The sequence below is a fragment of the Mirounga angustirostris genome, unplaced genomic scaffold (genome assembly GCF_029215605.1).
Source record: "Mirounga angustirostris isolate CCGP_5_RB_7025 unplaced genomic scaffold, mMirAng1.0.hap1 SCAF_4, whole genome shotgun sequence".
NCBI lineage: Eukaryota > Metazoa > Chordata > Mammalia > Carnivora > Phocidae > Mirounga > Mirounga angustirostris.
In genome coordinates, this window is record NW_026991712.1 from 90,289,543 (window position 1) to 90,359,941 (window position 70,399).

The 70,399-nt window shown below is 46.6% G+C and overlaps 2 protein-coding genes across 4 annotated transcripts; one reads left to right on the forward strand and one right to left on the reverse strand.

Annotated features, from left to right (window-relative positions):
• Positions 1 to 12,288: 12,288 nt before the first annotated feature.
• Positions 12,289 to 41,922, forward strand: ZNF697 (zinc finger protein 697). 3 transcript variants are annotated; one of them, XM_045896842.3, is made up of 3 exons: positions 12,289 to 12,975; positions 35,508 to 35,788; positions 37,191 to 41,922. In XM_045896842.3, exons 1-3 carry the CDS (start codon positions 12,767 to 12,769, stop codon positions 38,609 to 38,611), a joined length of 1,911 nt encoding a protein of 636 aa, XP_045752798.2. In that variant the 5' UTR covers positions 12,289 to 12,766; the 3' UTR covers positions 38,612 to 41,922. The 3 variants fall into 3 exon arrangements, with proteins under 3 accessions (XP_045752798.2, XP_064444626.1, XP_064444627.1); XM_064588556.1 differs by lacking the exon at positions 12,289 to 12,975 and adding an exon at positions 13,257 to 13,746; XM_064588557.1 differs by lacking the exon at positions 12,289 to 12,975 and adding an exon at positions 31,710 to 32,261.
• Positions 41,923 to 55,084: 13,162 nt separating this feature from the next.
• HSD3B2 (hydroxy-delta-5-steroid dehydrogenase, 3 beta- and steroid delta-isomerase 2) lies at positions 55,085 to 63,904 on the reverse strand. Its single transcript, XM_045895353.3, has 3 exons — positions 62,221 to 63,904; positions 58,252 to 58,416; positions 55,085 to 55,896 (listed from the first exon to the last, which is right to left on the reverse strand). Exons 1-3 carry the CDS (start codon positions 62,363 to 62,365, stop codon positions 55,085 to 55,087), a joined length of 1,122 nt encoding a protein of 373 aa, XP_045751309.2. The 5' UTR covers positions 62,366 to 63,904.
• Between the last annotated feature and the right edge of the window lie 6,495 nt (positions 63,905 to 70,399).

The following is a 70,399-nucleotide window of genomic DNA, read 5'->3' on the forward strand; positions in this document are numbered from 1 at the left end:
AAAGAATTTCCCATTTCGTGGGCCGGTGTGGGTAATCACCATAAATAACTAGAAGTGTTAATGATTAAAGCAACTATTAAAGAGTCCATTGGTAACAGATTAAGTGCCTCTGGGAGCAGCCGGAAGAAACAGAAGGTCGTACAGTGAATCCTGAGTAGGAGGAGGAAACAAAGTTAGCAAAATAAGAGAGAAGAGTGTCCATCAAGTCCTGGACCAGAAAGGATTTCTGGCTGAAAGTGACCAGGAAGTTAAGCCAGGAGCTAGGTGCAGCTGGAGTACTAACTATAGGACCAAGGAAAGTCTACTTTGGGAAGCAGGACCAGGAAAGCTGAGTGAGTTTGTGGAGGAGAGCCCACAGGGCCGTGGGCCCCTTTACCCCCATGCTGGGAAAACACGAACTCTGCATCTGCTCTGGGCTGTACCCGCGTGGCTGCTGAGCAGTTACTCTGAGTTCTATAAAAGAGAAAGGGGGGCGCCTGGGTGGCTCAGTCGTTAAGCGTCTGCCTTCGGCTCAGGTCATGGTCCCAGGGTCCTGGGATCGAGTCCCACGTCGGGCTCCCTGCTCCATGGAGAACCTGCATCTCCCTCTCCTGCTCCCCCTGCTTGTGTTCCCTCTCTCGCTGTGTCCCTCTCTGTCAAATAAATAAAATCTTAAAAAAAAAAAGAAGAGAAAGGGGAAGCGCTACACTCCTCCAGGTGCTTCTGAACCCACTCTGCACAGCATAGCGCTGCCACTCAGTAGGGGAGGCACGAGGCCAGATTCCTGCCCCAAGAAACTTCGAGGCCAATTGAGGAGACAGAACCGAGAACTTGCACAAAACATCTCATGAACCAATGGAAACAGTACCAAATAGAACGCAGTCCATCAGTAGATAAATGGATAATGAAGATGTGGTATGTGCTTACAGGATGGAATGAATGTTCCTCATCCGTAAGAAGAATGAGAGCTTGCTGTTCACAACAACATGGATGGACCTAAAGGGTATTAGGCTCAGTGAAATATGTCAACCAGAGAAAGACCCAAATACCAATACTATTTCACTTATATATGAAATCTAAAAAGCAAAACAAACGAACAACAACAACAAAAAAACAGAGTCTAAAACACAGAGAACAAACTGGTTGTTACCAGTGGGGAAGTGGGTGGGGTGATAGGCAAAATAGGTGAGGAGGATTAATTTTTTTTTTTTTTAAAGATTTTATTTATTTTTTAGAGAGCGAGCGAGAGAGAAACAGCATGAGAGGGGAGAGGGTCAGAGGGAGAAGCAGGCTCCCCGCTGAGCCGGGAGCCCGATGCGGGGCTCGATCCCAGGACCCTGGGATCATGACCTGAGCCGAAGGCAGACGCTTAACCATCTGAGCCACCCAGGCGCCCGGTGAGGAGGATTAAGAGGTACAAACTTCCAGTTATAAATAAATAAGTAGCAGGGATGAAGAGTACAGCACAGGGAACATAGTCCATAATTTGTAATAGTGTCGTATGGTGGTAGATGGTGACAACACTCATCGTGGTAGACATCGAGTAATGTACAGAATGGTCAAACCAACATGTTATACACCTGAAACTAATATAATATTGTATATTGATTGTATTTCAACTTAAAAAAAAATCAGAATAAAATAGAGTGCGAGTGTTCTGTGCCGCAGCCTATCAGGACTCTGGGCATTCGGGATGGGAAATATGATAGTGGAAGAAGCAAAGAATTTCAAGCGAAAAACTGTAGGGGTAAAAGAACGGAGCCTCAGCCGACGAACTGAGTCCCAGAGGGCTGATCCAGACCCTGGATCATTTGGCGTCCCTTCAAATTCATAGTCTTTAATAGGGAGGGCTGGTGAACACTGACGGTTAGTTCCATTAAGAAAAATCAAATCTCTCTTTATGCTCAAATAAAGGGGTTTATTATATGGACAAACTACAGCAGAATATTTTACTTGTTTGGAATGATCTTTTGTGGCGCAGTTTTCCCAGCGCCCATAACTGGAAAGCATTAGTCACTCACACTCACCAAAGGCAGCAAAAACTTACTTGGATATAATTGCACAGTCTTGTTCAAGATATGTTTCCTAAAAGAAATATTTTTCTTAAATCACTGTGGGAGTAGCAAGACCGCCCCTGGTATGTGAAGAGTGACTTTTCATTTTTCATCTGAATACCTTATTGTTCTAATTCCTTAATAGCAAGGATGTACTCACACTTGTATCATCTATGATCCGAGGATATTTTTTTTACCTTTCCTTTCTATTATTTATTTATTGGCTTTGACACCCACAAAACACTTAACTGCATTACTGCAATCTTTATTTTCTCTTCAGTTTTCATTTCCAGTTACATGACTCCATGGGAGATATAACAAAGGGATTAAAATTTATACTTAAAAAAATCTCTCATTCTCTGTGCTTTGTCATACATAAGTTTCAGAAGTCAGCTGCCAGCTTCACGTCTTCTTGGGGTTGGGACAAGACTTTAGTTACACCGAGAAACATGCACGTATGTATCACAGAAAACCTCCACTAAGGTACATCCACAGACCTGGGAGTGTTTTTATATTTTTATCCAAGGACACTTACTTCTTGAGTGAGAATAGAAACAATTTACATTTCACCACTTTTGTTGAAAGCGTTGGTGGAAATCTGAGTTAAATGGCACGGAATCTCTGATTAATTCCCGGGTAGTTTCAGTGCCTCTATGGATTGTGGCCTGGGGCAGCTGACCCTGCCCTCCCGGCTCTTTGTCAGGGAAACTCTAAAGCTCAGTTTCCTCATCTGCATGGAGATTAATATCTATGGAGTCTACCTCATAGGATCACTTGAAGCTCGGACGAGATAATGAATGTGAAAACATTTTTGTAAATTGGACAGTGTTGGCTTTTTCTAGGCTGTTATCTCGTGAGAGGGAGAGAATGTTAGCTTGCTGAAGAAATAGTCCAGTGAGAATACTGACTTACAGCACTACTTGGCTTCTCGTCAAACACTCCTCTTGAACCCATGGCTCAGGAGATACAAGTGAGTAGAGTGCACCTGGAAAGAGCAATCACCTGGAAGTATGTGATTCTGGGTCAAGTCCCCAGCACTGCACTATCCTGAGTTGTGTGAATGTGGGTAAATCACCTAGCCTCTTTAGTTTCTTTATCTGTAAGATGAGATCTTTGGACAAAATCTTTATATATTCTACAAATATGAAAACCATGGTTTCAGACTTCTAAGATACTCAGGATTTGCTGAAGTATGCACAGCGCAAGCTCATGGACCTGTCTTCACTGAGGTGTCCTCTGGTGTCACACACGAGACCTGACATATGGTAGGTCCTCAACAAATATATGTTGAATTTAAGAATGATGGTTCAATCGTGCTAGTAACTGACTTGCTTGTAGGAGTGATTTTATATTGATTTTAATGCAATTCTTTTTTTTTTTTTTAGATTTATTTATTTATTTGAGAGAGAGAGAATGAGAGAGAGAGAGCATGAGAGGGGGGAGGGTCAGAGGGAGAAGCGGACTCCCTGCCGAGCAGGGAGCCTGATGCAGGACTCCATCCTGGGACTCCAGGATCATGACCCGAGCTGAAGGCAGTCGCTTAACCAACTGAACCACCCAGGCGCCCCGATTTTAATGCAATTCTATTCCTTTCAACAAAGATGAATGGTTAAACATGTAACTCCATGGGGTTAATAAGAAATACTTTTCTAAGACATTAAATGAATCCACAAATCCAAAAAAAGTCATTCAAATTTTGGCTTGAAAAAAAAAAAGTCATCATGTCTTGAAAGGGATATAATATTTGAACTCAGGATTTTCTGGAACTTAGTTCCAGTGTCTTGTCTCCGTGTTTTCTTCTAGCACTAAATGTTAAGATCTAAATCAGCCAACTTAACTTCTATTCCTCCCCACCCCCACTGTCACTCCCTCATCTGGGCCTCCTTTGGCCTTCCAGGATGCTGTGCAATGGGTGCCAAGCTGTTTCTGGGCTCTGAGACTTTGCACTTAGTATTTCTTTGACCCAGAATCACCTCCTTCCTTTCCTTTGTCACCTGGCTAACTCCTACTGCCCCTTTCAGGCTTGGCTTGAAAGTTTTCCAGAAAATGGCTCCTAACCCCTAAGACTGGGTTAGGTGCCAGAATTACCCTGAATGTTTCCCTAATGCAACATGTCTGTATCATATCATTTATCACACTAGATTGTCATTAGGTCATTCAAGTGAAGGGGAGAAGTCCCAGACACTGGAGCTATGCTGTTGGGCTTCGAGGCCCACTAGTCGGGTAAGATGGCGGGGATGTCACCTACAACCTGCCTCATAGGGTTGTCCAGAGAATTAAATGACTGACAGATTCCTGTATGGAAGAACACAGCTTGGCACACAGTATCATATAATGTTTGCTGATTCTGGTGTTAAATATTATTATCTGTTTGGTCAACTCAAGCCTGTAAGCTCCTTCAGAGTAGAAACCATATTTTATTTACTGTGGTATCCCAGCCCCATAAATGCTCTGTAAATATTTGTTGAATAAATGGATTTTTCCTTTCTGTTTCATTGAAGCCATATTGGGTGACCCTCTTGCTTGACCGAAGATAATAAACCTAGTGATGAAGCCACAAGGATCAAAGAGAAAAGATGATGAGTGGGTGGGGGGTACTAGCCAAGTCGGCTGGAGGCTTAATGCAATCTTATTCAGCATAGGATAAAGTTTCGGTAATACCCTTTAAAAAGCTGTGGTAAAGGACAGGAAAATGAGCATGACAACGGAAGTAATCATTGCTGTCGAGTGCAGACACAAAGAAAATAAAGCAGTTTAACCCCACTTCCTCATTCAACCTGTGAGGGCTGAGCCATGTTCTTTTCAGTCTGTCCACCCTTACAGATGCTTTCTTTTCCAGTCTATCTCATTACCCCAGTGCTGCATCCACTGCCCACACTCTTCCACATGACTCACAGTGTCTTTTAGGACCTGGGCTCACGCTGATTCTCTAGCCTCTGTCATCCTGCAGGACCATCCTGCCCCACCCCCTCTGCTACGGCCCCTCGGTCTTTGTCCTCGCTGGGAGTGCCCCTCTGTTCTTCTCCAAGACTCGGCTCTGGTGTCACCCCTGGGAAAGCAACCTCTGACAAGCCCAGTTTCTTCTGTGCCCCAATTGCTTGCCATGTAAGCCCACTCACAGAGTTCTCTCCCCGTGTGCTCCCCGTGTGTCTTTCACCAGATTGCCATCAGGACCTGTGGCTGTCATTTTGGTGTCCCCAATGCTGAGCGCTGTGCACAAAGTGTGCAGGCATGGGTGGAGGGCTGCTGGGTGGAGCTTCCCGGCTCTGTCCTTCACAGTCCCACACCAAATGTTCTCATTCCTGCCTCGTGAGCTAAAATTCAGCTTCTGAGGCTTACTTCTTTTTTTTTTTTTTTAAAGATTTTATTTATTTATTTGAGAGAGAGAGAGAATGAGAGACAGAGAGCACGAGAGGGGGGAGGGTCAGAGGGAGAAGCAGACTCCCCGCCGAGCAGGGAGCCCGATGTGGGACTCGATCCCGGGACTCCAGGATCATGACCTGAGCCAAAGGCAGTCGCTTAACCAACTGAGCCACCCAGGCGCCCCTGAGGCTTACTTCTGAATAACCTTGGGTTAATGTAGCCTCTCAGAGCCTCCTTATTTGTGAAATAGAGCCTATTTGTGAATGTTAAATAAATAGATGGTTCCTGGTTTATGATGAATTCCACGTAGATGATCATATCATCTGCAAATAACAGCTTTGCTGCTGCTTCTTTAATGTTTATACCTTTGATTTCCGTGTCATGTTGGGTGCATAGATTTCCAGTACCATCTTGAAGAGTGGCAGTGGTATTGGGTATCCTTATCCTGCTTCTAATCTTCGGGAGGGGGCATCTAAAGTTTCTCCATTAAATCAGAGACAGATTTGTTTTAAAAACTTAGTGAACTAAATATCCTTCCAGTTATTGAAGTACAGAGGTGCCTGGAAGATATACCTTGGCCTATAGTAACCTAATTTTTCCCAGTACTCACAATTTATTTTCCTCGTCTACCCATCCTTGAGGGATGAGAGGTTCTAGGCTATTTAGAGCCCAGTAAGGAAACAAAGTCTTGTGATCATGCTAGGGGAAGCATTTGTAGGAGGCAGACTGTTCTAGAGCTAGCCCTCAGCCAAGTTAATCCCAGCAAAAACATCCCTTTCTCCTCCCTCTCTTTCCTTTGATCAGATGGAAAATGCTCTCACTTATCCCATCCCCAGATTCTGGTCTAGGAAATAAGATAGTCTTCGATATCTGCATATTTTACTTTAATGAAATCTTCATTTTTACACATTATACTTCAATAAAAAGTTTAAAAGAGTGGATCTGGGGCACCTGGGTGGCTCAGGGGGTTAAGTGTCTGCCTTCAGCTCAGGTCATGATCCCGGGGTCCTGGGTTTGAGTCCCACATCCGGCTCCCTGCTCCGCGGGGAGCCTGCTTCTCCCTCTGCCTGCCGCTCCCCCTGCTTGTGCGCTCTCTCTCTCTCTCTGACACATAAATGGATAAAATCTTAAAAAAATAATAAAAAAAATAAAAGAGTGTATCTAAGAGAAGTTGCCCACCGTGAACATTAATGCTCCTCACAGGTGCTTAAAAAATATTTCTTCATTAAATGCATTCACCAAGTACCTTTTGAATTCCTGCTGTAGGAGCTGAGCACTGTGCTAGACTCTTGGGACAAAACTATGAATCAGAGAGACACAGACAACACTCTCGGAGTTTCCTAGCTAGCTGCACCGGAGAGACAAAACACAGGAAAACAAAGTTTATTAAAGTGTTTCAAACATGAGGAAAACAAAGGACTGAGAGAAAGAAGGGGAGTCTACTGTAGATAGAGTGGTCTGAGAAGCTCTCTATAAGGAGGGGACAGTTAGGTTTAGGGTGGGAAGTAGCTCTCCACAAAAAGATTGGGACTGATGGTGGAGGGCCAGCTCTAGGCAGAGGAGGAAGAAAGGCCCAGATGTGGGAATCCAAGTTTTAGGGCTTAGGAAGAAGAAGCTAGATGCCACCAGAAAACAAAACATAAGAACAAAAAAAGCAAAGCTATATGTTATCTAGTAATAAACAAGCCAAGTTACACAATAACTGTAAGGGTTGACAATCTTTTGTTGTTGTTGTTTATTTTTCAGCAAATGTACCGATACAAGGATGAGAACATGTCTGATCTCTTCCAAGTCAGGCACTGACTGATCCTCGTGTTCTGTGTCATTTTGACCCTAGAAGGTGGTCCGTTTCCCACACACAGTCCTAAGCAGCCTGGATGATGGAATTAGAGAGCAGGTACACGTGTCTACTGAGAAAAAGAACAGTTCACCAATAACGCGGTCCAGGTGAGCCCATTCTTGCCTCCTGCTTCCCTCCTTCTTTCCTGAGTATTTTTACTACGAGAAACACCAAAAAACATTCTCGGAGAAGTTTAGTTAGAGCTACTTCTGTCGAAGTGGGTAGAATTAGATAAATGAACGCAGTTAGGGTTAGGGACATTTAATCATTCATATATCTGACAAATACAGGGACAGGTTGAATTCAAGACCTCAGACTTCTCTCTCTCTGTCTTTCCCTCTTCTCCACTCTTTTCTGTTTTGATGCCACATTCAGCCTCCAGCCTCCAGCCTCTTCAGATTTGTGTGGTCTTTTCAATTAGCAGCTCCAACAGAGAAAGAGGGCTTCTTTAACCTTAGCTTCTGGGTCAGTGGCCCATTCTGAACCCATCACTGGTCTGTGGGAGTGCCAACTGGCCCACTGGGTTACAGACCTAGCTGCAGGACTGAGGGGTAGAGGTGGGGAAGGTGAAAGGCTATTCTAGACAAAACTAAAGTTGAGAGACGGAGAGTTCCTCCGAAGGAAAATTAAGGCATTTATTCTAAGAAGAGAAATGCAAGCTGAGCCAGCCAAAAATAAGAGCTGTGCCCTACAGTCCACCTCTTGGCTTCCTTTCTTCCATACACATGATTTAAAAACTGTCCCCACTTAATAGCATGTAGAGATTCTATGCATGCATGAAAAGGTACTCACCCACACTCTAAAGGGAAAGAACTTCACTTTGTGTCTAGTTCCTAGTCCCTGACCTTTAAGTGATTTCTGTTCTTTCTGATACCTCGTGGTAAAACTACATATCTGATGATTCCCCACACAGTCCATGTAAAGTGGTAGAAGGGAAAATAGGACAACTCCTACTTGAAAGCAAAGGAAAGGGAAAATAATAAGCAGCGAGACTGTCCTATAGGATACATTCAACTCTGCTAATTAGAAATAGCAAGAATTACCTGCCACGAAAGGAATTGAGTTGTTGGGCCAATGGAGCTGTCTCCACTTTAACTCTTGAGAAAGATTCTGATTGATTATTTTCATCGGTGACCACAACTGCAATGGGAATTGGGGAGGGTTTCCGTTCTCAGGACTGAACTGCTGTAGCCACCTATTTGCCATTGTAGCTCAGCAATGTTGGAGTTCATCTACACTCCAGACCCTGGCCCAGAGCTTTCTGTCTTTTAACGAAAAACCTTCGGGTTGATTCACTTTCCAGTCTTCAGTTTAATGGCCACCATCTTGACCTCTGCCTAGGGGCAATTGGAAACAATTAACTGGGATTGAAGAGGACTGACAGATTGGCCTCTTGATGCAAGGCTGGATCCTAGTGGTGAGCTCTTTTCATTAGGGAGACCTGCTTTAGAGCTGTCATTTAGGTGTAATTATTAATAGCACCCCTCCCCACACTCCAAATTGTCCCATTTTGGATGATAAATTCTATGGTCACCCTACTTAAAATGCGGTTAATTCTTCCCTTCCTCAGGCAGGGATGGCACAGCAGGAGGAATTTGATGTAGACCCTGGACACAGTCTTTCCATGATGAGTTGTTTTTTTCTTCTTCTTCTTCTTTTTTTTTTTTTTTTTTTTTTTTTTTTTTAGCTTTCCTGCCTTTGCTGTTACTCTGGAAAGGGCAGAGAATTTCCTTTTTTCATCGTGGCATGGCTCAATATATCTGACTCTTGACCATTTGGGTTTACTGGCTAGAGTCAGAAGGAGTGTCTTTTAGCCAGGCTGTAATTTCTTCCTCCCTGCTTCTGCAGAGGCCACTTTCAACATTAGCATGTCTCTTTCTTTTGAATATTTATAGACACTGCAAGCAGTCCAAACCTTCTAAAATGTTAACATTTGTCAATCAAGACCTCTAAAACTCCACCCTTGAAATGCTGGGACCTGGAGACCTTTCATTCAGTGTTCTGACTACCACGTCACAAGGATTTCCAATTCCCTAGCCTGGTACAGAGGGATCCTTTCACCTCTCACCCTTCCTCAACTTAGCTAGTTGCACATCGAAGGATCTGCATGGCAGCACCCCATACCCAGCTGTAGAGAACTCTCTTGGCTGCAAGAGATGGAACTTAACTCAAAATAGCTTAAGCCCAAAAGGGAATGTTCTGGCTCATCTAACAAAAAAATCTAGGGTTACCTTGGCTTCAGGAGTGATCAAACAATATCATAAGGATTTGCTTGTGCATGCGTTCTTGACCTCGGTCTCTGTTATCTCTATGTTGCGTTTGTGCGTGTGTGTGGGCCTGCAGACACACACCCACCGTTCTCAGCTCTGCTTCCTCTAGTAGCTTATCCTTTGTACAGCAATAGAATGAAGTAGTTGGTAGGGGCTGATTATGTACCCACCACTGAAGCAGAGCCCCTCTCAAAATGGTAAGGACTAAGGTGGAAAGGGGATTGTTTCCCCAAAGATGCTGTTACCAAAAAAAAGTGAGGGGGGGAGGTTTGGATGCTTGTGAGGGTAAGGAAACAACAGATGTCCACCTTATGCTTGAAAGCTTAAAACATGTAAGCAAATCTCTTCAGTTTCAATTCCCATTTTGAAAAGTGAGGATGAATATAGTTACCTATTCTATCTCAAAGTGAAGGGGAAAAAAAGGTGAGGGTAAAATTTCGCTTAATTTTTTAAAAAGCTTTTATTTATTTATTTGACAGAGAGAGAGAGAGCAAGCACAAGCAGGGGGAGCTGCAGAGGGAGAGGGAGAAGCAGGCTCCCCTCTGAGCAAGGAGCCTGAAGTGGGGCTGGATCCCAGGACCCTGGGATCATGACCTGAGCCAAAGGCAGCAGCTTAACTGACTGAGCCACCCAGGCGTCCCAAATATTTGCTTAATTAAAAAATTAAACCCACAGGCTGAAAAGTGTATACTTTTCTGAAGTTGCCATGTGCCTTTGGAACCTGTTGTAGAATTGGAAAACTTGACCTCCATCCTGTAACATCAGGGAGCCCTTGTTTCCCTCCCCTCACTCCCTACTACCTCCCCTGAGGCCGTGTAGGGCGGGGGGAGGATGCATGACGAGGGAGAAAGGAATGCCATTTCTGTCTGGTCTCAGACTTTGCCGATACTAGCTGGGAATGTGCAATTTATTAATGTCGATCTCAACATCTTCAGCAATGATACGTAACAGGAATTAGTTAATTCAACAAGTATTTGTTGAATGCCTGATCTCTCTCCTTTCTCCCTCCTCTGTCTTCACCCTCTGCCTCTCTCCTAGAACTTTCCCATCAGCTTTTAAACATCCCCAAGGAGCTCTCATCTTAAAAACTAAACAAATAAAAAGCCCACAAACAGAAACTGTCTTCCCCTTAGACCCTACTTCCTTCCCACCCCTTCACAACCAAATTTCACATACTAAGTGAGTGTCCCTATGTACTATTTGCATTTCCTGGCCTCTTGATCCCTCCTCTGGCCATTGCTGACCCACTCCTGATCTTGCTGGGACAAAAGAGTTTATGGAAAGAGCACTACCATCTTGAGAACACAAACTTCTGTGTATGGCTCTGTTATAGCACTTAAATATTATGTGGTCATTGTCTGTGTGATGTCAGCTGGAGTATAAACTTTTTTTTTTTTTTTTTTTAAGTAGGCTCCACAACCAGCATGGAGCCCAGGAGTATGAACTTCTTGAGGGTTAAGACAGAGCTTACTCAGTAAATGTCTTACAGTGGAATGTTAACATATGTCTACTCTGGGTATGGTGACTAACATGTAGTAAGTGTTAAATAGATCTTTACTGAAGTCACCAGTTAATCTGGGTTGGCAACAAAGAGAGAGACAGGTTTGGTATGGGATGGAGACGAGTGAAATTTTAGGTATCTTGAGCTAACTTAGAAATGTAGGAGGAGAATGAGGAGAGTGTGCTATATTAGAAGGAAGGCAGAAAATAGCTTCGCTGAGGGCGTAGCAGGCAATGTTAAATGCTACAGCAAGTGTTTCATCTTTTCAAACTGAACACTACAAGAGGTCGCTGGATTTGCCAAATGATTATCAATTATCTTTTTTTTTTCTTGGTGGTGGTGGAGGGGGCAGTTTCACTAGAATGTTACCAGACTGCAAACCCTTAGGAAGCAGTAATTTGTAGGGTCTGGCAAATGCAAGGATCACAGCACAATTAATTTAGGTGGACAGTCAACAGGGTGACATACAGCAAGAACTTTGGGGAGGTAGGTAATCATATCTGCACACTTTTCACCATTGCTACACCTTAAATGGATCCAGCCCATCTTATCCCTGTGGTTAAGTATCTCGAGAGAAAGAACTACAGCAGCAAAGTGGATGCACTTTTCTTAAATGCACACTGAATCCCTCATGCATTTGTTCTAATTCATGTGCATTTGGAATGAGAGAGGCCAAGTGGCTAGGCAGGGTCATTATGATCTTCTCTCTGATTACTTTTCAAACACATTTTGGAGCAGGCTGGAATTCTTCCTTTCCTAGCACCGTCCATTACATTCTGACCACCCTCCTTAGGAGAGAGCACTGCTTTTCGTCATTAAGTCTCCATGTGGCCCTTCCTTGATTTTTCCCATGAGGGTCCTGGATATGCAGTTCCAGAATTAGACAGGAATTTGTGGAGGATGTTGAAGACTCTTGATAGGCTGGGCTGGAAGTGGAGTTCTCTCTTACAGTCAGTGCCCTCCGTCCCTAAACCCCCAGTACAGAAGGCCATACAGTGGCCATTGCGTCTGTTTGTAGGGCTGTCGAAACCGAATCCCAAAGGTGAACGAGAGAAAGAGAAGCAGAAATTCCAGCATGCTCCTAAGTCAGCAGCACAGGGCTTGTGGGTTTGTTTTTTTTTTTTTTTTTTTTTACGTGTCTTGGAGTTAATTCATGTAATTTGTTTTCAATCGCTTAATTTAATTACTTTTCTTGAAAAGATGCCTGGGACAAGGCCAACATCCGAGAGAGCAATGTCACCGGGTCAGGATCTGGAAACAATCAGCTCTTACGGTGTTAAGGATGAAGCGCCAAGATCTTAAGGAACCTGAATTCCGGGTGAGCAGTCAAGTTCTTTAATCCGCCCCCAGCAGGATTCCGGCGGTTTAAAAAAGACAAGGAAAAAGAAAAAGAAAATCTATTGAAAAAACAAGTCAACTCAAAGCGAACCCACCCCAAACTTCCCCTCTCTGAAGAAAGGGCCGCTCCCACCGCAGAGTCCTCCCGCACCCCGCGACGGCTCAGCGGCAGGTCAGCAGCTGGCGGGGGCGGCCGCGTTCACGGGGAGCGCGGACCCGGACGCGCGGAGCAGCGCTCTGCTGGGGCCGCGGGGCGGGGCCCAGGGCGCGACGCCCCCGCAGCTTCCAGCCCTGGAGCGCCGAGGGAAGGAGCGGGCGCGTGTCCTCGCGTGGCGGGTCCGGGTCCGGGTCCGGCCGGGGCGGCCTGCCGCGCGCCCGCTGCCGTGGTGGCAGGAAGTCCCCAGGAACTACAGATCGAGGCATGCTGGGAACACCCCCCGCTCCTCCCAGGAAATGTCCTTTGTCCAGCCCTACAGGAAGCCCCAGTGAGGAGTCAGCCGGGCAGCCAGCCAGTCTGCCAGCCAGCCCGCGGCCGTTGCAGCCGCCGTCGCCGCCGCACACGGGCAGACGCGCCGCGGCGCGGGGCTCCGGCCGGGGCGCGCGCTGCCCTCGCTCCTCGCCGCCGCGCAGGTAGGAGCGTGGCTGCGGCTGGGCTCGCGACCGCCTGGGGCTGGGGTTGCTCGGGACCCGACCCGACAGCTGCGGGGTGGGCTGTGCGCCTGGGAGCGGGTGGCCGAGCGGCTGGGCGAAGTTGTGCGGCGCACGCTGGACCGCTGTCCGCTCCCCGGGGGCGCAGGGGCCCCGCGCGCGTGGGGAGCTCTTGCGGCCCCCGAGCCCGGGGCTGAGCTCCCTCCGGGGTCTGTGGCGAGGGGCGGGGAGGAGGCGACTGAGACGCGAGGGAGGAGGAGGCAGAGCGGCGAGAGCGGGTGGGACCGTCCCGCCGACCACCGAAGGGGGCATCCGAGACCCTCGGAAAAGCGAAGCCCAGGGAGGAGCTTGGAAGGCAAGGAGAAGGTGAAGGGCTTTGTGTGCAGCTGCGGACAGGGACCGAGTGTGCTTCCCTCCCCTTGTCCGTCTGCTCCCCCAGCCCCGACTCCAAGCTGGAGGGATGGGGGTGGGGCACTCCAAGGAGGGGCAGCGGGTCATCTTGGGTCCCTGTGAAATGTGTTCTTCCTTTGCCCTCTCCGCTGCATTCTAGCCGACTCACATCAGCGGCTTGCGCTGCCATCAGACTGGGCAAATGACACAATAAGGATGAGTGGGTGGGGAGATGGGCAGCAGCTCGTCGCCCCGGAGGGTGGCCGTTGAGCTCTGGTAGACTTCCCAGCCCCAGATGTCCATGTATGCCGATGGATGGGTAGCGAGCGGGGCAAAGCTGATCCGTTCACCAAGGATAATGCTGTGAGTGGAGGCATGGGGTGAGGCGCGTGTTGGGAGGAGAGGGCGAGTAAGAGGTTGGGGGTGGGCAGCGGCAAGAGGGGCGCTTGAGTGTACCTAAGGGCCAGTGTACATTCTGGCCAGGCTTCGAGAATCGGGTTACCACTTCCTCTGGGACTTTCCACGATTTTCCTTTTTCCTAACTGCCCCCCTCCCCCCAGTAGTGAATCACCCACCCCTTGCTACATGAGCGCTAGGCTGGATTCAATTTGGTCATGTATCCCCGCCTTTATAGCGGACCTATTTGAACTTTACCTGTGGGGTGACATGAATACGCTGCATCCACTCTGGCCTTATCCTCTTCCCTGGGGGACTGAGGGTGTGGTGAAGGCGGTCAGATAATGGCTAGCAAGTTAATAGCCTTGGAGGAGCTGTGATGGATGAGTGGGCAACTTTGAACACGGCCCAAGTGTTACTGCTGTATCTGAACTCGCTTGGACCTCTGTTTCTCCTTTTTCCCCTTCCTCTGTCTTTTTTTTTTTTTTTTTTAAATGCTGTACCCAGATGGTCACCACCTTCTCTTAACAAGCCAACATATGGATATTAGTTAATGTGGAATATATTTTAAGAGCCAAATGGACCTTTAAAAATGGCACTTGGGTGGTGAGGCAGGAGCATCCAAGGCTCATGGTAAGGAGGATGTGGTAGGGCACAGAGCCCTGCACCTTGTATAAATGGTTTGTAGGGAGAAACACACTATTGACACTGATTTCTGTAGGAGAGATGAAGCATCTGAAGGTAAGGTAAGAATGGGGTAGGGGGAGGGGGAACCCAGTTGTCCAGGCTGAGGGCGTGAGGATGGCAAAAAAAGAAGAGTTCTGTCAGTTTGGAAGATGATTTCTAGTTGGAACATTTTGGGCTGTGTGTGTGTGTGTGTGTGTGTGGTGGAGGTTGTTGTTGGGGGAGAATTTGATGTCAGAATTCCAGCTGGGCCCCAAAGAGAATAAGATGGCACCAGAGTGAAGCAAAGTCAGAAATGGGAAGTCAGGCCACCCTTTAGGTTACACACAAAGGAGAACATTGATGGTCTTCAAAAACCAGTGGGATTAAGGAGGTATATGGAAACAAATCAGACTGAGGCAAACCAGCTGATGCCGCTGGAGTGAGGTGGTAGGGCTGACCTCACTGAAGGTTGTATGACTAAGGCTGATGGGAGTTGCACCACATTTCCTCCCCCCACCCCCTTAGAAAAGCTCTTTGGGTTTCCTCAGAATCTACATGTTTGCCTAATTTCTAGCATCCAGTTAAGGAAAGGAGATAGGGCAAAAGTTGATGATAAAGATGATAAATTAAGACAAGAAAGATACTGCCTGCTCATGGAGAGTGGAACCCTCCCTCCCCAAAACTGCAGTGCAGTTTTAAGAGGTCTGGAGCCTGAAGCTATGCCAGTGGTGTGTGGGTTTTTCTTTGTATCTAAGATCCGACTTCTTTTCCTTCTTTTTTTGCCCCCCCCCCCAAACAAGTTTCTTGGCACTATGTAATGTTAATGTACTCAGTATAAGTACCTCCTTTGTTTGGCATGCAAAACCCTTCACAGTTTTGTGCCCACCTACCTCAGTCCTCCATTGGATCCAGGGCACCGCAGAATACCTACCCATTCTTGCAGCAAACAACTCCCCATTTCCAGACGCCACAGGTAGTCTTCCACCAGTGTGTCTCCACCAGGTTGAATTCCATGCTTGTTAGGCATCCCTGCACTGCCTCTGATTAGTTTCTGCAAATCCTAGCCCTGCTGATGTAGTTCCCTTCTGGAAGTCTTCCCCAGACCTCCCAGTCAGAATTCATCTCATCCCCATGGTACTTTGTATCCTTTGGATGACTCACATCTCTGGTTGGTCTTGTGATAGCTAGATGTTAATTTTATGCGCTTCAGACTGTAAACCCCTTGAAGGCGATGGCTCTCTCTACCCGGTGCTTTATACCTAGCAGCGCAGAACAGATATTTGTTTGAAATGCATGAGTAAATGAGGATTGAGTGAAAGAATGCATATGTCTTAATTGATCTCTTTCCTTTTCTGTAAAAAAAGGGATGAAGCCTTTCTCATAGACCTGTGAGGATTCCTTGCAATTGTGAATCTAAAGCATCTGGTGTGTGATTGTCTGGTGCTTTTCCTTGTGCTCCTGGATTAAGAGGCCCTAAAAGGATCTATCACAGTGTCTAGTACAAAGACATTCGTTTAAAGTTCGTTGAATAGGTTCTTTGCCAGCCTACGTTTTCAAACTCCTATAGACAGGGTTTAGAATGGATTAATCCCAGGTGGGTGATTAGTGACTTCTCACCTGGCTCCTGGACTGAGGAAGGTGACCGTTCCCTTTCAATTGTGAAGGTGAGATGTGCTTTCTAGAAAGCAGCACCGCAGAGGCCATCCTAGTATTTTGCAGTGAAGCCACTGACATGTCATGTTGCTTTGATTTTTTTTATAGCCCGAGCCGCCCGAGCCGTCTACCAGGATTAAAACTAGTTGTGTATAAAAGTGCAAGGCAGAGCAGACTCTCAGATTTTCCACAAAGATGCTGCCATCTTGGAGTCCCTCACCTAACTGGACAGCTTTTCATGCTTCCTTTTTTATGTGATGACAGCAACAGTTAACGGTTTATTGAACATCTATGTATCGACTGTTGAACATTGCCCTGATCTGATGACTTACATATTATTATCTCCATTGAAAAACTGAGGAAATGGGGGCTCAGAGGGAAGTTAAGAAACTTGCTTCAAGTCCCAGATTCTGATCTAGAGATAGCCTGGAATTTGGGTCTGTTGACTCCCAGTCCTGTTCAAAATGGGTGGATCTTTGCTTACCCTAGGAGAAAATTGCCAGGTTTCTCTTCCTTCTTCCTCTGAGATCCCTCACTTTCCAAATTTCCTACCAGGAACACCGTTGGGTTTTTAAATTCATCCTAGTGGATCTCATTCTGAGAGGCACTGGTTTTTCATAAATTCATTATTCTTGTGCCCTTAAACTCCCATGGGCGTCAGTTAGAAAGCTCAGGTTCAGAACCCCTAATAAGACCTTTGAGCACACAACTGTGTGCCTGGAATCCTTTTCCTTTCTCTCCCAGCCTATCTGAATTCTTTCTGTTCCTCCCTCCCAGCCAAGACTTACCCTTTCCAAGCCGCCTTTCCTGACACTCCAGGTCACGTGCAGCCTCTCTAATTTTTTGCATTGTCTGAAATACCTGGAGCTCAATATCTTCCTGATGAAAGCAAATCGGAATAAGCCCCCACACTGTGTGGGAATATTTGCATATTCCCTGTGCATGGCAGGGACCGTATGTCCAGAACACAACCTGGCGTACGGTGGACCTTCAGGAACTGAGTTGAGTTGACAATAAATTGGTAATGACTGAAAATGCAGAAATGTAGACACGAAACATCATTTGCATGTTGACGGTTTGGGAGATAGGTCAGAGGGATCATTTTCTTAGTGAATTTTCATCCTTTTCACGTGACTGCCACAAGAAATAAGCACCTTCTGGGCACCTGCGTGGCTCAGTCAGTTAAGCATCCAACTCTTGATCTCAGCTCAGGTATCTCAGCTCAGGTCTTGATCTCAGGGTTGTGAGTTCAAGCCGCATGTTGGACTCCATGCCCAATTTAAAAATGAAAAAAAAACCTTCTGGAAATATGCCAGAGCAGACCTGTGTGTTGCTGAGTTTCACGAGCTTGAGCTTGACTAACAGTTTTATTGATATTGGGTAGTATGGGTGGGGCCTTGGCTTCAGTGCCTTCCCCCTTGATGTCTTGCCCACCTCTACCATAATCTTGTAGGAAGGACCTTCTGTTGCACATCTGAGAAGATCAGAAGTTTCCCTGCTTCTGCAGATATGGTTGGGAGGCAGGAGGTAAGGCTAGGGTGAGGAAGGAAGAGAGTTCATCCCATTTTTACCTCTGGGAGAGTAGCATCACTTGGATGGCGTATGGATTTGGGCTTTATTGCATCATGTATTAATGGGGATGGTAAAATGGTTAGCGGCCTCTCCTCTTCGGGTGGAAAAGGCTTTTACCCCCCACAAGATTGAATCCATTTCCCCAGGCTGACTGCCACCTTTTCCCCTGACCTTAAGGCTACACAACACTTTGGAAGCCTATAAACTATAAACACAGTGTGACGTGGGGTTGTTATTAAGCACATGAGTCATTTTAAAGGCCAATAGGATAGTTCTTGGGATTCCTACATTTGTTCAGCAAGTCATTCACTGCGTATCCACAGGCTAGCAACAGCGTTCCAACTAGGTGTGTGGAAGGGCCACGTGCAAGTCTTCGTGTCCCTTCCTGCGAAGGGTAAAGTGTGCATCTTATATAGCCCTATACGTGCAGGTTTAATTTGCTAAAATGTGTATAGTTGGGGGAAAGGGCCTACTTGTATTCAGAGAGGCATTTTAGATATGTATTGTCTTCGGAGAACTTCATTAGGATCTTATCGTTAAGTTAGAAAACAGGAGCCATTCTTCCTGGGTTTTATTAATAAGAAATGTGTCACTTTTTATCTTAGTGCTGTGCATATTCAAGTGGTTAGCGCACCTTCGATGCTTGATAACACTCACGTGGTGCACTATTGGAAGAACACATTGCCATTTGTTGACTTTTCCCTCCCAACATACCTAGGAACCTTGTATTTCCTAGTCTTTTTTCTCTTTTTTTGATAATCTCTCAGGCAGATATCGACAGTGATTTCTGGTAGCAGTAGGTGGTTTTAAGAGCAGTGGATTTTTGGGACACCTGGGTGGCTCAGTGGGTTAAGCGTCTGCCTTCAGCTCAGGTCATGATCCCAGGGTCCTGGGATCGAGCCCCCTGTTGGGCTCCCTGCTCAGCGGGAAGCCTACTTCTCCCTCTCTCTCTCTCCCTCCCCCTGCTTGTGCTCTTTCTTTCACAAATAAATTTTTAAAAATCTTAAAAAAAAAAAAAAAAAGCAGTGCATTTTTAAGATTATTTCATTAGAATGTAACCTCCAAAGAGCAGAACCCAGAATAATGGGTAGCACATGGTAAATGTTTGTTAACTTTGTTAGGTGAATGAGTTATATTTTAAAACATTTCATTTTGATTTTTTCCTAATATGAAAATTGGCATTGCCAATTTTCTACAGTGAGGTGTGGCAAAGGGTGCAATGCTTATATGTTCTGTAAGCAGAGAAATAGATATAATTTTGTAAAAGGTAGCCTTATTTTTAGATCAGTTTTAGGTTCACAGCACGGTTGGGCACAAAGTACAGAGAGTTCCAGTGTGTGGCCCCTGCCCCGACAAATGCACAGCCTTCCCCTTTATCACCCTCCCATACCAGAGTGGTGTGTTAAAATCCATGACACTGTATTGACGCATCATCACCCAACGTCCACAGTGTGTCTTGGGGTTGTACATTCCAGGAGTATTGATAAATGTATAATGACATCCTAGTATCAAACAGAATAGTTACATTGCCCTAAAACATCCTTCTCTCCCCTCTAACTCCTGGCAAACACTGTTCTTTTTACCATCTCCATAGTTTGCCTTTTCCAGAAGGTCATATAGTTGGAATCACAGAGTATGTAACCTTTTCAGATTGGCTTCTTTCACTTAGTAATAGACATTTAAGGTTCCCCCCCATGGTTTGTCCTGACTTGATAGCTCATTTCTTATGAGCTCTGAACAATATTCTGTTTTCTGGAGGTACGGCAGTTTGTCCATTGATCTGTTGAAGGACATCTTGGTTGCTTCTAAGTTTTGGTGATTATGCATCAAGCTGCTGTAAACATCCATGTGCAGGTTTTTATGTGTGGATATAAGTTTTTAACTCATTTACATATGAGTTATATAAATGTAACTTGTATATTGTATAAATACCAAGGAGTGAGAATATTGGATTATATGGGATGAAATGCTTAGTTTTGTAAGAAACTGCCAATCTGTCTTCCGAAGCAGCTGTCCCATTTTGCATTCTTAGCAGCAGTAAGAGAGAGTTCTTGTTCCTCTGCATCCTCACCAGCATTTGGTGTCCTCAGTGTTCTAAATTTTTTGCTATTCTGATAACTGCGTGGTGGTATATTGTTGTTTTAATGTGTAGATCCCTAATGACATATCTCGTTGAACATCTCTTTACAGGGCTTATTTGCCATCTATAGATCTTTGGTGAGCTGTCTGTTTAGATCTATTGCCCCTTTTTAAATCAAGTAGTTCATTTTCTTATTGTTAAGTGTTAAGGGTTCTTGGTATATTTTGGGTAACAGTCCTGTATCAGATGTGTCTTTTGCAAATATCTTCTCGCAGTCTGTGGTTTGTCTTCTCATTCTCTTGATATTTTATATATATATATATATATATATATATATATATATATATATATATATATGAACTTTTCCTCTGTCTTTTTCTTTTTGGTGAGTGTACATGTGCAAGATCTATTTTAATGTAAAACCAGCTTACCCCAGAAATGAGAAATCACATGTGAAACAAACCTGAAGAAATGCTCCCCTACTTTTTTTTTTTTTTTTAAATAAGGTAAATGTCAGTTGAATTCTACCAGATTGTGGCCTCAGCTTGGACTAGCTTGGGGGCAGTTGCTATAGGAACTCTTTAATTCCTGTTTCCCTACTCTCTACTAGGTACTGTGTGTATCGATTGAATTGGTAGTTTGGTGAATATTTCTGGTCTCCTACTTTCTGTAGAGCATGTACCCTTTTTACAAACTCCTTCAAGAGCCTATGTGTGTATCCTAGCTTAATTCTGGACCCTTAGGAAAAGGGATTTCTAGGCTGATAATTGCATGTAGGTGAGAAGAGAAATCAAGACATGCATGACCTTCCTATAGTAGTAAGAAAACCAAACCCAAACACACAAAACTCTTGAAAACTGCCAGAGAATAAGCTTTGGTCCGAGTAGACACTTTCATTGTTAAATATCAATTTTTCCTATATTTGATTGTGCTTCCTGTTGTGCCTCCCCACAGACCCCCTCCCCAACCAAGCAACTTCTGAAGTTGTTATGTCTTTTTTCAGTTATCATTTAGTTTTTGTTAGTTCTAGTCCTGTCTTTCCTCCAGGGGTGAGAGAGAGGCAGCTGTCCAGTCAGACTGGCAGAGTCTAGTGGCATTTCCCACCATAAACACGAACACAGCTCTGTGCCACCTCTGTTCTTTGCAGAGCTGAACTGAGTGTTAAAATCTTGGAGTGGAGGGAAGGACTCCTGCGGGACAATTGGATGCAAACAAGGGGTGCTGGCATTGGGCCAAGGGATGCAGGATTCTTTTTCGAGAACATTCTGACTTCTGAAGTTAATCACCACTTTCTATCATGTCTACTTATTTAGCAGGATAATTAAGCATGCTTGGCTCTTGATGGTGACAGGTTACTGGATCCTGTTAGGAGAGCTAGGTTGTTTCCAGGGCTCTGCCTTACCTGATGTGATCTTGGCCAGATCACTATGTTTCCTGGTCTTGTTAGTTCTTCCTTTTGAGACTGAGGGAGAGAAATAAGTATACCTAATTCTATCCATTTCAAGAAATATTTGAGGGCTCATTATGTGTGGGATAACCAAAGTGAGTAAATCATTATGTGCCCAACAAAGTGAGTAAATCATTATGTGCCCAACAGGAGCTCTGGCTGTTGGTAGGTGGGAGGGAGATACAAATTATTGTAACTCTGGTTATATTTTAAAAACGAATATCAGATAGAATAAGATAAGGAAAAGTACCTTAAGGAGTCATATGACGTGAAACAAAATAATCCTCTCTGAGCACTTAACAATAATCCTATAGAGTACATACAGTTGTGACCCATTTTGTAGATGAGAAAAACAAAGGCTTGAAGAGATTGAGCAACTTGCTTAAGGTTATAGAGCTAGAGGCTGGATTTGTACAAGTGGTGTGGCTCCAGAATCTGAGCTTTTAACCACTCTAGGTATTGCTTCCCTCAAGGAAAGGAGAGACTGCATCATGCTGTTCTCTCTGAGGAGGAACCTTCTGCTGGGGGCATAAAGCAATCCCTTTTGCCTGGAGTTAGCTGATGAGAGGTCAGGGAGAGGTAAGAGAGTCTTGGGCTACATTGTTGAGGACTTGGAGTTTGTGCTGCTTTGAAGACTCTGGCAGAGTCAATTAGAGGTTTCGGAGCAGGAGAAATGAATGGAGTGGCAACTATGTTTTAAGATGGATCCAGCAGTGGTGTGTAGGTGCATGTAACTGGTGGGAGTGTCTATGGCGGTGATAGTGGCCACAGAAAAAGGAAAGAAGTAAAAGGAAGCACCGGGCAATTGATTTGATTGAAAGGGGTGACGAAGGGTCTGACTCAAGGGTTTTGAGCCTCTCCTCAAGTAAGGACAGAGAGGCATTAACAGAAATGGGCACTGTGAGGAGCTGATTTGTAATAAAGATTGGGGAAAAGGACTACTGTTTTTTGGTGTGATGAAGGTCAGATTACAATTGGAAATTACAAATGGTTACCTTACAAATGGAAACTCATTTAGTCTTCACAATGGCCATTGAAGGTCACTTGTTTTTCTCATTGCATAGATGAGCAAACTATGCCTCAGAGAGGTAAGTAACTGTCCTAGGGGCAAATGACATGTAAGTGGTAAACGTCTACTTGAACCCAGGTCTGTTGATGCCTCCTGTCCTGTGTCCCATGTGACATGCAGGACAGCACGTCAGGACAAGGAGGGGTATTAAAGCTCCTCAGTTGTGATGCTTAGTGCATCATTAGAAACATGGACCTGGAGTGCATATCAGGGCTGGGGGCAAGAGGTTCAAATTACTGAGGTCTCTGGACAGAGGTGTTTATTTAAAACTAGGGAGAAAGGGCTGGGCGATTGAGAGGTGAGAGAGAAGAAAATGTAAACAAGAACCTTGGGGGTTTCTTGTTTTAGGAGTTAAGAGGAGACAAAGTGGTAAGTGATCACGAGAAGGACTGGGACAGTGTAATAACATGGATGCTCAGGAAGGAGAGAATTTCCAAGGAAAGTGTCTCAACAGGATTTCTGCAGTCATTTATTGAATCCCTGTTATGTGTGCCAAGCACTTTACAGTGTTGATGGTGTTAACCTTAAAAATGAAAGTTAGTTATTTTACTAGCAAAATGGGTTTATTTGGGAAAAGTAGAGAACTGTAATTTGAGACATGAAAGCTATGGCAAAACCATAGGCAAGTCCAAGAAACAAAGGAGAGGAACATTATTTGATGGAGAAGAAGAAGGAAGTGGACAGAGGTTGTTTTGAATGCAGGTCAGCTGCAGAAAAGTCCCAAGTCTAGGCTGGTGACCCTTTCTCATTGGCTGAGTTTCAAGGTAGTTGATTTCTTGCAGGAAATGCAATGTACATCTTTCCCTGTTGGGGTCTGTAATTGACAATGCTTCCTTTAATTGACTTGAGTAGCAGGGCTGTCTCTTTGAGCCTCTCCTTCTACCCTCCAGACTCTACTTTAGCGAGGTTTCCCTTTATTAGTTTAAACAATGGCAAGATCAGAGGAGAAGAGACCTCTGGATTTGGAAGCTTGAAAATTAGAGCCGGTACTGATGTGAGCCTGACTCTCGAAATGTTAGCAATTAATCCTGTCTGCTGAGGCGGCTTACACCTGGGAAGCCCACAGTTAACGGGGAAACCGATGTGTGTGGTGATGATGAAGCGGTGTATCGGGGCTCCCTGGCACCGATCCCTCCATGTCCCGGGAGCCTGTGAAACTTGTTGGCCAAAAAATGGCACTGCAGAAGGGAATGTAGTATAGTTTGATCATCGGTTTGGGGCATTTAAAAGATGATAATGTGAGGAAAAAGTGCCCCTTCTTAGAGTTTCATAGTTTGATAGAAAAATGTCTTTTAAAATTCTTTTTTTTTTTAAAGATTTTATTCATTTATTTGAGAGAGAATGAGCTAGAGAGAGCATGAGAGGGGGGAGGGTCAGAGGGAGAAGCAGACTCCCTGCTGAGCAGGGAGCCCGATGCGGGACTCGATCCTGGGACTCCAGGATCATGACCTGAGCCGAAGGCGGTCGCTTAACCAACTGAGCCACCCAGGCGCCCCTAAAATTCTTTTAAAACGGCATAACCAATACTAATTCTTCAGGTTGATGCTTCCTGGGCTTTCTTTTCTCTCTAACCCTCTCTCTCTCATGATGACTTTTCTTTCAAATGCTGTACCAAGGACTTGGAATCATTAACTGTTTACCATAACACTCCATTAAGTCAAAGCTCATTCAAATGACTGCTTTATTCTAGCCAGCAAGATGTCTGTTTTGTCTAAGAAAAAGTTAAATCAGAGACCATTTCTTTTTTTTTTTTTTTAAAGATTTTATTTATTTGAGAGAGAGAGAATGAGAGAGAGCACATGAGAGGGGGGAGGGTCAGAGGCAGAAGCAGGCTCCCCGCCGAGCAGGGAGCCCGATGTGGGACTCGATCCCGGGACTCCAGGATCATGACCTGAGCCGAAGGCAGTCGCTTAACCAACTGAGCCACCCAGGCGCCCAAATCAGAGACCATTTCTAAGCATCACATGAAGATAAGTTTGAAGAACATTTTCTGTGGTTTTTTTAGAGGCAAGATAATTAAAATAGAAAAAAAAAATTAGCAGGAGTCTGGAAGAGAACAAGGAAGTGCTGTATCAGTAAATCCAGAGCACTAAACCCATAAATATGACAGAGCTGGCTGGGAGAGTTCCGTGCAGGGGAAATTGAACTTCCAAGGAATCATATAACCTGGATGGTAGTCACAATTCTGCCACCAGCTCACTACCTTTGTGAATTCAAACAAGCCACCACCGATTTTCCCCTAGTCCTCATTTTCCCTATTGGTAAAATGAGGGATCCTTTAAAGACCTTTTCAACAACAACAACAACAACAAATTGTGAGATTGTTCATTGTCTGTGGATATTGTCTCTTCAACAAAATTTAGCTTGGGGGTTGGCCTGCTCCCATCACCTGGCCTGCTTCTGCATCGCCTCCCACACAGGGAATGCAGAGCTATCACAGCAGGAGTGAAAAGATGTAACAGAAAAGAGGGTGAATCTGAGAAACTGTCTTTGTAGTAATGGGTCATGTTGGAGGAGTATGGGGGGTAGACTTTTTTACTTGCCATTACGTGTGAACCAGGGCTCCTGATTCTGCGGAGTTTTTTGATACTCCCAGAATCCCCCTTTTCCACCTGGGTATTTCCAAGTTATTATTTGCAGGCTGGATGACTTTGCGAACACTTTGATGATTTGTTAGGAATGAGTAGGCAACGTTGGCCAGATTTTAGTTCTTTTTCCTTTGAGAAAAGGAGGATTAGCTAACAAAGCATGTTGTGTCCTGGGTAGGTAATGGCTTGATTAATGTGCTTTGACTCACTGCCCAAGTAAGCAGCTGATGGGAGCCATAAACCCACGGTCAAACTTGTATAAATTAGCTACATCCCAGAGAAGCAGTGTGTTAGAGGCTTGAAGAGCTACGTAAGGCCCTCTTAGTGCACCTGCCCTGTACCACAAGTGATTAGGAAGTGAAAAGCAGGTGAGGTAATGATGGGGGGGGGCGGTGGCAAATCATCAGCGTGAGAGTTTCAGCCAAGCACGATAGGTTGAATAGAAAGGGGATTTGGAACAAAAGTTGCAATGTCAGTAATTTAAGCTTGAGTCTGCCCTTAACTGGTACATTCAGGTAATTCACTTAACCTTTCTGAGACTCTGTTGCCTGATGCATCTGTAAAATAGGGTGCTGGATGAGACCAGCAAACCAATCAGGCAGGTTGCCCTCTTGCTGCACCCCTCATTCTGCTGTAGCCCCTATTTGAAATTAACTGACATTTTTGTCTCTGCTACCACCTGATTTGGGGTCTGCTCTCAGTATCTTCTCTTCTCCACCAATCCACCAAAAGATTTCGTGGCATAAGGTGGTGCTGTGGGCTTTTGTCCCTCTTTCCCAAAACCACTGTGGATTTCTGAAATAGTATGCTAGGGAATGTATCGTGAGTCCTGTGTAGCAATGGTTTATTGCCGGGTTCTTGTTTTGTTTGTACGCCGTGAATCCTTTCAGAGTCCAAGGGAAAGAAAGCTATGGGTCTTCTCATCAGAAGAAAGTTGCTGCCGACACCTTCAGAAAAGGTTTCAGAGAGTTCATGGACTCTGAAGGCCCTCAGGCTAAGAACCCACGTGCAAGAAAAATACCATTATTCTATTTCCAAGCTTGTACAGGACTGCTGCTCTCTCCAGGAAATGCTAGGAGCTGGAGGTAGAGGGGACCTAAGGAACTCGAAGGGCCTGAGCCTCACGAATGGCTTGGGAACTATGGTATTGGAGCTGTGAATGAGCCCTGGACACCACAGTCTCCTTGACAAGCGTGCCACTTCCTGGGGGAAAGCTGTGACCCGAGACAACTTCCGCGAACCCTTCGCCAAAACGGATGAGAACTGTGAGCTTCTGGTTTCCAACCTAAAGTGGGAACATGATACCTTCTCGCTGTTCTCTTTGCAACGTGGTGTGAGTAAATTTGGGATGGCATTTCTCTGAGAAGGACACTATCTAAATTTAAAAGTTCTCAGTTTGGGCCAGTAAAGTAATTCTGTTCCTGCCTGAGTTCATCTCATGGAGATCACATTTTCATACATCACTAGTTCGTGTATTAGCCCCTTTTCACCGACACACACCTTAACATTTTTCATGCCCTTAGAAGATCATTCTGGGGATGACCAATTATCGGTGTACTCAGTCTGTTGGATACTCACTCACATCATTTCGTCGCTTTGACTTTCCCAGGGTAAAAGCATTCCTCTCGCAGACTCCTAGCCAGGTTTACTTTCCCCGTTGGTCTTCGGTATAAAGTTGCTGAGCTAATGGTGGAAATAAATAAGCACCGGCTGTGGCAAGATCCTCTTCTGAGTTCTTTGGAAATGTAAAAGTAGATGAAAGTGGAAACCGTTTCCTGATTCTATTTTGCATCTAACAGCTATTCTTCTATCTCATAAAAAGAAAAAAAAAAAGTCTCAAAAGCATCCAAGTTAAGGTCCTTTAATCTCTTTACCCCACTGCCTCTGCCCCCAGGTCTCACGGGCTCTGCTCAGTATTGAGCATTGTAATCAGTCCTGATTTGGCATACTTCGTAAAAGCAAGTTCGTTCTTTTGTGGAAGTCACTGACCGTTAATTACAGTCTGTTCAGAATTTAAATGAATCTAATCAACCTTCAATTTCAGAAACAAAAGTGTATATTTTCTATTTTAAAACTTTTTATTAATAACTTTTCTAGCAAACACGAAAGTAGGTTTCAGCTTCACCAGTGATCAGTGGATGGCCATCTTGTTTCATCTGCATCCCTGCTCACTCCCCTTTGTCCTGGAATTCCAGACATTTCATTTCAAATGAAGCAAATTCCAGACATACCATTTCCCCCTGTAAATATTTCATTGTGTATACCTTTACCTTTGTAAATTTATTCCCAACACCAACACCTTAAAAAATGAACAAGTTTCTTACTATCAAATATCTAATCAGCATTGGCAGTTTCCTGCCTGTCTTATAATTTGTTTTTGTACTTTCGTTGAACTGGGATTTAAATAAGGTCTATGCACTGATGTTGGTGGGTACATCTCCAGTTTTTTGACATACAGGTTCCCTCCCTTTCTCTTTATTGTTCTTGCTAATTTTCTCATCGTTGTTGATGTGTCTCCTATAGTTCTCCTATAGTTCCTATGATCTGGGTTTTGCTGATAATGTTATTTTATTTTATTATTTATTTATTTATTTATTTTTAATTAATTAATTAATTTATTTGACAGGGAGAGAGAGACAGCGAGAGAGAGAACACAAGCAGGGGGAGTGGGAGAGGGAGAAGCAGGCTTCCCGCTGAGCGGGGAGCCCGATGCGGGGCTCGATCCCAGGACCCTGGGATCATGACCTGAGCTGAAGGCAGACGCTTAACGACTGAGCCACCCAGGCGCCCGCTGATAATGTTATTTTTAAGGAAATAAGAGTAACACAAGTATGTACTTGTTAAAAAGGTGGTTTTCAGTGTATATAAATGTTTCGCTTTTTGCTGAAAACAGCCTAGCTCTAGAGTTTACAATTTAATTAGGCAGGGAAATGGAAGCATCAGGAGACGTCTCTACATTTTTATTCCTGCTCTCTCTTTGTTCGAAGACACCTTGGCAGATTGCACGCAGAGGTGTCACTTACCCACTGCTGAAATGAACTGGGCTCGAACGCCCATTCTTCATCAACACCACCAAACAGTTATTTTGGGCAGAGAAATGGAAGAGCAGTTTTGCCTGTTGAATTTGTAGAGGGAAACTGGGGTGATTGAATGTATGCATCAAACCCTTTGGTCCCAACGCTCCTCTCTCTCTGTTGTGGTGAGCATCCTCTTGAGGACTGTTCATTCCAGTGGAAATATGATCACGGAATCATCTGGGGTGGAAAAGACTTCTTGAGGTCCCCTGGCCCCATCTGGTAACCTTAACAAGGATTCCAGCATCAACTCTCCAGAAGAAAGCTGTTTGTTAACAACTTTGTATCCCACATACACCTGCTGTGCATTTTAAGTCGGCTTTCTCTTTTGTCCTTCAGTGAAACAGATTGTTAAACTGTGTCTGTCTCTGCAGTGGGAGCTGTGTCTGTACCCATAGATGTATCTGTGTAGCTCTTCAGTTACGATTAATTTTGATTCTTCCCTGTTGTCCTGTACAGGACATACACACCCTGTTCAACTATCCATATATAGGAATGGTTTTTATAAAAAGGAAGATGTTTTTAATGAGTAGGTTTTGACTTACGGGATTATTGTAGACTTTTTTTTTATTGTGTGTAATGATTAATTTTATGCATCAACTTGGCTGAGCCAATAGGTGCACAGATACTTGATCTAACATTCTGGGTGTTTCTGCGACAGAGTTTTGGGGTGAGATTAACATTTAAATTGGTAGGTTTTGAGTAAAGCAGATTGCTCTCCATAATATGGGTGGGCCTCATCCAGTCAGTTGAAGGCCTGACTAGAACAAGAAGACTGATTTCCCTAAGTAAGGAGGAATTCTCCAGCAGACAGTCCTTTGGACTAGAACTGTAGTAGCAGCTTTTCTGGATCTCCAGCCTGCTGGCCCACCCTGTAGATTTTGGACTTGTCAGTCTCTATAATCACATGGGCCAATCCCTTATAGTAACTCCCTGTATGCACATCCTGTTGGTTTTGTTTCTCTGGAGAATGCTGACAAATGGTGTGGGGGGAAAAAAAAGCAAGTCGGTATATGCCCTGGATTTATCTAGCTGGCTGTTTTTGAAGTGGTGTTTTCTATTAAAGGGACGGAAAGATCACTGGAGAGGCCATCAGAAAATTGAGATTCTGGCCATAACTCTTCTAGCAAGCTGTCTCTTGGTTCCTGACCTGGTCATTTTCCCTTTCCAAGCCTCACTTTTCTGTCTGTAGAAGGAGTTAGAGCTAAGGGATTTCCAACTCGATGTTTCCACGAAATAACAAATGTCGAACATTTGAGCCAGCTACTGAGGAGGTATCTGAAGCAGTTCTTCTGAGGACTGCCCGAGTGCTAGATCAGAAAAGAAGCTGAGGATGTATGTAGTAGTGGTGTTGGTACAATGCCAAGCACAGTGAAGAAAAGAATCATGGATAGAGGGGATACTCTGTGCATCAGGTAGGACGTTCTAACCATTTCATGTAAAGCATGGATGAGTAAATTGCCTGCATGAGGACCTGTAGCTTTCATGCCTTCTCCTCGAAGGGCGGATGGTCTCACTTTGAGGGCACTCAGAATGTGCCTCAGAATTGCAGGAATTCTTATTTCTTCCAGAGGGAGGAGAGTGGTGGTGAAGGCTTGACAGCTGTGACAAGCTGAGGCCCTCGGCCAAAGTGAGGGGCCCCAGCAAACCAACAGACAGGAAATGCCTGACCCTAAGGACATTTGAGCTATTCTCGACCAAAGAGATTGGAAGGCGTCTCAGACTAGCTCTGGCCAATGGGATTGTAAATTGATTTCTCTGTTGCCTTGGTTTGAGCCTTTCTCTTTTTTTAGCTTGGGCTTTCCCCTCCAGGTAAAACAGTAACCACAAGGAGGAAACCGTATTATTTTAGCTTCTCCTGTCTGGTGAGTACTCAGTAGTTAGCTGCAGTAATCTTTTGGCTTTCTGTGGGAAATTAACATTCACCTCATGTGGTAGCCTGCCATTCGGGAGGGTTGGCATTTTGGGTTGGACCATCTGGGTGTGTGACTGGGGAAGTCAGCTGCCCGCTTTGGATGTGGACACACTCTCCTTGATCACTGGAGGCATCCAGGCAAATATGGTCAGGTGGATTTCTTTGCCCTTGGGGTTCTTTCTAACCACAGGCTCACCGTGAAGATGCAGGACCCTGATGGCCATCTCCCCAGAGGCTAGTGCTGGTTGACTGTTTACTCAGTTGGTGCTGAGGACTGACAAATGATTAACCCCCTGGAATCCCTGGTTAGACCCCAGTTATGGTCATGAGTTCAGCCTTTTGGACCGCAGACTTAAATTGTTTTTCCAGCGTTCTCCCCAGTCGGGCGTCCCTGCCCGGGCCTCTGCTATGGAAACCCTCCCCAGGGAGCGGCTGGTGTGCAGGGGGCGTGGGAAGTGAAGGCTGGAGGCTGCGGGGGAGCTGGGAGGCCGGCCTGTCGGCGCTGAGGTAAGGAAGGCATCCTTGAGAGGACAGGGAGACAGGAAAGGCGCTGCAGCCTGGAGGAGGCAGAGTGGGAGCTGCTCCTGGCCCTCTGCCCAGCCGCTTCCTTCCCCTGACATGACAGCCCCACCGGCCTGGCTCCTGGCCACCTGGCAGTGGCCGTGGCACATGACTCCCCCACCCGGCCTGGCCAGGAGCCTGTAGGGGGAGGTCTGTGCACTGGCCGACCCCTCCGCCTGCCCGGGGCCCCGGGTGGGCCATGCTCTGCTACCCCCCTTCCGGCTTCCCGGGCTCAGCGTGCCCTTCCCGGGCAGCGATGCCAAGGCAAGGGGCCAGGACATGTTGGCCAGAATCCTTACGATACCGGGAGCTCATCTGCCGAGGCTCGGTGTTCTGTATGTGTAGAACTGGGTGGGTGGCCCCCCGTGTCTGCCTCCCGGAATTACTGGATTATTAGAGTCAGATGAGCTGCATGGCCCAGGGGGGAGACCGTCTCACAGCAGGGGCCTGGGGGCACCTCATGCTACTCCGCCCACCCTGGCCAGAGGTGGCATGCGCGTGTGGGGTCCTGTGCCAGATGCCCTGGAGAACGATGGCCAGTGCCTTGTCTTTTAGGAAGGTGAGGGAAAGGGGCGCTTGTCTGCCCAACCTGCTCCCAGGAAGTGCAGTTGACTCCGTAAAGTGGTGGGGCTCCCGCTTCTGGAAAAGGGCTAGGTTTTGCACATAGCCCCAGAGGGGGCCTCTGGGAAAATGCGCTCACTTCCTCTTCCCCCACCTCAATTCCCTCTCTTCCTTCCCTCCAACCTCCTTCCAGCATACTTTATCCCATTTACTTCCACTCTGTGGCTTTAGCTTCACATTGATCTGATTCATCTTTCCAGTGGGGTTGGATTCATCTAGAAGGCATTTGAGCATCTTCCTAGTGACTTTCCAGGGTAATGAGCAAGACTCTTTTTGGAGTTGGGGGGCATGGAGTTGGGAGGGGACATGAAAATATTGCAAATTCTAGAAACTAGGCTTTGAGCAGTCTTGGCAGAGCTGACTGATCCCACCCTGGAGTGTCCTGCACCCCAGAGAAAACTGTGGTGTTGGTGGGGGGCGTTTGGGGCATTAATAGCTTTGCTGTGCTAGTTGAGTAAAAATGAAAATGTCTCATGGGGGCGCCTGGGTGGCTCAGTTGGTTAAGTGACTGCCTTCGGCTCAGGTCATGATCCTGGAGTCCCGGGATCGAGTCCCACATCGGGCTCCCTGCTCAGCGGGGGGTCTGCTTCTCCCTCTGACCCTCTTCCCTCTCGTGTTCTCTGTCTTTCATTCTCTCTCTCAAATAAATAAATAAAATCTTTAAAAAAAAAAAAAAGAAAATGTCTCATGGCCCTGACAGTGATGCTTCCTTGGATTAACTCTCTCCTGCATGTCCTAGGACAAGCTAGAAGAGGACTTGGGTACATTCAGACCCAACCTCCTCATGGAACACAAGCCCAGGGGGGCAGATACTCGAAGTCACACAGCACAGTGGCTGTGCTGGCCAAAAACAGGGGCTCCTCCCCATGGCTGCTCGTTCAATGATTAGAGCTAGATGCAGAATTAATTCCTGACTGCCCTCACCAGTACCTGTTTGGTTTTCTGCCCCCCCTCCCCCCAAACTTCTGTCTCTTCTGTGGGGGTGGCCAGGGGGTGTCCCCTCCAGCAGCGTCCGGGTTTATTCAGCTTGTACTTTCTGAATGCAGGATCAACATCTCCAAACCACTGTGGAACTGCACCTCCCTCCCTCACCCCAGGCCCTCTTGCTGGCTCTTGTGTCCACAGGGTGGGCTGTTCGTTACAGAGCTTTTAGTAGCGAGGCCACAGGAAGCTCTATGATGTACTTGCCAAAGGCCATTCTTGGTGAATACGGCTGTGACCTTCAATTGAGGAGGGGTATGTGTGTGTATACATAATTTTTTAAATCCAGAAGTTCGCTTAAGTTTCGTAACATTACAGCTACCATTTATTGTGTCTCTCTACGCCTGCTGCTTTTACAGACCCTATGGGACATAAGCAAGTCTCATAGGCAGCAGTAGAGTTTTTATCGATGCAGAATCTGAAGATGAGCAAGGTTAAGGAACTTGCACAAGGTAAAGTAGCTGACAGAGCAGAGGATTTGAACCTAGGTCAGTATAGCCGCAAATCTCTCACAGTGCCCTGCCACCCATTCATTATCCAGCCTTGGCCTTGCCCAAGAAAACATGTTGCTAGTTTTTATTTTGAGAATGAATGGGAAAGAAGTTGGAACCAAATGTGCTTACAGATCTACTGGCTGACACTTCAGTTATACCACAGTGTTGAGATAACACTTCTGAAAATTGTCTTCCATAGATTGAGATAAGCACGATTTCTGTCCTTGTCTTCGTGTTGTTTCTAAAATAATGTAGCTTTTCCTTCAGTGTATTTTATCACATTAAAAACAAAGTTGGCTTTTTTACTGATAAAAAAATTTACATCTTTATTATAGAAAATACAGATGTTCACAAAAAAGAAAAGTGATCCCAAGCAACACACCAGCTTTTGGCTAAGAATATGGGCACTGGAACTATCCTGCAGGGGTTTGAATCCCTGCTGTGTCCCTGGTGATGTGTATGACCTTGAGCTAGTCACAACTTCTTTGCCTGTTTCTTCGTGTGTCTCTGAAGTTGAAAATTATACCCTGCATCATTGAGTTGTTTAGATTAAATGGTGCAAAACCCTTAGAAGTGACCGAGATGTTTGATTAACACCTCAATAATGTTCTGATTTTCTTCTCTGAATCTGTATATACATGTGTAAATATATATGTGTATGTATATTATATAGTATGCATATACTAATTAAGAAAATGAGATTTTAAAAAACACAACTAGTTTTCATCTAACGATATATCATGACTGCCTTTCCTTACTTCTGAATAGTTTTTTCTATTACTTGGTAGCTGCCTGGAACCTCATAATGGGATAGTGTGAATGGAACTGAATCCATATTGTGAGCCATGCAGATTTCCAGGGGATCTCAGCTGGGGATCTCAGCCTCTGGGGTCCTTCCAACTGGGGATTTTTAGGGGATCTCAGCCTCTGCCTCTTTTCCTTCTTCCCCCTTAAATCTATAAAAGCTATGTTTCTTCGTTTAATATCTCTGGTATGAATTATCTCTTGGTTCCTGAGAAATCACAAGTCAGAAAGTACTCTTGTTCTGTTTTTTGCTGTGCCTGAGGTACTAAGAAGGTGTGGTGTCCTTTTTAAAAAGGGGTTAGAGGAGAAACCCTAAGCTGCTCTGCTTTCTGGGGTGGACCCCTAACGCCCACCCTTCTGGGTGGGGAGCTGCGGGCAACTTCTGTGCCATCCCAGGCACCAGACCCTGCCATTTTAGTTTTATGAGTTTCTGGTGACATGCTTATTTGATGATTTTATTGATGTAGAATTCTACTCGCTGGTCTGGGATTAGGTCCCCTGCCCCTTCTCTGCTTTTAGCCACTAGCAAACCAATAATAGGTCACAAGTTTGAAAATCCTACTCTTACCTCTCCACCTCTAGCCCTAGGGGTGTGTTATATATGCAGACTCAAGTGATGTACTTGTTATAGAGTCTGAGCTCCAGAAGGCAAAGAGAGTTACGGGTGGAAGTGATTTAGGGTCAATAGTCTCTTGTGCAATATTCCTCTTAAAAAGAGTATGGTTTTAATGAGATTTTCTCCTAGAGCCTAATCCTGAGTGTTTGGAACCTGTCATTTTAAACCGTATATCTCCTAAAGAAACTCAGCCACATTCCAGGACACTGTTGCCGGAACAGCCTCAGACACGGCCATTTTCTGATGATGTTTAAGGGACAGGCTTGATTTTTCACTCTAATCTAGGGAGTACATCCTCATCTCCGAGAAAGGGTAGAATATGCTAGATAGGGCAATGAGTCTGCCAAAATTATGGTGGTGCCAGTATGTCTGAGGTGTGCTGGGATGGCATCAGGACTGAAAAAGAGAAATAGTGTGTATGCCATATTGGAAAGAGAAATGACCTGTGTATTCCACATTTGTAAAGCTCCAAGTATCAATTCCTCTCTACAGTGTTTTCCAAAGCCCATCTTAACGTCTCCTTCTGATGTCTTCCCTGGGAGAAAGGTTAAGTAGCTTGCACTACTGATGAGGATACTGAGACAAGCAGAGGCCAACTGACTTGCCTTGGGCCCTGGAGTAAGGCTGGCAAGAGTGCAGAGCCAGGGCTGCCTTGGGGAAGGTCCTCTCAACAGAGGCAGGAAGAGCTCCCAGCCAAGGAAAGAGCATCTTGCTCAGCCGCATTCGTGTGAGTCCTGTTGGGGGCTGCTGAGCCAGACAGCGCTGGACACTTCAAAGTCTCAATTCAAGATCCTTGACCGATAATCTGCTTTGCTGCCTTGAGCTAAGCCGAAAGAGTGATGGATGGCAGAAGTCGATTATTTTTGGCTCAACTGCTCCATCTTGGCAAGGGGCCTTTACATGTAAACCTGACGTCCACAAAGGGTTTAGGAACCTGATGTCATTTTCTTCCTACAGTTCACACGTTGGCCTGTGCTGTAGATGGAGTTACCAGTTACGTGAGGGTCACATTCCTGTTCAGGGCTCCCTACAATGAAAGGATCTAATAAGGCAAAATATGTAATGAGGCTATAGAGATGGCTTCTAACACAGAGGGTCCCTACATCCTCTTCCACCCCCCAGCAGCCCGGCTAGAGCTTGGATTCTCTTGACTCACTGCGTGCGGGAAAGCAGCAGGTCCTCACTGGTTTAATCCCCACCTTACTGCTTACAAGTTGGTCTAAGGCTGATGGGGTCCTTCTTTTTGAGCTTTACGTTTTCTTAGCCGAAAAATGGAAACAGCCACTGTTAAGGCTAAAAAGCCACTTCAGAGATGGAAGGAGATGAAACTGTATCCAGTCCAGTGAGAGTTGGCATGGGGTCTCAGAAGGGGTAGCCACTGTTCCCGTGCCACCCAGACCAGCCTCTTTTGTGCTTGGTTCTGTGCATCTTAAAATGTGCGGTGAAGCAGAGATTTGTCATCTGGGGCTTGGAACTCTACACATTTTCTTGGACCGAGCCACTGATTTTCATGGAATCCAAAGCCAGATACAGTGAGGGGGTGAGGCCAGACTGACCTGACCTTTATCTGTGTTTTGTCTGGAACAGGGGTCCCCGGTCACCTCCCTTGTGCTGTTCTTCCTGGATGGAACAAGAAAATAAACAGGGTGTGTGTGAAGCCCAGGACTCAGCAGACCAAGGGATGGGCTCTGATTTTGAGAACTCTGAAGACAGGGAACGGGACCCAGAAGAAAGAGGAATGGGCTCTAAGCCACAGGACGCAGACAAGAGAGAAGGCCCCCCACAGCAGGATCTGGGCTCCAACCCACATGATGACGCTCTGGGAGGGGACCCAGAGGAGAGGGATCTGGTGTCTGACATCTGCCCAGGTGAGGAAAAGCTGGCATTTCCATGGAAGTTGCCCCCCTCACAGTTATTTCTAGCGCCTCTAGAGTTAGAACCAGCCACAGCATTCTTTGTGGGAGAGCCCTCTAGCGGAGACCATTACATGGATTCTGTACGACCTTAAGCCTGAGGAACATCCTTTTCTTCAGTCCAGTCTGAGATGGGCTGTTCTGGTAGATGTGGATGAAAAGGGTAACTTCGCTGGCGCAGCACTTTACGGCGTACAGAACACTGCTAGAAATTAACACCAGAGGGAACACAGCTAACATCAGAACCTACCTCATCAGGTTATTGGGGGGAGTTCAGATGACCTGCTTAGCGCAGCCCTGTGCTAACAAAGTATGCAGATGTTTGCAGTTACAGTCACCATCGTCTTTGTTTGCAGATAAGGAAACTCAGTGGTAAGTGACCTGCCCAGGTTTATGTGGCTAATGCCCCAAATGCTCAAGGCCTCTGCTAAATCCCTTGCTGTTCCTGACCTGGAAAGAGGGAGTGCTGGCCCTCCCCCTCCGTCCACCTCCTCGGTCCCATCTCTGGGCGCTCATTGCTTTATACTGCTCTGTGCATGGTTTGGGGACAGAAATGAATGGAAATCCCTACGGTCAAGACTAATGAGGTTACGTTCCCTCCCCTGTGACGCATCCCAGACTTCCTGCTGCTCTCCCCTGCAGTGTGCACAACACCTAGTGTTTCCTATCTCAGTAACTCTCTGGAGTGCCCTCTGCTCGGAGGTAAGCAGCCAGAGACAGTTGTGTGTTCTGGAAGTCTCTAAGCCGGGATCACCACCACCAGGTCCTGTGCTCACTCCTTCCTGCCTGGCTTACATAGTAAAGCCCTTAAGCTGGGGTGTGTTTGGTTTGTTGTCCCACCCTCAACAAGTTATATTTTAAAAATCAGCCCATTACCTGGTTAGGACAGGTGATCTTTTCCTGTGGTTGGCTGGAGTGGCCTTGTCTTTTGAGGCCAGGTCCTTGAAAGGCATTGGGAGCTGTGAGAGTGAGCTGATCTCTTCCGAGACCCCACAGAGTCCCACCTGGCCCATTTCAAGCAGACTGTCAGGCCTTCAGATGGCTCTGCTGAGCAGAGCCTCAGGTACAATGGGTAGGGCCTGGGCCCCAGAGACAGTTGCTAGAAGAACTGGCCAGCCAAGGGGGTGGGTGAGTGAGCTTTGTTTGCCTGGGTTTCAGAGCACACTCCTGTAGGCCTTCCCCAGGAGGCACCAGGTGGGAAGGAGGCTGGAATCGTGGGGGCCTTGGAGAGAGAGGTTGAGAGTATCTGGGGGAGGGAATTACTCCATGGCCTGCACTCTTATTGAGACTGGCTTTTTCTGGGTTTACCTTTTGAGCGCCAAGTATAGTCACCCCTGTGCCACCTTCTCTGTTGCAGAGGGGCTGCTGAGTGAGGAAGAAGGGGCCGCGCTCCGCGAAGATGATGATTACCAATCTGGTGTAGCTGAGATGGCGATGTTCCCGGGACTGTCTGAATCCGACAGCATTTCCCGGAGCCCCCAGGAAGAGGAGGAGGAGGAGGAAGAGGAGAGCGCTGGGGAGAACCGGCTCGACGAAGAGGAGCAGCCGCCCCCTCCCATGCTTCCCTGGAGGCGGCACCTCTCCCTAGGCAGTCGGCACCGGAGCGACAAGCCGGCCCACCGCCGCTTCCGCCGGCTCCATCACCCCATGGCCATGGACCTCGGGGAGCTCGACAGCCTGATGGCCAGCATCATGGACGCACCCACCATCTGCCCCGACTGCGGGGAGAGCTTCAGCCCGGGCGCCGCCTTCCTGCAGCACCAGCGCATCCACCGCTTGGCGGAGGCCGCGGCCGCCGCCAGCCTGGAGCCCTTCGGCTTCGCGGGCGAGTGCGGCGCCATGGTGGGGATGGTGGGCGTGGGCGTGGCGGGGGGCTTCGGGGCGGGGCCCGCGCTGGCCCGGCCCCCGCGCGAAAAGCCTTTCCGCTGCGGGGAGTGCGGCAAGGGCTTCAGCCGCAACACCTACCTGACCAACCACCTGCGCCTGCACACGGGCGAGCGGCCCAACCTGTGCGCCGACTGCGGCAAGAGCTTCAGCTGGCGCGCCGACCTGCTCAAGCACCGGCGCCTGCACACGGGCGAGAAGCCCTACCCGTGCCCCGAGTGCGGCGAGGCCTTCAGCCTCAGCTCGCACCTGCTGAGCCACCGGCGCGCGCACGCGGCGGCCAGCGGCGCGGGGGCGGCGGCGCTGCGGCCCTTCGCCTGCGGCGAGTGCGGCAAGGGCTTCGTGCGCCGCTCGCACCTGGCCAACCACCAGCGCATCCACACGGGCGAGAAGCCGCACGGCTGCGGTGAGTGCGGTAAGCGCTTCAGCTGGCGCTCGGACCTGGTGAAGCACCAGCGCGTGCACACGGGCGAGAAGCCCTACATGTGCTCCGAGTGCGGCGAGACGTTCAGCGTCAGCTCGCACCTCTTCACGCACAAGCGCACGCACTCGGGCGAGCGGCCCTACGTGTGCCGTGAGTGCGGCAAGGGCTTCGGGCGCAACTCGCACCTGGTGAACCACCTGCGCGTGCACACGGGCGAGAAGCCCTTCCGCTGCGGCCAGTGCGAGAAGCGCTTCAGCGACTTCTCGACGCTCACGCAGCACCAGCGCACGCACACGGGCGAGAAGCCCTACACGTGCATCGAGTGCGGCAAGAGCTTCATCCAGAGCTCGCACCTGATCCGCCACCGTCGCATCCACACCGGCAACAAGCCGCACAAGTGCGCGGGCTGTGGCAAGGGCTTCCGCTACAAAACGCACCTGGCGCAGCACCAGAAGCTGCACCTGTGCTAGGGCTGGGCCGCGTGGGGGGGGACACACTGTCCTCGGGGAGCATGTGGGGAGTAGCCGTTCTGGGGATAGACCGCGTAGGAAGAAATGGGAAGGGGCGGGAGGGACAATCCGAGAGTGACCGGGGAGTCTTTTGGTGTTAGGGGGTCTTGATGGGGAGGGTTGAGTCAGCGTTGTTCTTTTGGGGTGTCATATTTTGCCTGCCTCCTCCCCAGCGAGGACATGTTTGGGAGATGTGCTTGAGCTATGCCTTCTTCAAATACACACAGTAGGGGGCGGGGGAAGGGCAGGCACTTTGAGGACCTTGAAGAAGGGGAGTTAGGGGAGTAGGGGAGTGAACGGGATGTCAGGCAATAGAGTAGGTCGGGCTGTGAGGGCCGGTGGGAATCGGGAGAGGGTGTGGGGTTAGAGAGAGGGTTATGGGGTAAAATAAAAGGCGGGTATGAATAATTCTATCCTGGTCTCTCCAGGTGTTAAGCCACTGTTTTGCCCTGTCCCCCCACATCAGCTATAGTCTCATGAAAAGTAGAGGAACCTTGTCGATCCTATAGGAGAGGATATTTTGTATATTCTTCCCTTCCTTTCTCTGAGCCACAGTTAGCTGCTATTTTGAGGCATCCAGGGGAAACTGGGCAGGAAAGCTTACACACTGATTTCAAGGACAAAATCGACGTTTGGGAATTCGTCATAACTGGCTTTAAGATCACCTGGGAAATCTTGGTCCTGCCCCTGGTTCTTTGCTACTTCCTTTAAAGTAGTCTAGCTTCATGCTGGGTCAGGGTGGTCTATGTGGTTGTCAGGTGTTAGGTGTGTGCCGAGCCCGGTATTTCAGGTCTCACTTGTGCAGGGAAATGAAACAGTCCCAGCTGTGTGTGACTTTCCCTTTCCCAGGTCAGCATGATCCTTGTTTGAAGTGAATCTCGGATCAGCAACAGTTGCCCCAGTGACCTGCTACAAAAGTCATCTAGCTCAGAGTTTTGCTAGCCTTATGTGAGAAATCCAGGAGAGCAAATGTGCACGTGTTGGGGTACAAGGTTTCTTTGTCTCATTTGCCTTCACTCTGTATCCAGTGCCCCCCTTCCCCTTGGTAGTAATGGGGGAGATAATTGAACAGCCACCTCCATCCATATTGATATGGGCTTTTGATCTGAGTAGAAATATCTTTTATCAACACAGGGAGGCACAGCAGAAAGCTCAAGGCTTTACACAAGGAAGGCACAAGCAGGGAGAGGTCTAAGTGCAAAATTGCCAAATAGCACAAGCAATGAATGTTTTCTGGTTGTTATATAAATGCCAAAATAGCACTTTTATATTTGTAAAGTGCTTTACGCTTTTTAATGATTGTTAGTTGTTTCTCACATCTTTGTGAGGTAGATCAGTATTATGACCCCTGTCGTAGGGAAGACCTGGGGATAGGAGTACAGCAGGCTGTTCGGAAGAGAGACTGATGACCGGATAGGCATGGTCTGACCTTTTGTGTTCTCCAGCTCAGCTGCTAGAGAGACTTCCTGTCATGATTTATATAATAAAATCAAGACACTGAAAATTCTTACGCTCTGTGGAAAACTTAAGGCTAGTCTAGAAGGGCCAAAGATGTCCTTGTTGACAAAGCTGGTCTTTGTCACATAATTAGGGTGTCTTAGGTTTGTTCTGTTTCTAGTAGGGGGCTGTAGTTAGATGACTCTTGTACAGATTCCAGTTACCTATGCTGAAAATCCGCCCCCTAGGTTCGCCTTTAGAAGTTAGAGCTGTGGAAAGCAATCCTGTTTTCTTCACCAGTGATTGTTTCATGTACTTTTCATGGAAGCATCTTCACAAACTGTTGGACACACTTGAAGGAAAAGAAGAAAAACTGCAAGATTGTTTTTACAGTTTTAGCAGACTTTCTGTGGATGCTGGTAATTTATACTTGATCAGTTGTATTTTAGCAAAGAACCTCTTCGGGGACTGTAGGGAAGCACGTTTCTGTTCTTATAAAAACACCTTCTAAAAAAAAAATCCTGAGAATTCTGGGCTTGTATAATGCCTGTTGATCTTGCCCTCTTAATCAGTTTGTTGTTATTTACAAATGCAAATAGATTTTCAAAAGATAATTTTGCAAGACACTAATTCTTTATTTTCTTTTAGTTGAGTAATATGAACAAAGTATTTGTCCATTATTTATTCTGACTCTTTACTCTGAATACTAAGTGTATAGGACTCCTTTGAAAATAATATAGCCAGTTTGTAGGTAATCTTATTCCTTTGTGTGTTTTTTTATGCACATCTACCTCTTCCAGCCATTTTAAGTTCTCTCAAGTCTGTGCCTATGAAATCTCATGCAACTTTTGATTATTCATGGATTGATTATCCACTTTATGGGTTATTTGGCCTTTTGCTGCCGTTGTACTCTGTTGTACAGTCTCGTCTGCATCAGCTATGTTAACGTATGGGCAGCTTTCAAGAAGGAATTCAACAGGGAAATGAGATTGAAGCTAATATAAAAGAATTTGGTGGCAGTGGAAATGTTTGGATTTCATTGACCTCTCTTCTTTCAAGTACCATGGATAAGAGAGTCAGCTACCACTTCAGTATCCCTTTGATGAGCAAATCCCTCAGCAGAAGAAAACAGCCCAACCACCAAGATCCCTACTCTCATGGTGCACTTAAAATGTGATTCCATTTTTCTTATAATTCTTCAGGGAACATAGCTGCATTTAGTGAATTTAAATGCAGTCAGGAGGTTGTTTCTTGTATTCTAGTTCGAGAATAATAGTTTTTCTTCAGCAAACCCCATTAACTGTGGTTCACCCTTTAAAATGTTAATTTGAAGATTCCTTCCATCAGCTCATTCATGACGGTGGAGGCAAGTGTATCATTTGTTTCCTGGGGAGTTTGGTCAAGTTCAGGCTACTCTTTCCTTAGCAAAAGCTGGAGCAGTTTCGTCAGCTTAAATGGCTTGATTCAATCTTGAGCTCTGAGTTGGAAAGAGAAGATGAGAAGTTAACCCCTTGAGCCATGTGGTTTCTTCAGGATCAAGAGGCTGTACATATGTGAAAAAGTACAGATGAAGAACCTGTGTTCATAGACAATCTGAACTGTTTCTGAAGTTTGTGCACATTTTCCTTCACTGTAATGTTATTTTACAGCTGTTTGTTAAAATAGTGAATAATTTAATGATCCTAAAAGTAACAGGTTTTGTGTGAGTGTGTGCTTGTATATGTGAGAATTGCCTTATTTTCAGGTTGTTTTATTTAATGATGGTTCCTTGGACAGCGTTCTGGTGTTCAGCAACCAATATGGAATATTTGTCATTAAATCCATATCAGTCTTTTTCCATGCCATTCTTTCTTGTCATCCATTAAATATCACCGAGATCAGTAAATGGAAGCTTATTGTCTGATAGAACAGGGGTCGGCCAACTACCGAATCTAGCCTGCCTCTCTTTGCAAGTAAAATGTTTTGGATTATAGTCCTGTGCATACAGCCTTGCTTACGTATTGTCTGTGTCTGCTTTTGCTCGATAACAGCAAGGCTGAGTCTTTGTGACAGAGGCTTCATGGCCCGCAGTCCTAAAATGTTTACTCTCTGGATCTTTACAGACAAAGGTTGCTGACTCCTTTGTTGGAATGTTCAGGTGGATCCTACATCATCCTGGAACTGGCTGATGTCTACATACTCTGCCCATTTTTAACCAGTAATTCAGCGGGGGCACTTCTGTACTCTTGTGGCTTTAGGAGGCTGGGAAATGTGTTAATGCTCTGCCACTAGCATCGATTTCTTCATTCCTTGTAGGAACCAATATGTGGGACATTTTGACAGCAGGTGGCGGGGAGTGGGGCAGGGGAGTCGATACGGGGAAGGGAGGCAGTCTTAGGTCTCACCTCTAATCTATTAAAAAAAATGTATTCCTGAATCACATCACAAAGTATTTTCTTTCCCTCAGCTCTCAGAATTGTAACTTAATGGCTACTGATAATGCTGAATGGAACTTATCAGTTAGACTGGCCTTTTACTTAAAATATTTTTTAACTGGTTTGTGCCCAACCTCGGGGAAACAGAGAGACAGCAGTTTATAAGCAGTTTGAAAGTCCAAGAAATAGAAAAGACAAAGCGTGAAAAGCACTTTATTTTCTTGTAATGATCACAACCACCACCTTGTGTGAATGTCTGCCAGCCCTTTTCTGCCTGGCAGGACCAGTGAATGCCGGGTCCTGGTTGTGGAAAGAGCCACTCCATTCTGGGATTGCAACATTTCTCCCTAAACCTGACTATTCGGGTTTGAAGCAGCCGCCCAAGTCTAGCTCCTGGTCCCTAGGAAGACTACTAAATCAAGTATTTGAAGTATTTGTTTGGGGCTCTATGGGGACATAGCCATGAACCTGGACTTTGGGGCTGTGCCACGAAGGGATGCTGAGCCTGAACTTGCTGTTAGAGCAAGACTCTGTGTTCCAGGTGGAGAGGATGTATCTGGTCAACTTGGAATTCTTCGGGCTGAATTGGTTTGAGATCAAGATTTTGTTAATTTAACCGTAACTACATAGTAGAATTACCTGGAGAGCTTTAAAAACCAACAACCCCTTCCCCCTCCAAGCCCCCCCCCTCCCTGGGGCGCCTGGGTGGCTCAGTCGGTTAAGCGTCTAAATCTTGATTTCAGCTCAGGTCATGATCTCAGGGTGGTGAGATCGAGCCCCACGGTCGGCACCACGCTGGGAGTGGAGACCGCATAAGATTCTCTCTCCCTCTCCCTCTGCCCCTAAACAACAGAAAACCCGACAGCAACCAAATAATTGTTCCAGACATTGGTTGGTTGGTCTGGGGTGAAGTCCAAGTACCTGTAATTTTATGTAGGCCTCTTAGGCAACTTTTATGTGTAACTGGGATTGAGAAGTCTATAGGACCAATCAGGCACCTTCTTTCTTTCTTGGGGATTGCAGTAAGTGAAAGGAATAAGCCTCACATCCTCTCCTCTCCCTAGGGGTATAGAGACAAAGGGCATTGTCAGATGGCAGCAGGCTTTGCTGTCTGTCCACTCCTGCTAGGCCTCCTTTTCACATACACCTTCCCCACGTAGATCATAAGTAAGGGCCAGGAGAAGGGCCTGTTTTTGCTGTTCATCAGATAATGCCGGGTGGGCGTCACAGGCTGCTGCTGGCCTTTCTTTGTCTGCCAATCACAGACTGCCTGCCTTCCCTTCTTTCTGATCTTCATTCCGTCTCAGCTCACTTAAAGCAAAATTCCATGCGTTACTCCTTTTCTGAGCTGCCCTTGGCAATAGAGTTGTTTTCTGAATTTTGCTGCTGGAGGGAAAGAGGAGGAGCTCACCCATCAGGTCTCCAGCTTGAACACACTAGCGTTGGGCTCCTCTCTTTCCTGGCCAGAGCCTCAAGTGTCTGCAGGTTACAGTTCCCTGCTGCCCGCCTATGTTTCAAGGTCACCTCTGCTCACCCAAAGCCCATTCCCATGGTTTTCAGTTTCCAGCTGCCCCAGGGGGATCCAGGCGACTGTTCCCAGACTTGTCTGCATCCCCCTGGTGACCTGCCTCATCGCTATAGATGCTTAGCTCCAGAAACAAAAGAGTTGGGTGGCAAGGTGTTTCAGGTACCATGCTGGCCTCCGCACATCTATATTTGGAGGAGTTTCATGCTAAGTGAAAGGACTGAATGGTCCCAGGCCTCACCCGTTGCTGGAAACTGGGGACTCCCTGGAAGTGGTTTGAGGTCATTTAATCACAGAAGGGGCTCCCCTGAGATGTCTTCCCTGACCCACGAGGGCTGGAGTGGTTCTTCTGCAGAGATGTTCCCAGAATGTCCTGGACACATTTCCTGCATATGGGCGGCCTCCCTGGGCCCCTGAGGCTGTGGCTTGTTAAGAGCAGAGACCCGGAGAGGCTCGGCTCACTCCATAAGCACGCCGAGTGCCCCTGTGCTGGGGGTGCTTGATGCTGGGGGTATAGGTATGAGAGAGAGAGAGACGCTCACATGTTCTAATGCTCCAGAACAGGGAAGGGGAAAGCTGGTTTTGTTCTCTGCCTAACATCAAATCCAGCTTCCCAGTGGTGAATTATTTTGCAAACCGGAAGTGTGACTTTTGGGATTTGGCCCCTGGTGGGGGAAGGAAGAACTCCCTAATACCAAGGCATCAGGTGTTAATGCTGGGGCAAGATGGGGCCTCCAGCAAAGGCGCAGGGTAAAGCAGACTCTCTGCTGAGGACATTTGCCAGGGTCACTGCTGCAGCAAATTGGGCAGTGTCCATTTTCTCTGGCTTTGGCGGGTGGGGGAAAGAGGCAGTGTGACCTGCAGGGGTTAATGAAGCAAGGGGCCGCTAAGGGACCTGGCTAGACCCTTCTGTCAGGTCTAGTGTTCAAAGATGCCTGAGTAAAGCCGGGACTTTGATACACAAGGACCACCCCCAGGCTTCCACTGAAGCGGATCTACTGCTCCCTGGGTTAATGTTAGTGGACACAGTAGGGGTCATGGACATGACTTCACAGCCGGAAGGCTGCCGCACTGAGGGAGCTACTGCCTAACGTTGCCACAGCCTAGGCTGGGCCCCACAGGGGGACTTGATCTTGTCCTTGTCTGTCCAGAGGAAAGATGCAGGTGTGAGGTGGGGGAGAAGAGCAAACAAAACCACAAATGTGAAGCTTCCAGAAGGTTTAGGGGCTGTGCATATGTTAGGAAACAAAACAGTCTCAGCGCGGTTGTCTCGTATCCTAGCTCCTGGGGGCCTAGAAGAAGGAGGAAAGAGGTTGCTTGTATGCAGGACTGCATCCTCTCAGATTTCCAGCTCCTGAGGAAGTGCTGGTGGTGGTGGGGGGGATGAGGGTACGGGAGACCGTGGCCTTCCCTCCTTTCCTGGGGACAGAGGAGAATAGAGGAACCGGTCCTGCCGTCCTTTGAGGGAGGAGTGCGGGACAGAGTTCTGGCCTTCACTGGCTGTGCTCTTGAGCAAGGCTGATTCCTCTGGGCCTGTTTTCCTCTTCAAGTGACACTATCTCTATGGACTCTCCCCACTCTAGCGTCCAGTGGTGGTCAGAGAGCTTAAAACTTGGGAAACATCCATAGCTCAACGCAAGAATGCCACGAAAGCTTGTCTAAGTCTGCGTTGGGTTCTGGGGCTCAGCTGTTCCCTGAGTATGGAGGAGGGAGGGAGCTCTCCAGTGGGCCCCTGCTCTGTCCGGCCTTGGTCGTCCACAATCGGGAGGGGTATGGTGCCCTGTACAGATGGGAGCCAGACGCCAGGTGCGACCACTTACCATTCCGGTGTCATTGGGATGGACCATAGAAATGGGCCACAACCGTCATTTTGCAGTAAGGAAACAGACCCAGGAGAGTAAAGAGAGTTGAGTAACTTTGAAAAGAGCCAAATTGAAAGAGAACAAGGTGAAAGAGAAGCAACGTGAAAGAAAGTGAACAAGATGTTCACTCTTGTTTGCAGAAATGGAAGCTTCCAAAGAGAGAATAGTCTCTTCTCTTTTGCCCCCGTCTTCGCCCTTCCCCAGTCCTCCCTTGCCCTGGCTACTTTTGTTCCTGTCCCAGCGAGCACCTGCATGTCTCTGTTCCTGCAAGACTGGCAATCCATGAGCTGGGTTGGGCTGCGTGGGCTCCACAGAAGGATATGGTGTGCTGGGTAAGCCTGCCCTCTGCCCACTTTCCAAATATTCTCTCTTATCCCTATTTCTTTTTCTTTAACAAATATATTGGGAGGGCAGACTCCTGGCTCTGTGCCTTCTTGGCCTACAGGAGGCTGTGCCTCTCCTACCCGTTCTGAGCACTGTGCTCTCAGGCCAAACGAGGTCACCAGTCCAGGTGGGTATAGAGTCTAGACTTGTCTTGTTTAGGGGAACTCGTACTTGGACAACCTTCACTCTACTCCCTACAATCCCGTGTATTCTGGTCCAGAGTCTTTTCTTATCTTTCCTTTCCTTTTCTCTTCTTTTCTCTTTTTTAAAGATTATTTATTTTAGAGAGACAGAGAGCAGGGGAAGGGGCAGAAGGAGAGGGACAGAGGATCCCAAGCAGACTCCACACTGAGCATGGAGCCAGATGCAGGGCTCGATCCCAGGACCCTGAGCTCATGACCTGAGCCAAAATCAAGAACCGGTCGCTTAACCAACTGAGCCACCCAGGTGCTTCCAGAATCTCTTTCTTTAGGAACATCATCTTCCTTCCTTCACTCCTTATGTATTGACTGAGTGCTCGCTCTGGGCCAGACACAGGTGGGAATACAGCTGTGTGCAGGTCGTGAGCACAGGGTCCTCGTGGTGCCTTCCAGAGTCCACAGTCTAGTTAGGGAGACAGACAAGTTAATAAGCAATCACCTAGACTGTGACAAGTGCCTAGTGGAGAGACACGCTTCACCCCTCCCTGGAAGACTGGGGACTCTCCAGGGGAGATGTTGGCTGAGGGAAGGGTGCCAGGAAACAGGCATGTGTTTCCAGCAGGAGTGGCCATGGTGCGAGTGTGGTGGGTGTGGCTGGAGTGTGTTCAGGTGGGGGTTTGAGAGGTGTAAGAAGCTATAAAAATCCCCCCCACCCTGGATATGCTGCGCTGCTCAAACTCTATGTTGCCTGACCCCAGGTACCCCTGCTATAAACTTTATTCTTTTTGTTACCATGGGGATTCTAGTGTGTTCTTGAGAGGCCTGCACCCTAGCCCAGCTCTGCTACTGATTTATGGGTGACCTTGGGAAAGTCACTTTACTTCTCGGTCCTCAGTTTCCTCGATTGTGAAATGAGGAAGGGAAGGAGCCCATAGCTAAAAGCTGGAGTCCCTAGGGCTTATATTAGCTCTAAAATTTGAATTCCACAAACACTTTGATCTGTCCTGGGGAGGGGACAGGGAGCCTCCTTTGTTCACCTGTGATTAGGAGGGAGTTGTTTTGTCTACTGGTGAAAGAAATGTTCATAATCGGGACTAGCTGCTTAGTTCCCAAGGCTAGGTGCAAAATCAAATGTGGGGCCCCATGGCGGAGCGCTACGCCAGACTCAGGGTCCCCGTGACTGCACCAGCCACATGTCCACGAAACCACCCTGCTCGCAACTGAGCTGGCAACTTTACAGATGCCAGCTGGTGCGAGGGGGACTTTCGATCCTGGCGCATGAAACGGATATTCCTACCTCAATAAGGGCAGGGTCCATGCTAAGATGACGACAGGGCCAGCAGCTGACGTGCCCACCCACTGTTGCCAGCACCTATTTTGGGAGAAGGGCTGACTTTGCTTGTGCAGGTTCTTCTGTTTCTTGAGGAAAGACTGCACTCTTTATTAGTGGGGAGCTTCAGGTTTCTAGAACAGACTGGTGACTGTTCCAGAGTTTGCAACTGACCCCAGGGTCCCCTGCCCTTGGGGACAGAGTGGCCAATCCACTTTTTGTTAGTCCTCCCCTCCCCCTCCACTCCATCATAATGAGTCTCTTTCATGCCTGGAAACACCAACTCCCATTCCCCCCACCATTACCCTTGTGTGGGATCCCATGATAAAGGAGGACTCCCTGCAAACTCCTTCAGAGTCCCTTGATGCTTTAAGAAGCACTGTAAGTAACCACTTTCATCACTTAAGGAATGAGTGATTTACTTTTTTTTTTTTTCTGATGAGATTTTCTTCTGAATTCAGTTTTTTGAAACTAGAATGTCCTTATTTTTGTAGTATAAAAACTCTCTGGGCATTACCTTGTTTCAGATTGTACATCTAATTTCCAGTCCCCTTAAAAATCTTACCAGTTACATTCTGCCTTCATAAATGTCTTTCCCGCTCACATTTCTTTCAATTGCTCACTCTTCATACAGTGCAGATGGATTGCTCCTGTGTCCCCACACCCCCTGCTTCCTCAGGTTCATTGATTTCTTGATGTTATCTTTAAATTCCTTCTTGTTTTGTCATTCCTTCTGCCTCCCTGACTCCCTTCCCTCCCCATCTCAGCAATTCCGTTTGTTTGTGTTTTGTCTGCCTATCCATCCATCCGTCTGTCCATCCAACCACCCATCCGTCCCCCTGTCAGTCTGCTGTCCGTCTGTGTGCCTGCTTTGCGTCAGGCACCGACCCAGGTGCTAGGGACACAGAGGTGAAATGGCAAGTGGCTGCCCTCAAGGACAAGACAGCGTGGCGGGGGAGGGCAGACTGTATAAGTAATGACCAGGCAGTTAGATACGCACACGGCGCGCCGATGGTGAGATGGAAGCTTTGGTTGGTGAATAAGCACTTGAGAAGGATGTGCTGGCAGGAGCTGGGCAAGGTCTGAGCAGGAGGGACCTGGGCTTTAGCGCGGGAGCATGTAACAGCATAATGTTTGCAAGAAGTGCCAAACCCTGGCCTATCGCTGGAGCATAAAGTTGGGGAATCTGGAGATAGGGCAGGAACTGGTGACAACGTATAAGTAGTCCAGAGAGGCGGGCAGGGGCTAGATCTCGAAGGGCCCTTATCTGTTACCCTAAGACACTCAGGGCTATCCTAAGGGTCCTGGTTGGTTTTCGGGTAGGGGGCGACGTGGTCAGATTTGGTGTGGGGTGGACAACTCTGGCAACAAGGATGCAAGTGGATTTCATGGTGACTCTCTGAGGCAGGGAGGCCGGGCCTGAACCAGGCCGTGTTCCTAGGGAGGGAGGGGACACACTCAGCAGGCACTTTGGAGGGGAAATGGGTAGGACTGACTGATGGGCTGAGGGAGAGGGGCGAAGGACCTCCCAGGTTTCTGGCTTGGGAAAGTGGGTGCGTAGGGGGTGCTGTGACCCTGCTCAGGCATTTCCTGAAGTAGCGTCCATTCCGCCTCAGGTTGGCCCCGGTTGCCCTCTGGGTCCCGTTTTGTTAACATAAATCAGGCCTTTATTTCTTGCCGAGATTTTTTTTTTAAATTTTATTATGTTATGTTAGTCACCATACAGTACATCATTGGCTTTTGATGTGGTGATCCACGATCCATTGTTTTCGTATAACACCCAGTGCTCCATGCAGTACGTGCCCTCCTTAATACCCATCACTGGGCTAACCAATCCCCCCTCCCCCTCCCCTCTAAAACCCTGTTTGTTTCTCAGAGTCCAAAGTCTCTCATCGTTCGTCTCCCCCTCTGATTCCCCCCCCCTTCATTTTTCCCTTCCTTCTCCTAATGTCCTCTACGCTATTCCTTATGTTCCACAAATAAGTGAAACTATATGATGATTGACTTTCTCTGCTTGACTTATTTCACTTAGCATAATCTCCTCCAGTCCCATCCATGTTGATGTAAAAGTTGGGTATTCATCCTTTCTGATGGCTGAGTAATATTCCATTGTATATATGGACTGAGATTCTTGAAGTATCCTCTTAATCTCTTCCAATCCATCCTACCCACGGGTGCCAAAGTAATCTTCCAGGGAGAGCTGAACAGGTTGCCGAGTGCATACTGAATAATCTCCAAGTTCTTTGGCCTGACTGTCAATATTTGTTGCTAGTGGGGACATGGAGACATGCTCTTTGCCCTTAATGAGTATAATTTTCCACAGAAGCTGAGGCATGTAAAGTAGCTAAATGTCAAACAGTCTTTAAGAAGGGGAACGGAATCGTGCTCTGAGGGGAAAGAAGGAAGGAGGCAGAGTATCTCCTAGTGGTGACCCAAGGTGACCCTGGTCTTTTCCCATCATGTCTTTCCAGGTGTGTCTTCCGTTCTCCCCTACACCTATGCTCTCTGGTCTGTCCATGCTGCCTGAAAGGGACTCCCTTTTCCCACCTCTGCGACTTGTCAGACTTCCTTGCCTCTGCCTGGGACACGTTCCCCCCCATTTCTGCCTGTTGAAATTCTACTCATCTTTCAGTATTCAACCCAAATGCAAGCGCTTTATTGAGTCCCCTACCCTGATGGGATCCTCTTTCTTTCTTTCTTTTTTTTTTTTTTAAAGATTTTATTTTATTTGTCAGAGAGAGAGAGAGCACAAGCAGGGGGAGCAGCAGAGGGAGAGGGAGAAGCAGGCTCCCCACTGATCCAGGGACCCTGGGATCATGACCTGAGCTGAAAGCAGCCACCCAACTGACTGAGCCACCCAGGCGTCCCTGGGATCCTCTTTCTGATGGCCTTCATACATTTTACTGTGTATGTACCTGCCGTGTCTCACATTTTACTGCCCTCACAAGCCTGGGAACAGAGATGGAGCACTGGAAGCCTTAGCTGGGGGTCTGGCCCACAGATGCGTTTCATTAGTTTTCACTCTTTTTTTTTTCAATCAAAATTAATTTATTCAAAAAATGACAACCAATATCAAACATACAGAAAAGTACAGATTATGCTGTAACGTAGACTCAGGACCTACTGCCAAGAATGAACACCGCGGGCCGCCCACTCTTTAAGAGATAAAATATTACAAATATGATTGCAGCACCAGCCCACACATTCTCAGAGCTGATCCTCACACTGTTTTCGAAATTTAGAATTAGGTGCCAATATTTAGAAATCAAGAAATTTCATATAAAGATTGGGAAGGTTTTGCTTTCCTCGGCGAGTCCAAAGATCTGGGAACTTGGGGTGCATCCCAGGCCTGAATCAGTAGGAGTGCTGTAGCCGCTTCTCCCAGGAGCAGAGAGTGTGGGGTCTACTGCACACCACGGTCCCCACCATTCCCCAAGGCCTCTCAGTTCTAGCCTGCCTCACTTACAATCTGGGGGACTGGCTCCCACAGGCATGTGAGTTTCACATCTTCATGTGGACCCTTGGAAGTCCTTTGATTACTATGCCTGAACCACGAACTCGCTGGATGACCTCGAGCAAATTATTTACCTCTCTGTGCTGCAGTTTCCTCCGATGTCACATTAGGATATTAAAGAGTACCTGCTTTTGAGTGATGTTTGAAGATTATTATCTAAAATGTGTAAAGCAATACCTGGCACATAATTTGGCCACCAACAGTCCATGATCTTTAGTCCAAAACTCTAGGGGCTAGATGTGTTTTGAAATTCAGATTTCTTTTAGATTTTAATAAGGTAATAAGGTAATATCATATATTACATAACACCCCCAGGAGGCTCTGGGCCAGCACTTTGTAATTGCGCACATTGAAATATCTTCAGGGAAAAAGCGTGAATATTCACACGAACTGTGATACAGACTTGGCTCGCCATCCTCATGGGCGCTTCCTGGGTGTAAGGCTGTAATTTGCAGCCGATTCCTACAATCAGAGGGCAGGGAGAGACCTAAGAGGCCACTCCAGGTTGGTAGGTGGCAGTTGTAAGAAGCAAAGGGACCTTACTTAATGAGGCTTGTCTTGGGTGGCCCCCAGACGAATGGATCCTTGCACCCACCTGCCAGATCTTAAAAGTTTATATGGAGGCCTTCACTGGGTTTGGTCATGGATACTGGACAGGTGTTCTCAACACCACATCATTATCTCAAGGCTGTGTCCTTGGAGTAGCCTCTGGGAATGGGAAAGGCAAGCAGGGCCCGCATTCCAAGGACAGGGGAGGAGGTGAGGAGCCTCTGAGAGCCCTGGTCCAGCTTGAGGGTCAGTCAGCAGTCACCTCTCTTCGATGACCTCCCCCAACAGCTTCATCCATTTCAGGGAGAGCCAGACCGCCTAGAGCTGTCGGGATGCCAGGGATGAGGAGGCCCATCCTAATCTCAGAGCGGCCCTGCCCTTGTCCCAGACTTCAGCTTTTTCTTGGGTATTTTGACTTACTAATGAGAGGTCAGTTTTTGTTATTGTTCTTTGTATGTTAAAAGAGTAATTGAGAATTTTATACGTGGGGTGAAAGACAGGGTCTCTGGGTTTCTATAGCAGCTGGTCTGGCTGGCTTTCCAGTCCACCTCACCCCCCTCACCCCTTCAGGCCCCCTGCCACTTTCCTGTGGGCCCTTCCCCCAGCCATTCACCCACCTGCCCGATCCCCCTCTGCCCTGAGGCCAGCCTCCTTGTCCCATCTGACACCCTAAGCGATCTCAGCTCCCCTGGGGTAAACCCTTCCCACCTGCAGGCCAGCCTCCTCACTCCCCTTCACCCTCTCCTTGGCACCACTGCTCAGGCTCCTCACCTGTCTGGAACACCTCATTCTTCTACCCAAGCCCCACCCACCCTTAAAGGCCTAGCTGAGGCCCCACTGCTCTGTGGGGTCCCCCCCACCCCCTTCATCAGGTGAGCTCCGTTCCCTGGACTCATCTATCCTTAGGGCTTAACCGGGTGGCTGAGCACTTACCTGCCCTTTCATTCATTCATTCATTCACCCTACTCTGTGCTGCATCCAGGTCGGGGAGGGGGCCAGGAAAGAAAAAGGGGGAGAAGGGGATGTAGACTGAGATGGAGGTGAAGAGGAAGGAAAGGGGAGGAGATTGGGGGGGAGGGAGGGAGGGAATGGGACAGGAGGGGAGAGGGAGGAGGGGAGCAGAGGGGAGAGGGAGGGAGGAGGGAAGGAGGCTGCTGTGCATTAGCTCTAAAGGCTGGAAGCCCTCAGTTCTGTGCCCAGTATAAGTAAGAAGGGCCAACGTCTTGGGCCCAGACATTCCAAGGCCTTTATGCTTATTCAGCTAGACCACCAGCTGGTCACATGCCCTCTCCTCTGTCTCTGCTCACAGTGCTCCTTCCCTGCCCTGGTGGATTCAGAGATACGGAATCTCACTAGGCTAAAAACTCAGCTGAGGGGCCCTCGTCCCAGATTCCGCCCCCCTTCTTCCCTTCCCTGGCTCCTGGCACACACATGTAAAGGTGTGTGCACCACCCAGGAGCTGGACAGGGCCTACCCCTTGTGCTCTGTGCCCTGTGGGGAGGTCAGAGGGAGTGTTTCATTCTCACCTACCCCCAATGTACGGGGCCACTCTGCTCCGATGCCCCCTGCCGATCCTCTGGCCCTTGGGGTTTTGAAGGTGATAGAAACCTTCATCCCCACCAGAATATTCTTCCCCTTTCTCCTTAGAATGAAAGCATAAATTATCTCCTTTGGGGTAATCAAATTCAACTGAATTCATAATCGGTACATTCCCTGGGTAAGAAAGAAGCCATCTGGATGTTGGGTGAGACTCTTCTGTGGCTCTGGAGACAGGCAGTTCTCACCTCCCACTCTCTGAGCCCAACAGCCACCTCCTCACCTGCTTCAGGCCACGCGGCCTCTGCTGGCCCTGAAAGTGTTTCCTTTGACTGTTGGTCCTGTGTTCAGTTGATGACTGTGTCATCATTCAAGTCCCCACACCTGCCTTGGTTGGCTTCCTCTCCTGAGGGCGACAGAGAAGGCCAGTGATGAAGGGGACGGTGGAGGGAAAGGACAGAGGCTAAGGAGGTAGAGGGATAGAGCTTCATCCCGGCAGACAGTGTAAGGGAGAGATGGGAAGAGGAGAAAAGAGTAGGGAGGAGTAGATTCTGGGGGGAGCAGGGGAGGGGGTAGTAGACCTCTCTATCTCTTGCGCTGGGTAGGAGACAAAGTTTTAGGGGCATTCACACCTGTTCCCTTTACTTTCCTGGGAACCACTGGTGTGGTTTCATGATGTGATTTGAAAGGTTAGATACTGGCTATGAATTGCCAGGGTGGCCCCGGTGGGTCCTAGGGGTCTTCAAGGACACCGACATTGGCAGTAGAGGCTGGTTACCTCTCTGCTTCTCCTTCCCCTGCCCAGGCCATTGGGCAAGGGCTTGAAGACCCTCCCAGCTGCCCCTCAGGGGTTCTCCTGGGTCCTAGGGAGCCTCCTGCACCGGGCTGGGCAAGAAGGAGGTGACCCAGAGGAGCCAGCCTCCCCCAAGGAGCAGCAGGGCACACTCCTGTCTGCACTCTGTTGCACTGCTGACAAACCCCTCCACCCCACCCCCATCGAGCTGTACATTAAGCAGTTCAGGCTGCAAGATTCAGTGGACAGATAGAGGCTTTCGAATCAGTGTTTCTGGGCTAAATGTCCTGATCACTTAGCAGTTAGTGAGTGGCCTCTGATGATCAAGTTTCCTTATCAATAAAAGGCAGTAACAATCCCAACCTCGAGGTTTCTGAAGAGGATTAAATGAAGTGATATTTGCCTGAAACATAGCAGGTGCTTAGTCCAACTTAATCCCCCCGCTCCAGACACTTCTGCCCACCTCCATTCCATCCCCCTAGAAATGGAGGGGGAAGGGGGAAAGTATGTATTCACATCAACCACAGCGTCCTCCAGATTAGGCATTAAAATGTTTATTACTCTTTTCACTGAGCTGCATGTAGGAATAGGAATTTGTAAAAGGTAAGAAATGCTTTGCACATAACAAAGGGAATGGAAATAATAGGCAAAACTCTACATGAAAGAGGCCTGAATAGCTCAGAGCCAGCAGCAGAGACTTTTGTATTAGGAGCTCCAGCAAATCTCCTTCTCTGTCCTCTGGAGCGTGGGCAGGACAGAAAGCTTCTGGTTGGACCAGGGACTGGGAAGGTTTCCAGTGGTAGGAGGAAAACAGTAAGATGGCCGTCTTGTAAAAGGGAGACAGTAGGACTCGGGCTCGTGGCCTTGTTTCTTTCCGTATGATGCCAGAGGGGAGAGCTTGATAGCTGTCTCCCAACAACATCTGCATCTACGTCCTTGTCACCCCCAGATCAGTGAGTCTTCGTTTTTAGGGTCTCTCTGTGCTGTTTCACCAGGGAGCCAATCCACTCCATGGTTTTCTGCTTGGCTTCCTCCCAGCTGAAGAGTGGCTTATACCCCAGATCCCTCTGAGCTTTCTTATAGGAGAAGGTAAATACACTATTTAACAATGTCACTGTGTGGCGGTTGAAGGGGGGTTGATATTTGTAAATTGGACTGAGCAGGAAGCTCACTATTTCCAGTAGGAAGGCAAGCCAGTACTCCAGAAATATAGGAAGGCTCATTCTGGAATCCAGGGAGAAGCCCCATTCCTTGCTCAAAGTGTAATTGAGGTCATCATAGCTTTGGTGAGGTGTGTCATCTGAGATGTAATAGAACTGTCCTCGGACACTTGGGGCCTTCTTGGGGTCCCGTAGGGCCCTCAAGGCCAGAATGTGAGCCCAGGCCACATTGCCAACATAGACAGGGTTGACTACAGAGAACTTGCTATGATGTGTCAGGATGCCATTGTTCCTCAGGGCCTTGTATATATAGTCATAAAGGAATATGCTTCCTTCCCCATAGATATACATGGGCCTTAAGGCACAGGTGTGCAGGGTGCCGCCGTTTTTAAGAGCCCACCCGTTAGCAGCCAGCACTGCCTTCTCTGCGAGCTTTTTGCTGTAGGGGTATGGAGCAGACCATCTTGATTCGAGATGCTCTTCTTCGTGGCCATTCTGGATGATCTCCCTGTAGGAGTTGGGCCCAGCCACCTCTATGGTGCTGGTATAGATGAAGGTCGGCACATTAGCCTGGGCACAGGCTTCCAACAGCAGCTGGGTACCTGCCCGTGGGGAGTACACCGTCAGTGTCAACAAATAACCCAAAGGCCCAACCATGCCCACCGCCCCCCCCCAGGTGAGGTGGTTATTGCAGATAAGGAGTGCATTCCTCTGTGCCTCCGACCTACGAGCTGAACATGCTATAGCCGTAGGAAAAATGCAAAATTGCCAAAATGAGAAGAAGCCGGCCTTTGGGTTCTGGAGAGCAAGAATTTCTAGGCTTTTTGGATTTCCTGGACCTGTGTGTGTACCTTGAATTCTGGAAAAGGACAGAGGGTTGCTATTTTATATTTTGCTGAGTGAAGACATTAGAAAATTATCATTTATCCCGGTCGCCTGGGTGGCTCAGTCTGTTAAGCAACTGCCTTCGGCTCAGGTCATGATCCCAGGGTCCTGGGATCGAGTCCCACATCAGGCTCCCTGCTCTGCAGGGAGCCTGCTTCTCCCTCTCCCACTCCCACTCCCCTTGCTTGTGTTCCCTCTCTCGCTGTGTCCCTCCGTCAAATAAATAAATAAAATCTTAAAAAAAAAAAAAAAGAAAATTATCATTTATCCCTACCACTTCATTAAAAACAGTTTATTTTAAATAAAAAAAAAAATTATGAGGCCATACTCTCAGAATATGGACTGGAATTTTACCTAGTCCTAATTGAGTGCTCCCTACAAAGGCCACTCCTAATTCTGACTGTGACTCCCTTTACCCAGGTCTGAAAAGTGAGGGTGATAAACCGTCCTTTTACTTAGTATTCTGGAGCCTGGCACTGGCCTTCTGTGTTGAGCTTGGTGGAGAACCGGAAGGGGAAGTGTGCCCTCTGGTGGTTAATACCTATAATGGGAGGATCTTGCAGAATCCCTTTAGCTGGGGGAGGTAATGCAGAGCGCCTTCTCCACAAGAAAGAACATTCCCCGCAAAGCATCGTTTTTTATTTCTCTCTCTCTCTTTTTTTTGGTATTAAAAATAATCCTTTTTAAGGTCTTTGTGCAATTTGATTTTTGGGAGAATCAGACTCATTTTTTAAAAAAATCAAAACTAGAGGCTGAGAAAATTTGGGGCCAATTGAACTGCAGAGGGAAAAATGACCATTATTTGAAGTATCTTCTAAACCTGGAACTGACATTAGTTTTAATTAACTGATGCCTCTACCACTTCTCAGGGATTTCAAATCCTCTGCTGTTGGGAGTCCTGGAGAGCAGGAATTAGCAGAGGGGGCTAAAAAGGAAAACTTGGTTAATTTAGCAGCACCCTCCTTGCAGTGTGGGAGTGATGAGGGTATGGCTAAGTAGAAACTAGAAAGGGTCTTTTTTGAGACTGTGCTACTTTAGGCTGGAGACCCTAAAGCAATGAGTTGCTTTAGAAAAGGAGTCTCTGTCTAACGACTAACTTTGTAGAGCAGGTCATGAGAACCAGATGCGATTGGGGGTTGGGGCACTGTGGTCCTAGAGAGACTGGCCTCCAGGGCTCAGAAGGATGACTTTGCTTGTGAAGCTAATAAGGGATTTAAGCTAATCTCTTACATAAAGGTGTCTAGTTTTAAAGTAGGTTGGAAAGCCACAATCCAGAAAGAACCACCAGGCATTTAAGGGATGAGGATCTAAGGAGGGTGTACTTTGGGCACCTAGCTAGAAACGACCCTTTAATAGCAGACCCAGCAGTGAGCTGAAGAAGTACTCTTATGGAGAAGGGGAAGCTATTACCATTAAGAAGATATCATGGGGAGGCCAGTCCTGCCAGACTGCTGTGAACTAGCTTTGCAGGTCTCTTGAGAGGAATCCTTTGGGGTGAGCAGGAAGGTGCTAGATGTTCTCATTACGCTGGGTGATCCTGCACAGTCCTGCCTGAAGGAAACTGGCCTGGAGCTGTGGCTCTTTGCTCACAGTGGACACGGGGGCCCTTCTATCACAGAGCTCTTAGTTCTTGGCCTTACTGTGTGACCACCAGCTTAGAGGTGCACAGAAGGGCTAAAATGATGACCAGGGAGGCACTTGTAAGATCTGGTCTTCGCCCAGGGGAAGCAGAAGGTAGTTGGATCATGAGAGTTCAAGGTTGGCTTAGAGTCGATGCTTGATTGGAGCTGCAGTAAAGAGAGCTTTTGTGGCCTTTGGAGACGCAGGTGTGGGTTTAAATTCTAGCTTTCCTACTCAGAGGGACTTGGACAAGTTTGTTAGCTTTGCTCAGCCCCAGTTTCCTCATCTAAAAAACTGAGCATAACAGCCTTGAATCTCTCAGTGGTGATAAGAAAAAGCAGCTGGAGCAGGCTCAGCGGGTGTTCAGTGATGGGGGCCTCTCCTCCCTTCCTGGTCTGTTTTCTGAGCCTCATTCGCCCACCTCACTCCATATCCTCCCTGGGATACTATACCCTTCAGATTGACATTCATGATGGTCTCTCGGTGAATGACATTCATGACGTCAATGACAGAAGCGGTGTGAATGACAACTGAAGTGCCCTGGCAGGCTCTCTTCAGGCACTGCTCATCCAGAATGTCTCCTTCCACCATGATCACCTTGGTCTTGCTCTGGAGCTCTGTGTGAACATGAATCAGGTCATTGGAAGGCTTTCTGGATCTGGAAGTTTCCTGATAAAGGTGGTGTTTACCCAGGGGGAGGGTGGAGATGGGAGATAAATCCATGGAAGGAACAAGTAAACAAAGGCACAGAAGTCAGAATGTGTAGCATTTATTGGGAAAGAGCAAACATCCGTTTCCACCCCTTTTTATTCTTTAAAAAAAAAAAAGAATTTGTGCAGTGAGGAGTCAAGTATGCCTGGGATGAAAATTGTTAAAGAGATTCATGGGAAGTTCATAAAATTCATTAAGGAGAGTGGGGTGATTATGGAGCGTGGATATAAGAGGAAAGAATTTGAATTTAATTCTGTAGGGAATGAGGAATCCCGCCTGGATTTGGCACAAGAAGAGAAACATAAACAGAGTTGTGGTGTAGGTGCAGCCAACCCTGGCTGCAGTATGTAAAATGGATCGGTGTGGTGCATCTAAGAGGGAGCAAAGCAATCGAGAGATTAATCGAGAGAGCAATCGAGAGAATGTCTGCAGCAAAGTTCGGAGGAGGAGGACAGAACCAGGGCTCCCACAGCAGAAGCAGGGAAGGGGAGGGATACACACGCTTGACTTTTCAGACCTTATGCAGCCGGCTCCTTGTTCTTACTGGAGAGAGACCGAGAGGAAGAGCAAGAGTCCATGTCAGCCTGAGTATTTCCTGCTTAGGTAGACCAGAAGGATAGGGAAGCCAGTAACAGGGAATTTAGAAAGGGTCCAAATGAGAGGTCTAACTGAAAAAAAAACCTTATTAGATATCATCTAAAGCAGATATCAGTGCTGAAAATGAGTCCACCACCAAGGGACTAACTTTCTGGCCATCTAGCTAAGGACAGTGGCTTGAACCTCAGGGTCTTCAGCTCCTCTGAAATCCACCGGAAGGGGGGTCCTGCCAGTAACATCATCACCTCAGACGAGCCCGTGACCTAAACATGGTGCTACATATGGTTTGGATAAATACTCTACACTTACTTTGTGCGTTCTGCTTTGCACACAACTCTCACAGCGTTCTGGTTCTTCTTTCACAGCTATCTCATGACATAGGTATTCCGATTTCCACTATACAGGCAAGGCAACTCCGTCGGAGACAGATGAAGGGGCAGGGCTGAGTCACACTTCCAGTGAAGACTCAAGCCTGCTCCCTGCCTTCAAGCTTTGTTCTCTTTCCCCTGTCACCCAAGTGCAGGACTCACGCTTTTTTTTTTTCCTGAGGCAGATAAGGATAAGTCTAAGTATGTATGTATGTATGTATTTAAAGGATAAGGCAATTTAACTGAAATCGGCAATGGAGGCCAGAGAACAGTGAGAGAGAAACTCAGAGTGAAAAATCCAGGGCAGGGAAATTTCCTTCCTGGGTTACAACTTGGAAGAACCCTCTGCTCTCCCTAAGCCTCTGCCAAGTTTGCTCTGCCCTGAGCTAGTTCCCATGGTTGGGCAACTCCAAGAAGGCCCTAAAGTGGGAGAAAGGCAGGGGAGAAGCTGCTGGGAATCAGTAGGATTTTCTCTGATTGGGTCTCCTCTGCCTTTCCCCGACCTTCTTCTGTCTCTCTGATGCTGACTTCAGCAGACAGGCTCAGATCAACCTATTAGTTTGCAAGGGTGCAGAGAGACCAGAAGAGGGCGCTGCAGATGTCTTGGTGGTGGAGGTAGAGCTCCCTCCCTCCTGGAGGCTCTGTGGACGGGACAAGTATTCTGCGCAGCTCAAATATACACTTGCTTATGTTATGTGGGCTGCATTGTAGGGAGGCCCAAAGAGAAGCTACTAGACAAATTAGTGGCTAAGAGCACAGCCTCTGCAGTTAGACCTTCGGGTTCAATTCCAGTGTTGCCATTTTTCAGCTGGGGGACCTTGAACAAGTTAGTCTTTGCTGTGGTCTGAGTGTTTGTGTCCCTCCAAATTCACGTGTTGAAATCCTTATGACAATGTGATGCTGTTAGGAGATGGGCCCTTTGGAAGGTGATCAGATCGTGAGGGTTTGACCCTCATGAGGGGATCAGTATTCCTATAAATGAGATCCCAGAGAGAGCCCTCTCCCCTTGTACGGTGTGAGGGCACAGCAAGAAGACACGGCTCTGAACCAGGGAGGGGGCTCTCACCAGAGCCTCACTCTGCTTTGCTCTTGGATTTCTGCCCCCAGAACTGTGAGAAATAAAATTTCTGATGTGTTTAAGCCACCCAGCCTGTGGTATCTTGTTGTAGCAGCCTTGACAGACTAAGACAACTTTCTGTGCCTGCTTTCTCATCTTCAAAAAAGAGGAGGATAATATTACCCATCCCCAGAGATGTTACGAGGAGCAAATGAGTTGACACGCATAGAACACTGAGCACAGCGCCTGGCACAGAACAACCACCGTGAGGATTCTCCATTGTGAGCTGTACAGAGCCCCTGCCCATCCTGGACACCACCTGACTGGTCACACAGGGGAACCCTTCGTCTAGGTTGAACATTGCCTTTCCCGGGCCTCAGCTGTCAGACCGTAAGTATTACTGAGACGTAAGGTCTGCAAACAGTTGATGTTGATCATGTATGTTCATGTGTGTTCATCAGAGGCATCGTTGAAGCAGAGGGTAGAGGAAATAAGACATCTGAGATGTTCAGAGCACAGGAAAGAAGAGGAGAAGAGTGATGTGCGCAGTCCTGGAGGGCGGTGTGGCTGGGGGGTCTCCGTGTGGGGAGGTGGGGTCTTCTGGGCACCAGGGGCCTGCATGTTGATGTCCAGACCGCAGGGGCTGGGGAGGGGGACAGGGATTGCTTTGGGGACACACAGTGGGGAAATGGGAGAGACTGAAGACTCACTTTGCCAAGAGGCAGCCCTGGGGCCCTATGACTGGGGCGTCTGTGATGAGGCTCTACTCTGAGCCCTGAGGTCCGTTAATCAGAAGGCCTCCGCAAGTCGCTTTACCTTTGTATACCTCAATTTCCTCAACATGCTGTTGGGTGAGACCCCGTTCCTACTTTCCTCACAGGGCTGTTTTGAGGATTTGGGGGGTGAAACAGGTTTTATAAATCTAGCTTTTGCTTTTGCACCAGGGGCAGCAGTCTGGGAAAACAGCAGAGCGATGAGCAGATTCTGCAGTCACTTTTCTTGTGGTGATGAGCAGGGACAAATGGGAAGAAGAGATGTACAGGGAATCCACATGAGGAATCCACACTCTGGAGCCTCACACTCTGTCTCTGGCTCCCTCCCACGCTGTACGCTGTGTGTCCTCTTCACCTTCCTCCCTCACACCCTGTCTCTCTCTCTCTCACACACACACGCATGCACACACACACATGCATACACACATGCACACACACATGCACACACACTCAGCTTCACCTTTACTGGAGATGCTGAGTGAAGCCACAGAAAGACCAGGGCACTCAAGCAGGGCAGGGAACCCCTAGCAGGGTCTCCAGGGTAACGGGGCTTGCTTGCCCTTTGCAGATGTTGCACAGCCATGGCCAAGTCCACGGTCCTCAGAACATTAAAGAGTTGTTGACAAGGGAGAGAAATGTGATTTTATAAATGAGAAGAAAAGAGACCTAGAGGCCAGAGTGGCTGGCTTACAGTCATCCGGATCTCTAGTTCCGGATCAGGGTCAGACCCAGTCTCCTGACAGCCCTGTATCTCTTATACCACACCACCTGTGATTTCCTTTCTGATGACTTTGGACAGGGGATCAGCCTCGGTTTGGCTACAACTTTCCTTGATTTGCTAGACAAGAACCCCTCCCCCATACCTGTGAGGGGGTTAAGATGGAGCTACCCACCCATGAACTCAAGTTCACTTACTAGAAAATTCCTCCCGCTGTTCCGGTCTGAAGACTTTGTCCAGTGCCCGGATCTCCTGCAGCTCCTTCTCCTCCACCAACAAGCGAACGATCCTTTGACCCAGAAACCCTCCTGCACCTGTCACAAGGCAGCTCCACCCAGCCATGGTCAAATCTGGTTGCCAAGAAGCACTCTCCAGGAACAGAAAAATGGGGGGCAGATTAGATTACAGGGTGACCCTGGGATGGTCAGAAAGAGAGGTCAAGTCATTATAGGCTTACAAAAACCATTTTGTTCCCTCCATTCTGTTTTTGCAAAACTCCCATGCCCAGGAATAGTTGAAAGAAAATGAGAAAGCTCTAACCTGTTAGACTGTTGGAAGCCAGTTGAAAGAGCCTGGGTTCTGGTCTCATTATCTCCCAAAGGCAGGACTGGAGTTTTATGCACTCTTGTTCTTGGCTCAGCCTTTTCACCTTGAACTCTTACCACATACTTATTGCTCATGCCTTCTCCAGGTTCCCTCCTCCCCCAAAAGTAGTGACCTTTAACGTATCTCTCATTCCTCCCAGGCACAGGAAGCATGTTTCAGGGCCACAGTGTGATAAAGGCTTGGTTCTCCCCGCAGCAAGACATCCGGCAGTCGGTGCCAGGTGTCTGGGCTCCACAGTCTGTGGATTTAAATGAAAAGACGAAATCTGCCAGCACAATGGGCATTTTTGCCTTGTGAAGTAAATGCATCTGGCGAGAAAATCCACTGTGCAGTCCATTAGCTCCTCTCTCAGAGTACCATTTGAAATGTTACTCTCTCGCAAAGTGTAGACCTTTGCAACGGTGGCAGCTCCAGTCACCCTTGAAGTTCTATGGGAAGGGACTCTTTTCCAACCCCATGTATCCAGAACCTCAATCCTGGCAACCTTTGGAGAGCTCTGGGGTGGGGAGGAAGATCTCCGTTGAAGGGAAGCCCTCTAGTGATAACTGTTTAGTTCTGTAAATTGGATAATGAGAATAGGTGTCTGCAGTTGTGGCCACAGTGGATCTTACGGACGTTTGCACACATCTCACATTTTGGTTGCAAAACCACTCTCCGCAGAGTCTCAGAGGATGCTGTGAATGCTTTTGGAGCCTGTGGCCCAAAGCTGTCCAAATACCACCACCATAAGCTCCTTTTTTCTGCTTTAAAAAATTGAGCTGTGATTTACACGCATTAAAACGTCCAGATCTTAAGTGTTAGTTCAATGAACCTTTACAATTACATACCCCACTGTAACCACCACCCAAGACAACATATGGAACATTTCCTTCACCTCAAAAAGTTCTTTCCTGCCCCTTTCCAGTCAGCTCCCACCTCCGCCCATCAATCTACCCCAGAAGCGATGACTTTCTGATTTTTAGTCCCAATAGATGCTCTTCTATTTTTTTCTCCTAAAGCCTTTATGGTTCCAGATATATTTACATATAGAACCCATGTGAAATTAAATTTTCCGTGTGGATTACAGAGAAATTTACTGTTGTATTTCTCTATTGTTTATCCCTTTTCTCTTCCATCAACTTCTTTTAATAATCTGTTTCCTTTTATTTGCTTTGGCTTCAATTTACTCTTGCTTTTCAAGGTTCTTAGGGTTAAAGCTTATTGATTTTATCCCTTTTCTTTTGACACTTAAAGCTATAAATGTCTCTCTAAGCACTGGGTTAGCCACATCCTACAATTTTGATGTATTGGATTTTTATCATCATTCAGGTAAAAATATTTTCTAATTTACCTGTGATTTCCTCTTTAACACATGAGTTATTCCAAAGTATGTTGTTTAATTTCAAAAATTGGGGATTTTCTAAATATCTTGTTTTTAATTGACTTCTAAGTTAATACTGTTGTGGTCAGAGCATACACTCTGTATGATTTTGACTCTTAGATATTTATGGAGACTTGTTTTGAAGTCTAGCATATGGTCCTGGTGAAAACACCACATGCGCTTGAAAAGAATGTTCTCTTAAATTGTTGGGAAAAATGCCCTACAAAGATTGGGTTTGACACCCTCCTCTGGATCTCTCTTTCTCCTTGTGTTGTGGCCATTCTCCTCTTCCTACTTGAGACCTGACTCCTCGTGCTGCAAACACACTTGCCTAGGGAAGTTGGACTGTAGTCACTGAGTTGTAGCAGCTTGTTCTCTGAAGACCTGTGGAGCCCTACCTGAGGCTACCAACGTGCATCAGACAGCTTTGCCTGCTAGAGTAATGCTGTAAGTGAACCATACACACCCCCTATCCTGTTCAGGACTGGGGTACTCATTCCCCTAGCTGTTGGAAGTGTTGGAGGCTGGCAGAATTTAGCCAGTGTCTCTCTGGGAATCGCTTTCAGCCAAAGAGCCAGTAGAACAAGAGTTTAGAGTCTCTGAGTGGAATAAATTCTATAAATTCTATAGAAAATGAGAAATAAATGAAGGGCAAGGCAGATGGCGGCCACAATATCACATATCTTTTATTTCCAAATAGCTTTATTGAGATATAATTTACATGCCATAAAATCCACTTACTTTAAGTGTGTAATCTACTATTTTAAATAAAATTATGGGCTTGTGTAACCATCACCACAATCCTGTTTTGGAACATTTCTGTCACCCCCAGAAGATCTCTTGTGCCCATTAGCGCACTCTAGGCAACTTCAAATTGACTTTCTGACTGTGAATTTGCCTTTTCAGGACATTATATGAATGGAGTCATACAGTATTTTGTCTTTTGCATCTGGTTTGTTTTACTTAGCATAATATCCTTTTTTTTTCTTTAAGCAAATATTCTTTTTTTTTATTATGTTATGTTAATCACCATACATTGCATCATTAGTTTTTGATATAGTGTTCCTTGATTCATTGTTTGCGTATAACACCCAGTGCTCCATGCAGTAAGCATAATATACTTCTGAGGTTCATCTCTGTTGTAGCATTTGTCCGTATTTCATTCCTTTTAGGGGCTGAATACTATTCCATTGTATAGATATACCATATTTGGTTTATTGGTTCACCAGTTGGTGGGTAATTGGACTTTTCCCACTTTTTGGACTATTACAGATAAAGCTGCTATGAATATCCCCATAAAGTGTTTGTATAGACCTATGTTTTCATTTCTCTTGAGTAGATAGGTAGGAGTGAAATCACTGAGACATACGGTAAATTTGTCTTTAACTTAAGAAGGTGCCAAACTTTTTTCCAAAATGGCTACACTTCTCACCAGTATTGAGTGAATGTTTCAATTTTTTTCCACATTGTGCACCTTTTTTTTTTTTAAATTATAACTATCCTAGTGGGTAAGAAGTGGTGTCTCATCATGCTTTTGATTTGCATTTCCCTAATGACTAATGATGCTGAGTATGTGCTTATTGGATATTCCTATACCTTTTAGGTGAAATATCTGTTCAAATCTTTTGCCCATTTTCAATTGGGTTATTTACGTTCTTAATGGTGGATTGTAGGAGTACTTCATATTCTGGATACAAGTTCTTTAATAGATAAGTTAACCTAAAAAATAAAACTGCCAGTTAATTTACCAGCAAAAATGGGTTTATTCAGGAATAGCAGAGAATTGCAATCCTAGACAAGCAAGCTAGGACAGAACCATAGGCAAGTGCATAGAACAAAGAATAAGAGCACTTTTTTTTTTTTTTTGAGGAAAAGGGGAAGCTGGGATGCTGTTATAAACAGAAAGTCAGAAAGTCCATTGGAGCAAACTTCCATTTTGAAGCATAGTAACTTTTCATTGATTGAGCTGTGACAGTCTCATTGGCTGGGCTCCTGCTGGGGGAGGAGGAAAGCCTTTTGGGGTAGTAAAGTGGTATCTACCTGCAAGGTGCCTCTCCTGTTGGGTATGCAATTGACGATGAGTGGTTGGGCATAATCGCTACCCCTGTTGGCCTACTGACTCCATCCTAAATGAAATTTCTTTTTATTAATTTCCACAGATAAATGATTTGAAAACATTTTGTCCAGTCTGTGGCTTATCTTTTCGTTTTCTTAATGGTGTCTTTTGAAGCACAAACATTTTTAATTTTGATGACATCCCATTTAAAAATTCTTTTCTTTGGGGTGTGCTGGGTGGCTCAGTTGGCTAAACGTGGACTCTGGGTTTCGGCTGAAGTCATGATCTCATGGGTCATGAGATTGAGCCCTGCCCTGGGCTCCACACCCAGCAGGGGGTCTGCTTGAAGATGTTCTCCCTCTGCCCCTCTCTCTGCTCGCAGGTGCACTCTCTCCCTAAAATCAATAAATAAATCTTAATTTTTTTTTCTTTTATCACTCATGTTTTTGTCCAACCCAAGGTCATAAAGATATTCACCTATGTCTTCTTCCAAGGGGTGTATAGTTTCAGCCTTTACATTTAGGTCTATGATCCATTTTGAGGGAATTTTTGCCTGTAGTGTGAGTTAATAATTTACATTCGTATGGCCACTTGATTTTGACAAAGATGCCAAGTAAATTCAACGGAGGAAAAGGATTTTTTTTTTTAAGATTTTATTTATTTATTTGACACAGAGAGAGAGAAAGCACAAGTAGGCAGAGAGGCAGGCAGAGGGAGAGGGAGAAGCAGGCTCTCCACTGAGCAGGGAGCCCGATGTGGGGCTCAATCCCAGGACTCTGGGATCACGACCCGAGCCGAAGGCAGCCGCTCAACCGACTGAGCCATCCAGGCGCCCCAGAAAAGGATTTTTTTTAAGGCAAATGGTGCTGGGACAGCTGGAGAGTCTATGCGCTCAGGGAAGATCAGGACATGTCATGTAAGGTGTGGCCCATCTGCATCACTACCAGTAGACATGAGTGTTTGAGAATTCCCCAATATGCCATAGCATGGGTTAACCAATATGTTGTGTTAGGAAAACTCACAAAGACCAAGAATTGGCAAAGAAGTAGAAGGCATGATTTTCCCATCCTTCCATTCTACACTGATGCATAAGTGGTGCACAGTGTGGGTCTGCATTCCAGTGTAGGGACACTAGCCTCCTTTATTCTATGTTTGTATCATATAAACACAGAGAGCAGCTTTATCAATGGAGCAACGCACATGATGTTGGTGCCAGACAGTCTGGGTTTGGGAAGAAAGCCACTGGTCCACAGAGAGTGATTCAGGATGTAGTCCTTCATGCCGGGAAGAGTGGATCCCTCTTCTTGGTACCTTGCTAAACTCCTGGATCACTTTAGGACAATTATACCCCTTATGCCATCTAGAGAGGTAAGTTTGGGAAATGGAAGCATACAATAATTTTAAAGTCACAGGATTAGATGAACTGTACTGTGAGAATATTCATGGATAAAAGGAAAAGCCTCAGGACTAAATCCTGGGACAGAGATGACGATGTTTAGAGGTTTAACAGAGGAAGAGATGCCAGTTAATGAGCCTGAGCAGGAGCAGTGTGAGGCAGGAGGAAAACTGGAAGAGTGTGCCTCTATGAAAGTCAAGTGAAGAAAGTATTTCCAGAAGGAAAGTGTGGTCAACCATGTTGAATGGTGCTGGGCATCAAATGCCATGACAAAAAGAACTGACCTTTGGTTTTGGCAACATAGAGTTCATAATTAAGTTGGTAAGAGCAATTTTCATGAAAAGGTATGTTGAAAGTCCTACTGGAATGTGTTGGATTGAAAGTGCAATTGTAGTGCATTGAGTCCAAAAGAAGTTAAGAGAGTGACTACAAAAAAAACCCAACAAACAAACAAACAAAACCCTCACCTTTTCAAGGAGTTGCACCATGAAGATCTCCCTAGAGACATGTTAGTGGGGTCAAGAGTTTGTTGCTGTGGTTGTCACACTGTTTTTGAAATGGGATGCTCCCTTCATTGCTGAATCCTTAATATCTAGCACAGTGCATGGCACATAGTAGATGTTCAAAAATTGTTGAACGTTTTACTGGATGAAGTGTCTATGTCTTATACATGTTTATATTCCCATAAGAAATACACATCATTTGACACATTATAGGCACTTAATTAATGTTTGCTGAATGAATGAACGAATGAAAGGATACATGGACAATCAAGGTCTTCCAAAATGTCTTAATGCTTTTGAAAACCTTACGGACTAATACATAAATGTAAAAGGAAATAGAAGAGAGCAGTGATCACAGAAATAAGTGTACTAGAAAGCTGCCCATATTAATGGGACTCCCCATATCTGCCTGTCTGTCTCTCCAGTCTTCGAGGCAGCAATTTGCCCTGTAATCTCCCCTCTCTTACAGATCCAAGAAGAGTTATTAATCTTTCAGTTTGTTCACCTTTTTCACCTATTGTTAGGATGGAGTGGTGATTTCCAAGCTCCTTATGTGTGGAACCTACATGTAATATCTCATTTCATTTTCAATACAAACTATATTTTTAGAACATTTTTAAGTTCACAGCAAAATCAGGCAGAAAGTACAAAGAATTCCCATGTATACATGCACAGCCGGACCCATTAACAACATCCTAAACCAGAGTGGTATATTTGTTACAATCAATGAAGTGGCATATTGTGTTATCATTGAAAGTCCATAGTTTACATTAGAGTTCACTCTTGGTGTTGTCCATTCTATAGCTTATAACAAATGCAAAATGGCATGCTTCTACTATTACGATATCATATAGAAGAGTTTCACTGCCCCAAAAGTTCTTTCTGATCCACCTAGTCATCACCTCCTAGGTTGCCTAATACTTGGCAACCACTCATCTTTTAACTACTGTGTTTATAGTTTTGCCTTTCCCAGAATGTCATATTGTTGGAATAATATAGTATGCACCTTTTTGGATTGGCTTCTTTCACTTAGTAATATGCATTTAAGGTCTCTCCATGTCTTTTCATGGCTTGGCAGCTCATTTTTTTTTTTTTAGCTCTGAACAATATTCCATTGAGTGGATGTACCCCATTTTATCCATTTACCTACTAAAGGTTGGTTGCTTCCAAATTTTGTTGATTATGAATAAAGCTCCTACAAACATGCACGTGCAGGTTTTTGTGTGGACAGAAGTTTTCTACTTATTTGGGTAAATACCCAAATGGAGCGCAATTGCTGGATCTGATGGTATGAGTATGTTTGATTTTATAAGAAACTGTCAAACTGTCTTCCAAAGTGGTTTTACCATTTAGTATTCCTACCACTAATGCTGGGCATTCCTGTTGCTCTACATCCTCATCAACATTCGGTCTTGTCAGTGTTTTGGATTTTTTGCCATCTTTTTTTTTTAAATTAATTAATTAATTAATTAATTAATTAATTAATTTTAAAGATTTTATTTATTTTTCAACAGAGAGAGAGAGACAGCGAGAGAGCATAAGCAGGGGGAGTGGGAGAGGGAGAAGCAGGCTTCCCGCTGAGCAGGGTGTCCAATGTAGGATCATGACCTGAGCCGAAGGCAGACACTTAACAACTGAGCCACCCAGGCGCCCGATTTTTTGCCATCTTTTTTTTTTTTTAAAGATTTTTTAAATTTATTTATTTGAGAGAGAGAGAATGAGAGAGAGCACATGAGAGGGGGGAGGGTCAGAGGGAGAAGCAGACTCCCTGCCAAGCAGGGAGCCCGATGCGGGACTCGATCCAGGGACTCCAGGATCATGACCTGAGCCGAAGGCAGTCGCTTAACCAACTGAGCCACCCAGGCGCCCCCTTTTTTTTTAAAGATTTTTTTTTTTAATTTTTGCCATCTTAATTAGTATGAAGTAGTATCTCGTCATTTTAATTTGTAGCTCCCTAATGACTATGATGTGGAGCATCATTTCATATGCTTATTTGCTATTTCTATGTCTTCTTTGGTGAAGAGTCTGTCCAGGCCTTTTGCTCATTTTAAAATTAGGTTATTCACTTTCTTATTGTTGAGTTTTAAGAGTTCTGGTAAATTTTGGATAACATTCCTTATCAGATACATATTTTGTAAATTTTTCTCCCAGTCTGTGACTTGTCTTCTTATTCTCTTAACAATTTCTTTCTCAGAGAAATTCTTAATTTTAGTGAAGCCCACATTATCAATGATTTCTTTCATGGATTGTGCCTTTGGTGTTATATCTAAAAAGTCATTGCCATACCCAAGGTCACCTAGATTTCCTCCTATGTTATGTTCTAAGAGTTTTTGGTTTTGCATTTTACATTTAGGTCTGTGATCCATTTTGAGTTAATATCTTTGTGAAGGGTATAAAGTTAGTGTCTAGATTCTTTTCTTTTCTTTTTTTTTTTTTGCATATGGGTGTTTAGTTG

Excerpts from the sequence above, each read along its gene's own strand:
- ZNF697 (XM_045896842.3), top strand. The coding sequence starts at position 12,767 with ATGCTGGGAACACCCCCCGCTCCTCCCAGGAAATGTCCTTTGTCCAGC. Across the intron at positions 12,976-35,507 it reads CGCTCCTCGCCGCCGCGCAG|GGGTCCCCGGTCACCTCCCT; the intron begins GTAGGAGCGTGG and ends TGTCTGGAACAG. Across the intron at positions 35,789-37,190 it reads GGTGTCTGACATCTGCCCAG|AGGGGCTGCTGAGTGAGGAA; the intron begins GTGAGGAAAAGC and ends TCTCTGTTGCAG.
- HSD3B2 (XM_045895353.3), bottom strand. The coding sequence starts at position 62,365 with ATGGCTGGGTGGAGCTGCCTTGTGACAGGTGCAGGAGGGTTTCTGGGT. Across the intron at positions 58,417-62,220 it reads ACAGCGGGAGGAATTTTCTA|AGCTCCAGAGCAAGACCAAG; the intron begins GTAAGTGAACTT and ends ATGTTCACACAG. Across the intron at positions 55,897-58,251 it reads CATGAATGTCAATCTGAAGG|GTACCCAGCTGCTGTTGGAA; the intron begins GTATAGTATCCC and ends CCCCACGGGCAG.